The 58,376-nt window shown below is 40.5% G+C and overlaps 2 protein-coding genes and 1 non-coding gene across 3 annotated transcripts; 1 reads left to right on the forward strand and 2 right to left on the reverse strand.

Moving 5' to 3' along the window:
* Positions 1-8,034: 8,034 nt before the first annotated feature.
* LOC118845218 lies at positions 8,035-8,137 on the reverse strand. The gene has a single exon (XR_005010079.1). It is a non-coding gene; the product is annotated as a small nucleolar RNA U13 (small nucleolar RNA).
* Positions 8,138-8,465: 328 nt separating this feature from the next.
* TTI2 (TELO2 interacting protein 2) lies at positions 8,466-20,460 on the forward strand. Its single transcript, XM_036751891.1, has 7 exons — positions 8,466-9,347; positions 13,125-13,311; positions 14,909-15,001; positions 16,263-16,450; positions 16,552-16,695; positions 18,938-19,100; positions 20,307-20,460. Exons 1-7 carry the CDS (start codon positions 8,752-8,754, stop codon positions 20,409-20,411), a joined length of 1,476 nt encoding a protein of 491 aa, XP_036607786.1. The 5' UTR covers positions 8,466-8,751; the 3' UTR covers positions 20,412-20,460.
* MAK16 (MAK16 homolog) lies at positions 19,981-36,599 on the reverse strand. The gene is made up of 10 exons (XM_036751892.1): positions 36,486-36,599; positions 33,138-33,187; positions 32,939-33,048; positions 32,763-32,827; positions 32,367-32,518; positions 25,823-25,877; positions 23,600-23,674; positions 22,502-22,624; positions 21,667-21,732; positions 19,981-21,428 (listed from the first exon to the last, which is right to left on the reverse strand). Exons 1-10 carry the CDS (start codon positions 36,498-36,500, stop codon positions 21,237-21,239), a joined length of 903 nt encoding a protein of 300 aa, XP_036607787.1. The 5' UTR covers positions 36,501-36,599; the 3' UTR covers positions 19,981-21,236.
* Positions 36,600-58,376: the final 21,777 nt, after the last annotated feature.

The following is a 58,376-nucleotide window of genomic DNA, read 5'->3' on the forward strand; positions in this document are numbered from 1 at the left end:
TACAAACAAGATACATATAACATATACACATATATACATATAAACACATACATACATACACACTCACATACATATATGTGTGTATATATGTGTGTGTGTGCATATGTGTATGATAATCAACAGAGGGAGGGCATTAGCATTAAGGTAAATCATTAAAGATTTCTTACAGAAAGTCAGGTTTTCTCTGAGACCTGGAGGAAGCCAGGGAACCTAAGAGGCAGAGATGAGGAGGGAGAGAATTCCAGCCATGGGGGATAGCCAGTGAAAATGCCTGAAGTCTGCAGATGGAGTGTCTTGTACTAGGAGCCGCTGAGAAGCCAGTCTCATTGAATCGCAGAGCGCTTTGTGGGGAGTAAGGTACAAGAAGACTGGAAAGGTGGGTGGGGGCCAGGTTACGAAGGGCTTTAAAAGAAAAACAGAGAACTTTTCTCTCTCATTTCCCCAGCAGCAGCTATCAAAGCCACATGCATATGGCAGCAAGGACATTTACTTTTCTAGATTAGCCTGGGACAGGTTCTCGAATCCCTAGCAACTGCTTCTGCTTTGTGTGTCTTCCCTTAAACGCAGGTAACTGAACAGTCCTGAGGCTGATGTTTCTAGTCTTTGCACTTCCTCATGAAGGCCACAATCTTTGAATCAGATCCTGATTATCCAGCAGGAGGTGATTTCTGTAACTACACTCTTCCCAGAGATGACCACCAGAGAAATGCACTGTGCCCAGGGCCCTAGCAAGCCTACATTCTTGGACTGGCTCTATCATTCATTACTCATTATCTGTGGGATCCTAGACATTTCCCTATCCCCTCTCCCCGCCCCCCAACTCTATTTCCTCACTAATACAGCAAAGGTATTTGGACTCCATGACCCCTAAAATTCCCCTTGACTCCAAGTTTCTGTGACCCTATGAAGTCATTCAGACATTAGTTTTCTAGGTAAAGAGGTAGGGTAAAGAGACCCTTTAACTGGTTGAACAGCCTGGAGGTGGGGAGGAGTAATATTTGTGTAAAGGTCATGGGAAAAGGTAGAAAAGAGAGGTGGGGCAGTATCCAGGAAGTTATTAAATTCAAGAAAGGCAGTATTTACTGAATGCCTCCTACAAGCTCAGCCCTGTACTGAGCCACAAGAGTTATATATAGCACAGGACTTCTCTACCTTTAAAGAGCATCTGCTCTCTTTGGAGGGACAAACTAGAATTGTACCCATGCAGATGAAAGTTAAGTGATAGCCTAAGGCAGTTTGTGGTTAAGTAACAAGGAGGCTATAGGAAGAAAAAGAAAGGAAGAACATTTAGGCTATAGGGCTTCGTGGAAGAGCAAAGACTTGAGATTTGTCATGAAAGAGGGATAGATAGGCTTTGATAAAGACCAGTAACTAGAGCCAGGTAAAGAGACCACTGCCCAAGAGCATTGCCATTTAGGGGATGCTGACAGCACACATTCCCCTCACAAAGAAATTACCAATGAGTCCTCCCTCTTGGATAATTTTCACCACTATCCCACTCCCCAGTATCAGGCAAAGTAGACTAGATGTGCCTTCAGACCTGGCCTCCAAAGGTCTCTCCACAGTAGCCTTTATCCCAATCTTCACAACAGAATTTGTCTTGAAAAGTTGTTTATTTGAGGACATTCTTCATGCTACTTGCCCTAGTTGAGCTTTATAAAACTTATTCAAAGTGTGAAAAATTCTAATTATGGCTCTAGGATATAGACATTAAGATAGGAAAGGGTATCCTAAGAAAAGGATATTAGTAAAAATATAAAGTTAAAAAAGACAGTATGGATTGCTTCCAAGCCAAAGGAGGCAGTCATAAAATGGTGGAGTTGGGATATGGACATCCATAATATGGATTTAGAGTTAGGAGCCCTGGCTTCTAAACCCAGCACTGTCACTTACCTTTGTGACTTTGGTCAAGTTACTTAACTCCTATGGGTATCAGTTTCCTTATCTCTAAAATGAGAGGGATGGATTAAAGAAAGGATCTCTGAGGCTCACTCTAAAATCCTACCATCTTATTCTAGGTCTAAGAGTTATAAAAAGGATTTTACTCTCATTTATTCAAAGCCTTTTTAAGATGATGGAATAGTTAGTGTGACCAACCCACATAAACCAAAGTAGGACAAAAAGGATAAATCTTTTCTCCACAAGTAGGAATATATGAATATATGTATCAATAGTTTTGTTTAGTCGTTTTTTTAGTTGTGTCTGACTCTTCATGACCCCACTTGGGGTTTTCTTGGCAAAGATACTGGAGCAGTGCCATTTCCTTCTCCAGTTCATTTTACCGATGAGGAAACTGAGGCAAACAGTATGAAGTGACTTGCCCAGGGTTACATAGCTAATAAGTGTCTGAAGCCACATTTGAACTCACAAAGATGAGTCATTCTGACTTCAGGCCTGATGTTCTATCCATTACTCCATCTAGGTGCTATATGTGTCTACATGAATGTATGTAAATGTGTATAGGAGTGCGTGGGAAGTGCAATATGGGTCTCTTGGTTATTCACCAGTGGCATTTGTATTGTTTGGGTTGGGAGAGCACATCTAGAAAAAGGAGAGTCTGGAAAAAGGGCTAGTTGTGTATCAGAGAAAGCAATTAGGGCTGTTCAGCCTGGAGAAAAGATGGCCTGGTAAGGAAGGACCAGAAAGCTAGCTGTCTTCAAGTGTTTGAGCCACTATCAAGTGAAAGAGGGATTAGATTTAGGATCATAGAATTTAAAGCAAGATGGAGCATAGAGGCCATCTAATTCATTTTCCAGATAAGGAAATTGAGACCCCCAAAGAGGTTAAGCAATTTGCCCACAGTCTGAAAGCAGCAGAGGGAGGATTCAAGCCCAGACCCCCTTGACCAAGTTCAGCCCTCTTTCCATTGCATGACATCTGTTTTCCTTGGTCCCTGATGTGAGAACAAGGAACAGTGGATCAAACAGGCAGAAAAGCAGATTTAGGGCTGATAAAAAGAAAATATTTAGGATTGGAGAATTTAAAAGTAGAAGGGGTCTTGGCAATAGATTGCCTCATGCCAAAGAACTGCCCCAAAGAAGAATGGGCTAGCTTTGAGAGGTAATAAGTTCCCCATCACCAAGTATGTGTAAGCAAAGGCTAGACGAGCAGTTGTTGGGAATGTTGTAGAAGGGATTCCTGAGCAGCTAATGGTTGAACCTCTGAGATTGTTTATGTGATTCTGAAGTTTGAAAATGAATCCAATGAGGTCAAGAAAACTGACTGCAATATTCCCCATCAAAACAAATATAAAAGCTGCAGTTTAGCAAGCAAATATATGGACCTCTGAACAAGGAAATAAAACTATCGAGGGAGAGTAAAAAACAAAAGAAACAGAGAAGAACAAGGAGAGAAGGAAGGGACCAAGGCTTGGCCCAGACAGGTCAAGGTACATTTGTCTATGCCCTTCTTCTTCTTCCTGGGAAGACTGACTGATAAATAGAATTAGACAACAGAACCCAAGAGCGCCATCAGAGAACCACTGTTCCCTTGGACAGGTTAAGTGACTTGTCTGTGGCTTGTCAATACAAGCTCACAAACACTTATTGAGGGCTTACTATGTGCATGGCATTGTGCTAGATGCTAGGGACACAAAGTCTAGTCCTTGGTCTGCTGTCAACCTGCCTGCTGTTAATATCGCCTTCCACCTAGCCTTCCCCCCCATCATCTAGATGTTACACACTAGATTGTAAATTCCAACAGGCCAAGAGGCAAGTCTGAACAGATCCTGGTTTTTCTTGAACATACCCAAAAGGGGGATCCAAGACAAAGATTCCATTTCTTCTCCTCCCCAGGATAGAATGTTTGTTTGAAAAGTGCATCTCTCTATTTCTTCTAAGCTTATTTACATTACTGTTCATCTAGTCTTTAAAGCTGGTATTAAGATAAAGCCACTGTTAACTCTGGCATTACAGACCCATGTATGATTCGTTGCTCAAGGCAGCTGAGGCAGGGACAATAGGTGATAAACGTACCCCCAGTGAAAGAAAGATGAATTGTATTACTGCTGAGACCTTTACTGGGAAAAATATGGATTAGGAGCTGAACAAAATAGATTTTATTGATTCATATTTTTATAGCTTCCCCAAAGCCTGGAACAACCCTGATCCAGGCCAGTTCTAGACAACTTAGATTCTAGTCCCTTTGGTATTGCAGATTGCAGAGGTAGTAACCCTAGGAACCTCCTCTTTCCATTGTCTTCCCTTGGGAGGTTGCAAAGGAAAACTATTCCCCTCCCCTCCCCTCCTCTCTCTTCTACAAGGGGTGGAGCCCAAGGAGCATACTAAAAAGTCTTAGGAAAGGGAGAAGCTGGTAAAGAGTGTCAGTGTCTACAAGGGTAGGGGCCAGCCAGAGGGAAGAAGTAGCTCTCCTCACCAGGTCCAAACCCCCAATAGACACAACTATGAGAAATTTAGAAGTCAATTTTTGGATGATTATCTGAATGGATGATTCTATACTAGAGATAAAAGGCTGCTACTGCTTTTCACTGATCTCAAAACAGCAGACCCTATACTTAGGCTACTGCCCAGCAACATATTGCCATATTGTCAGTGACAAGGGACAATACAAGTTACTTATCTAGCCTTGAAAGGAATTGCTCTCAAGAAGATGAACCCACAAAAGCTGGAAATTCTTCCAGGTCATAAGGTGATCCAAACTGAAGCCTGGACACAATTTCCAGGTGTTCCTTTCACACACAGCACATAGGAATTTCTCAAGGTTCCCTGTACACAAAGGTGATCTGACTTTGGATCCAGCCAAAATCTCTTCTGCGTCTCTGCACCACAGAGCACCTAAAATTTCTCTAATGGATTGTTGCCAAAGCATAGAGCAAGCCTAATGGAATTTCAGACACGTACAACACAATAGGACAAGCAAGCTCAATTCAAAAAGATCGAAAACAAATGTGTACGTGCCCCTCCCCAAACACATGCAAGGATCCCAAAAAAGGTACTTGGAGTTGATTGGAATCAGCCCTCAAAAACAGAAGAGATCCCCCTCTCTCTCACATCTAGAACCCACTGGAGTGGGTTCAAAGGAGCTGGGCATTCATCCCTGTATCCAGGAATGCAATCTAGACCAGATTCAGTCCTGTGGAGCCTGACTCTAGTGAGAAGGGGGAATCCTTTTTCTTATCCTCATTGCCTTGTTAAGTTCTCTACTACAATTACCCCAAGAACAATTTTAATTATAGTAAATTACATTATGGCTCACAAGTACCGGGAGAGGGGAGTGTCAGCAAAAGAGGGGAAGCAAAAGGGGTACTTAACCTACAATATGCATCAGGATATAGGAAAGGTAATTTATTCCTCCACCCAAAGAAATACCAAGCATAAAAGAGTTCCATTAACATGAAGTATGAGAACAGAATTCAGTAACTTACAACTACTGCAACTTTACAATAATTACAATTGTTAGGATGTAAATGTAAACAGAACATGAAGCGGTTCTCACAACTATTAATTAGACATTTTATATTTTGCATCAGCTGGACATCGATTCCCAAGTGATTCTCAGGACATATCTCTTGTTAAAACACGTCAAGCTTGGGCCACTCCACATATTAGCAGCCATCTTCTCTAATACAGTGCCTCTGACACCTGCCCCCTCTGCTTCTAGCCATTTCCAGCCCAGGATCTCCCAGACCTCTCACACTCACAAGGTTGCCTATCATCCTGAACATGGCCACCTTAAAGCAAATGCCCCATCATCTAAGATCAATAAAGAAATAACACCAAAGAGGGCAACAGCAGGCAGAAACTATGGTGCCTAGCTGAGTTCATTGACTAGGTGCCACATGTAATGTGGTTGTTGTTTGTCCTTCATTCTTGAAGAGGACCATAACATCAGGGAGGGTGATGCCATGACATGCAAGTGAATTGGATTTAAGGGAGGGAGGGCTGTGCAAAATCACCAGCCTCCTCTGGAGCCATTTGGGTCCTTTGGCAAGACATAGATCAGGAAGACTCGAGATGGCCCAGATGTAGGGGAGACCTCGGCCTTTTTAAGCTAAGGTCTTTAATAGGTCTCAGGAGGGCCACAAAGAAGGTACATGTATGGGGGTAGAGAAGAACCTTTCCTCTTCCTCTTCACTCCTCCACTGGAGTTACATGATACCAAGAGAACAGCCAGGAAGGAAAAAAGAGGCAGAAGGGCAATTACAGCTTTTGTACATTCACTAGATTATCAGCTCTTCCCACTCCGCGATGAGCAAGACCTCATCTTGAGCCCTTTAGCTCTGAATCATATAGGATTCAGGGTCTCTCCTCACAGCCCAGCTAGGTGGTACAGTAGATAAAGCAATGGGCCTGGAGTGAGGAAGCCGAGTTCAAATCTAACCTCAGACATTGACTAGCTGGGTCACTCTGGACAAATCATTTAACCTCTCTCTCCCTCAGTTTCCAAATCAACTGTAAAATGGGGACACAAGAGATCCTCACAAGATTGTTGTGAGGATCAAGTATTTGTAAAGCGTTTAGCACAGTGCCTAGCACATAGTAAGCACTAAATGTTAATCGATTGGTTATTGATCATTTCTAACCCCTTCTCCAGCCCACCCTCTCTCCTGCATTTTACAGAGGAGAAAACAGACTCAGAGAGGGAAACTAATTTCCTCAGGGTCACAAAGCAAGTTCATAGAAGAACTCAAATTTGAACTTGAGTTACTTCATGCTTAAGTCTCATGCTGGCAGGCCTCAAACCAAATGTCTTGCTACTGGTAGGTGTCAATAACTAAATACATATTAACAAGATTTTTAGCAAAAGAAGACAAAAGACAAGAGTAGTGATAACAGACCGTTCAGGGAAGGGAACTGGCTGAAGTGGGGCTCAATACTGTATTGTTTGGATTTTTCATTGATTAGCTCCAAGGTTTTCAGGGGATGAATTGTAGATAGAACACTATCACAAGGCTGCAAGATGCCTGTTGTTGCCCCATTTCCACATATCTCTGGCTCTGCTTTGCTGGGAAGGAGCCTTAGCCTTTTTTGGGGAGTCTGCTGCCATCTGTCGGTCATAGTAAAGTTCCTCCCATATCCAGTGAGTGGGAGGCGAATGAAAACAATGTGGCAGAGAGACAGTAAGGATCAAAGAGCCATATGGACTATGTGACTTCAGACATGATATAGTCCAATCCTCTCCTTTTACCAATGGGGAAATTCTTAAACAAATCCCCCCACTTAACAAATGGAGGCACAGCCCCAAAAGCCAATTAAACACAGCTGCAAGAGAAGAGTGCGTGAGATGAGAAGGGTTCTCCCTTTCTTCAAGTCCCTCTTTCCGCAGGAGGTCTTTCTCAATTCCTCAACTGCTAATTCATTCCTCTCTCATATTGCTTTCCCTCCATTCTGTATAAATCTTCTCTGTAAAAGTTAATTACACGTTGTTCTCCAGTTCTCCCAAGCCCTTCATTGTCAACTCTTTAGTTCTGCAAACTTGATCAAACCTCTTTCCCTCTCTGGATCTGGGTCTTGATCTGTAATTATAATTGAAGATGGACTACACTGGCAGTTCCCAAACTGTGAACAAGAGATCCTTAGGGTCCCTGAGGTCTTTTCAGGAGATCTGAGAGGTCAAAACTATTTTCATAATATTATTAAGGCATTATTTGCCTATTACACTATTTCTCTATCTTCCAACTTACATATCTGTGTGAAACTGGTTTTTCTTCATATACTTCAATCAAAACATAGCAAAGTAAGTTAAATTCAAAAGTATATTTGAGAATCCAATCTATTAAACCAGAGATCTGCAAAAATGTGTAAATATTACCACTCTTCTCACTAAATTTTGTTTTAAAAAAGCCATTTTTCAAAAAAAAATGATATTTAGGCTAACGTGTATGTAACAGACCCATTTAATACTTAATTCAGCTTAAGTTTTTAAGTAAAAAAGTACTGATAGACATAAACCGTACAAACAAAAACTACTCTTTCAGGAACCCACCAAAAGCATTTACATTTGTAACACGTAAACGTCCAGCACAAAAAAAGAAAAAAAAAACTTACAAAGACAGATAAAGTAACCTCGGGTTCAAATCAGATGGGTAATGTACCTGTGCGTAACAAGAATAAGCAGGGCGGCACATCTCACGCACGCGCGAGAAATCCCAATCATCATATGTATGAACCAGAAGGATCTGAGAACCTCGCGGCTCACCGACAGACCTCAGAGTCCGCCATTAACTTTACGCTGAGCGCGACCTCATTGCCGCAATGCCTATTCAGAATCTGGGCATTCTAAAGTTTGTAGAAGACGAAATCTCTGCCTAAGAATCTTTGTTCATCTTTCATTTTCATCTGATGTAGATTAAAAAAAGGAAGACGCCTCAAAAATAGAGATTAATTACATATGCAAATATATTCGCCTAGAGACTCCGCCCCTCACCTTCCTCCTAGCTTCTCTCGCTTTCCCGGGGAGGAGGCGGGGCCGAACCTTGCGACTGTACTGGAAGAAGCCGGCCTGGTGCTTTACGGCATGTTATTCCATGCCCAGGTGCCCGAGAAGAACGTCCACGGGGCCCTGACGAAAGGTGTATACATCTGTCCCGGAGCTGGAGCAGGGAAGATGGAGTTTTCTCCTCCTTGGCTGAGCTAGGGGGAACCTGATCTTCTTTGACCCCGGACAAGTAGGCAGGAGCTCCTGCCCTTACCCTAGATCTGGGATTTCTTTATCCTTAGTTTCTGGCCGGCTGGGTGCGGGGCTGCTTCCCGCGCCTCGGTCCTCAGTGGCTTCTGGCCACAGCCCCGCAGCATGGAGCTGGAGAGACCCCGCGGGCACTCCCCTGGGCAGACCTTCTCTGGCCTCCTGCAAGAACTCACACGCCAGGGAGCACCTGGCACGGAGGGGGCGGCGCGGGACCCGGCGGTCCAGGAGCTGGACGCCCTGATAGGAGCCGCTGATTGGCCCGCGCTCTTGCAGGGGGACCCGGGGATTCCCCAAGCGCTGGGACAGGTGGCCCGAGCTCTGCGCGACCAAGCAGCCCCATCCAAAGAAGAGGATGGCGGCGGCGGCCAGGCAACTGGCGGGGCAGAGCGAGCAGCCCGCGTCGGGGCTGTGCTCCTTCGGCTCCTGCAGAGAATGGAGGCTGCCAAAGGCTCGCTGGGTCCGTCGGGCGTGATGCCCGCGCTGCGCCCCGCCGCCCCGCACATCTACATCTTCTCCGTCACGCACTGCCGGGAGCACCCGTGGACCAGCCCAGCATCCCGGAAAGTGGCCCAAGAGGTACTGGCCTTGCTGCTGAGAATCACCGACTGTGTGTCGGTGGCAGAGTTCCTCCGAGGAGAAACTGAGGACCAGGCAGGCAGGTTCACAGCGGTGATGGGTCTTCTCAAACCAGAGCTGAACAAGTGAGTACGGTAGGCTCTCTGGTTGGCTTCATTTTAGTATCCTAGAAGCTTAGGCGGCAGCTAACCTGGAGTTAGGAAGATCTGGGTTCAAATGCTGGGCAAGTTACATTAAATTCTGTGTAAGTTACATTAAATTCTGTGTGTCTCAGTTTCCGAACCTGTAAAGTGGGGATAATCATAGCACCTACCTCCCAGGGTTGTTGTGAGAATCAAAGGCAACAATTGTCGAGGACTTGGCACAGTGCCTAGTGAGGGGCAGATGGGTGGCGGAGTGGATAGAGCTCCAGGAGAGAGCTGGGCCTGGAGTCAGGAAGACCTTAATTAAAATTCAGCCTCAGACACTTAGCTTTGTGACCCTGGACAAGTCACCTAACCCTGTTTGCTTCCGTTTTCTCATCTGTAAAATTAGCTGGAGAAGGAAATGTCAAATCACTCTAGCATCTTTGCCGAGAAAACGCTACAGGGGTCGTGAAGAGTGTAAAAGCTGGCTTGAAGCTTCATGTTAAAAAAAGCTAAGATCCTGGCAACTGCTCCTGTCACTTCCTGACAAATTGAGGGAGAAGAAATGGAAACAATGTCAGATTTTCTATTCTTGGACTCAAAGATCCCTGCTGATGGGGATCAAAGCCATGAAACTAAAAGACACTTGCCCCTTGGAAGGAGAGCTATGGCAAATCTGGACAGCATGTAAAAAGCAGAGACATCATCTTCCCAGCAACCAATGGCTGTGAGAGTGGAACTATCAGGGAAGCTGAGCGCCCCAAAATCGATGCTTTCACATTATGGTTCTGGAGAAGACTTTTGAAAGGCCCTTGGACAATAAAGGAGATCAAATCAGTCAATAATTAAAGAAATTAATTCAGGCCATTCACTGGAAGGTCAAATACTGAAGCTGAAGCTTAAATACTTTGGCCGTGTAATGAGAAGACAAAACTCATTGGAAAGCCCCTGATGTTGGGAAAGATTGAAGGCAAAAGGAAAAGGGGAAAGCAGGAGATGGATAGATAGTGTCATGGAAGCAATGGAAAGACAGGGAGGAACAGAAGGGCCTGGAATGCTGTGGTCCACAGGGTCACGTGACTGAACAACTACAAAAACCATGCCTGGTGCATATTAAGTGCTACGTAAACATTAGCTATTCTTTAAATATGTGTAAAGGGGGAGAAAATGAGATTCTGTTTGTAAAGTGTTTGGAAACCTTACAGAGATTCATACACGCAAGTATTTTTGTTAAGAGTTCATGAAGTGTTTTCCCCACAACAACCCCGTAAAGGTAGTCAAGCAAATAGCATTACCGTTTTATGGTGTTTAAGTGCCCGGCATCACAAAGCTAATGTGAGACAGAGCCAAGATTCAAACCTCGGTGTCTCCTGGACTCCAAATCTCTGCTCCTTTTGTGATAACTCAGTGTTTCCCCAGAGGGCATTGAGTTAGAAGTGAGGGAAGGGAAGGGAAAGGAGTTAAGTATGTGGTGCCTACTGCATGCCAGCGCTGTGCTAAGGTCTTTACAAAGATCTCATTGGATCCTTACAGCGACCCTGGAAAGTAGATTCTCTCATTCCTACCATTTTACAGGTGAGGAAACGAAGGCAAATAGAGGTTAAGCGACTCGCCCAGAGCCACACATCTAGTAAGTGTCCACACCAGATCTAGAAATGTATGTTGTTAATATTTTGCAGATGTGGAAACTGAGGCTCAGTGAAGTTAATTTTTTTAATTTATAATATTGTAATATTGTTTTTATATAATAGCAACTTCTGAAAGAATTGTCCATCTCCTCCCCTTTGCCCAGCTAAAATCTCCCTTGTTACAAAGAAAAAAAAAGTTTTAAAAAACCCAGGGATACAGTGACCATCAGATATACAACATTATGTACCCATAGTCCCCCATTTCTTCTCCAAAAGTAGGGAAGTATGTTATATTATCTGTTGTTTTTAATTGATTTTCTTAGCTAGTTTCAGGACAGGAATAGGACAAGAGGCCAGGTCTCCTGAATCCTTTCCTAGGCTAACACATGAAAGAGGGGTTAGCTTTATTCTTCCCGGGGCTACAGAAAGTAGGAGTGTTGGGTAGAAGCTTCAAAGAGATTGCGTTGATATCAGTTCCTCTAGGATGAGGAATTTCCCTCTCCCTACGCAGGTTAACGCTTTCTTTGCCACGTTTCAGAGTTTCCTTGAGAGTTGAAGTGACTTCCTCAGAGTCACAGCCAGTATGTGTCCAAGACTAGACTTGGTCTCGCTGCCTCCAGGTACTGCCCTCTGTGCACTATGCTATGACAACCTCATGGGGCAAAGAAAGTTTCCTAACAATTTGAGTTATCTTTTTCAAATTGGAATGAATTGTTTTAGGAGGTAGTAAATACCCCCCTCCCTAGAGGCACAAAGTGCCGCCTGGAAGACTGGTCAGGTATATTTAAATCACATCCCCTTACAGCGTGGCTCCTATTTTCATTTTTGCATCATTATTTACTGTGCTGCTGTTTATTCATCTTCACATAGCAGACATTTGACTAAAAAGTATTTTGAATTTTGTTCCCCCTGGCATAATGTACACATTGTCACTGTAATCATTTACTCACACTATCAAGAGCCGTACTACTCTGAAATATTGTAGTTTATACTAAATAATAACACTTTAGGCCACTGAATTTTCAGTACAAAAAATGTGAATCTGACTATTACAGGAACGTTAGGCCTGCCGTGTGTATGTTTCTATTTTAGGCTAAAAGGTAAAATAAGTAATTGAGGGGGGAAATGATTTTATGTACTGTCTCCTGCCCCAGAGGTCTTTTGATATAAGGATGAGGCAGAATTTCTAACAAGGTCTGAGCAACCCTGATGCCCCTAGTTTATGACCATTTAATGTTTTATATGCACTAGAATAAGCTGCCTTTATGGTGCAGATCTGCTATGTAGCCCTTTAAAAAATAAGGCATAGTCTATCATAAAGATGTATATTTTTCAAAACTATTTTTTCCAGGGTTTGAAAGATTTAGATTTTAGAACTATTGATTAAATGACTTGTCCAAAAAAAAAAAGACTTTAGGCTACAATATGTCCAGACAAACATATATTTAAGGGGAAAATAGAACTAGGGTGAAAGCAAAGTAAATTCAAATACTCAAGGTGAAGTCATAAAAAAAATCTTACTTTTCTTTATTTTCCTTTATTTCCATCACCTTGAGGCAGGGTGATGAAGTCTGAAGAACTGAAGACAGCTGAAAACAGTGGTATAGGACTTCAGTTCAAATCCTGGTTCTGCTGTCTACTTACTAGCACTTGGACTAGACAAGTCACTTTGGTCTCAATTTCTTCATCTCTAAAATGGGTTGGACTAAATGACCACTAAGCCCTCTTCTAGCTCTTAATCTTTGATCCTAAGTGTATATAATAAAATACTTAGTAATGTGGGAATGAAAAAAATGTAAAAATAAGAGTTAATTACTCTGCTCCCTTCACTACTAGGGGAAAATGAAGAGATTTCCTTAGCATCCCATATACTGTGTCTACAAACACGTGCAATATCCAGGGGCAGACAGCTGTAATGGACCAGTTAGTCTCCACACCCACCTAGTGCCATGGATAATTGGCCTTAGGAAGTGGAAAGATGCTGCTTCATTCACGACCAGCACAGAGCACCTGAGTCACTCAGGGAAAACGTGTTAGAGGTAGGAGGAAGGTGCTACTTGGATCCCCTTTTGTTCAGAAATAGGAATAGTGTGTTTTACGTGGAACCCTTGGTTGTTCTTAACCACAAAATCAATTTTTGCCTCTCCAGGGAATCCTGGAAGAACAACCCTGCCACCAAGCACGTATTTTCATGGACACTGCATCAGGTCACTAGGCCCTGGCTGAGTCATCATCTGGAAAGGATCCTCCCTCCCTCCCTGCTCATCTCAGATGACTACCAGACTGAGAACAAAATCTTGGGTGTGCACTGCCTCCATCACATTGTGCTCAATGTGGTAAGCAATTGCCGGGGATCACACACTGACCCCTGGACAGTTTTCTATCCAGGTCAAAAGGATACTTTAATGAATTTGTGCTACCATTACTGTAGGCCTACCTTCATTAGTGCAGATTGCAAATACCATCTTGGGCGATGCTATTATAGGTTGTTCTGAAACTCTTCCATAACAAGTCCTCAATACACTGAAGGTATTTTTAACATATATCTTTGGGAGTATCACTGTGTATCCCTTGTTTCATTCTCACTACATGGGCTAACCCATCTTCTTTTCTGGTCATGATGATACCTTTTTTTAAAATATCGTTTCATTTATTCTGTTAAATATTTCCCAATTACATTTTTTAAAAAATGTTATCATTCTTTTTTTTTTGAGTTCCAAATTCTCTCCCTCCATGCTGCCCCTCCCTCACTCCTTGAGAAATCGAGTAATTGCAAATCAATTATGCATGTGAAGTCATGCAAAATATATTTCCATATTAGCCATGTTGCGAAAGAAAACACACACAAAAACAAGAAACAAAGAAAGTGGAAAAAGCATGCTTCAGTCTGCCCTCAGAGTTCCTCAGTTCTCTCTCTGGAGGCAGATAGCATTTTTTCTCACAGATCCTTTGGAACTGTTATGGATGGGAGTAGCTAAGTCTTCCACAGTTGATCATCATACAGTATGTTACTGTGCACAGTGACCTCGTGGTTCTGCTCACTTCAATTTGCATCAGTTCACATAAGACTTCCCAGGTTTTTCTGAAACCATCCAGCTCATCATTTCTTATAGTGCAATAGTATTTCCAGTAGTCGTGATGATATCTTTTATGCTGTTTCTTCTGAATAATTAAAGGTCATACATTTAGAACCAAAAGGAGATCATCTGGCTAGTTCGTCTTATTTTGTATTGAAGAAAATAAGATGCACAGAAGTTACCCAACCAAAGACTTCTTACTTGTTGAAGCAGCAGGGCCCAGCAGATGGGGCACTGGGTGGGATTCAGGAAGACCTGGGTTTTAATCCTGCCACAGGCACTGGCTCTGTGACCTGGGGCAAGTTAATTAACCTCTTTGTGCCTTGGTTTCCTCATCTGTAAAATGAGGAGTTGTGGACTGGATGACCAGTTAGGCCCCTTCTAGCTCTCAGTGTTTTTGCTGTGAGATGGAATATAAACAAGTAAATTTATTTCACTGCCCATCTGATGGGTGGCAGTAACCACAAGCAGCACAATGACCTAAAAACATGGCAGCAGCGTGGTGTTGCCAGACGGACTGGAAGTCAGCAGGCCTGGGTTCAAACTCTGGCTGTGTACAAACTAGCTTTGTGACTGTAGGCAAGCCATTTCTTTGGACATCGGGTTCCTCACGTCTATGTAACTAGGGTACGGAGCAGATAACCTTTAAGGTCCCTTCACCTTATGGTTCAGATCCACTATGGTTCTACGAGACAGAATCAAAAGTAGCCTCCGTGATTTTAGATTGAATAATCGGGCCTTGAGTAATTAACAATTGACAGTGTCACTGTGGTATGGGAAAGGTGCTTGAAAGGCTGGATATAACCCCGTCAGGCCCTCTTTCCTTTAATTGGGCTCTCTCTCTATCTCATTGCAGCCAGCTGCTGATTTGCGCCAATTTAACAGATCCCAAGTCCTCTACCACGCCCTATTCAATCATCTGTATACACCAGAGCCAGATCTTATCCAGGTAACTTAAGTTGCTTATAAGTCTAAATCTGGGTTTTTCAGGTGTGGACAAAAGATAGCATGAATGAGAGAAGTAGAAATAGCTGGCAGATGATTTACATTTTGGATTCTATTTTTAGCTATTCCAGCTTACGAATAACTGAAAGTTGTTACCATTTTGATTCTGAAAATCCAGTGAAAGTGCCACCTAACTACTGAAAATATATAAATGCAGGGAGATAGCCACATTCCAAGTTCTCCACAAGATTTATGGTCAGACATTTGTCAGGCACTGCTTTGTCTCTTTCTTGGGGGCAGTTGGTGGGGTACGATCATGTAATTGAAACAAAATTAGGGTTTTTTTAATCACAAAACAGATAATGATCAAGAAATATTCCCTTTGTTCACCCCACCTCACTTCTATTTTTTTTGCGACTACTTAGACCAGACATGGTGACCCACCCATCTAATCCCTGCTGCCAGAGTAACTGAGGCTGGTAGATCTCTTGAGTTTAGGAGGGCCAGGAGATAGTGGTTAAGGTCCCAGAGCTGGGGTCACAAGGTTGCCTAAGGGGATAGAGGTGGGGCAGGGGGGAACAGCTGGCTCATGGCTGAAACAGGTCAGAGCTCCCATGCCAATCAGAGTGGGAAAGGAGGGAAGGGAAGATAAGGTTTATGTCCTGGATTTGCTAGAATCCTCTCAATCTTTTCTATCCTTCCAAGCCCAGCTCAAAACTTACCTCCCCTGGAACCTTCCTTGACTAATCTGACTCCACAACTCATGTTTTCTCATGTTGAATCCCTTCAGCACTTAATAAGGAAGTGCGGTAAAGACCATAATCTCATGTTATTCTAGGTCTGTTCTCTCACTTGTTCATGTCTTCATTGTTTTTTCCCCTGAAGGCAAGAATACTCATATAAACAGGCTTCCAGGTCTGGCTCTAATGGAGGTTAGCTGTGAGGGTCTAGTTTAGGGTCCTCTGTTCTACTGGCCCCAGGTTAGTAATGTTAGGAATATGATAAGAGTGGGTAGAGAAGTGAAGAGTTCTCTGCTGTAGAGTTTGTTAACAAATCAGAACCATCTTGGATCCCTTCAAGAGGTTATATTCAACTAGAACTACCAGAAAGGTCTCATTGTAAAACTCTTCTCTTAGTCCTATAGCATGAGCCCTCAAGGACAACATTCCTAGAGCCCTCCTATATTCTACGGAATATCCTGAGTGCCAAGAATCGGGAATGGATAAAGAAGGCTTTTCTTCTCACCTTTCCTTCTTACGTTTCAGGCAGTGATAGAGTGTCTGCTGGACCTGTTTCCTGTCCTAGAGAAGCCACTGCAGTGGAAGACCCCTGAGCCCAGACCCACTGGTCCCTGTGATGAAGTGCTACAGTTGATCCTGACCCACATGGAACCAGAATATCGCCTCCTCCTTCGAAGAACCTATGCAAGGAACCTGCCTGCTTTTGTACAGAGGTGAGACCCTGGGCTCCCTATCTGCCTGCTTTTGATGGCCTTAGTTGAGATAAAGGTTGGTTATTACTATCATTATCCACAGCATTGGTTCTCATTTTTAGGCTGGGGATCCTGACAGTGCGACACTTGAGAAGACTGGAGCAAGTGATTGTAGGATACCTGGAAGTCTATGATGGACCTGAGGAGGAGGCCAGGCTAAGGATATTGGAAACCCTTAAACTTACTATCCAGCATTGTTGGCCAAGGTCTGAGCCAGGAAGAGGGGCTTTTTTTCTTATTCTCTTCTCTTTTCTAGGAAAAGCCTAATTTTCATCTCCTTAGAACTGTACCCAGGAGTGTCTACAACTAAAATAATTCAGTAGATGCCACTGAAGGGTTCAGAATTCTTTTAAGCATTTGAAAGTGAGAGATACTCAAGGTAAAGGTGGTTAGAGACTGAGAAGATTTCTGAATTATGAGTGCGTGAACTTGTTTCCATGTTGACACTACCTTTATTTCTTTCCACTTGACACCAAGGGCTAACCCTTTGTCTTTGAAGTCCCAGTAGGGGTCAAAGATCTAGAGCCAGAGACCTGAGAAGTCACTGAGTCCAACTTCCTCAGGGTCAAATGACTTGCATGGAGTCACATGGCTAGTCTCCTCTGTGGTGGGACTGGAACCAAGGTCTTCCCAACTTCAAGTTCACTTCTCTACCCACTCTATAATATTCTTAACATTCCTAACCTGAGCCCAGCTTAACCACCTCCATTAGAGCCAGACCTGGAAGCTTGTTTATATGGGTATTCTTGCCTTCAGGTTCCCTCTTAGGGAAAAAAAAAATGAAGATGTGAATAAGTGAGAGAACAGACCTAGAATAACATGAGATCATGGTCTTTACTGCATTTCTTTATTAGTTCTGAAGGGGTTCAACATGAGAAAACAGTTGTGGAGTCAGATTAGTCAAGGAAGGTTCCAGGGGAGGTAAGTCTTGAACTGGGTTTGGAAGGATGGAAAAGATTTAAATAGGCAGAGGAAAGGGAAGGATTCCAGGCTTGAGTAGTGGATTAACAAAAGCACAAAGACATGAATGCATGGATGGTGGATATGGGAGACAGGATGGAGTGCACGTAGGTGGGGAGGCCAATATGGCAGGAGCAAAGGCTACCCTTTGGGGATAGAAGAAATGTTGGTGGAGAGCCATTCATTCCATACATGAGTTTGGATATGAATCAGTAACCAGAATCCGTGTGTACTATTAAAGTTTTCAGAGTTTTATATGCATTATCTCATTGGGTCCTCGAAACAACCTTGTGAGGAGGAAACAGGTTCTTTAAGGTCAAGTACTTTGCCAAAAAGTAGCTGAGGAAGGCTTTAAACCTAGGACTTAGTCCTAGTCTAGCACTCTTGGCCTGTTAAGTCACCATAGATTTTTGAGGAAAAAGCTTAGGAAAAGAAGTAATGCTAATTGTGCAGGATATGGGTGTTACTAGCTAGAGTATGGATTCTTACTGATGTCACTATGAAATATCAATTTAAAAAAAATTCTCAAGCATTACTTCCTTCACCCCAGTGTCAGGTATCTAACACTGTAATATGGTGTAATAGAAATAGCAGCGTACCAGAGAACCTGAATTTGAACCCAGACTCTGCTATTTTGTGACCACTCTCTGAGTGTGGTTTCTTTTTGTTGTTTTATAAAAGGAGGTTGGATTAGCCCAGGGTCTACAGGTCTGTATTTCAGGGGGTCTGTGAACTTCAGTGGGAAAAATAGTACATTTATTTTCATTAACTGAAATTTATCATTTTAATTATGAAGTTTAAAAAATTGAGTCAATAGGCTTCATCAGCCTGCCAGAAGGGTCCGACACACATCAAACAAAACGATGTTCGGAACCCCTGGAAGAGATGATCTACCAGCTCTGGATCTGGTAGACAGACTGTCCTAGTACTGAGATTTGGCAGTTACCCATCCTTCCCAAGCCAGGGGGCTGTCAGGTCCAACGGAAGAGGCTGGTTTGTTTTTGCTTGGCAATTGTCTTTGGCCAGGTTTTGGGAAATAAAAGTCAGACGGCAGTGTAAGGTGAAGGAAAGAACACTGAACAGTCAAGAAACCTGGGTTCTAGACATGACAATGTCTCAATCACTTACGCTCAGTTAAGCCCCAACATTTCCTCTTTAAAAACGAAGCATAGAAAATACTTAATGGGAGCTAGGTGTCTCAGTGGATAGAGTGCTGGGCCTGGAGTCAGGAAGACCCAAGTCCCAATCTAACATCAGATACTGATGGGCAAATCACATAACTTCTGTCAGCGCTGTTTCCTCATCTATAAAATGGGGATAATAAAAGCATCCACCTTGCAACAGTGAAGTTCAAATGAGATCATAATTGTAAAGCACTTAGCGCAGTGCCTGGCACACAGTAAGCACTAAACAAATTACTACTCCAACCTTCGTAATCTATGACTGACAAATTTGGTCACAACTGCTTCATTATGTGCCTGGACTCAGGATTCCTTGCAGACTGGAAGTCTTCCTGAAGGCCCTCCTAAAAATGGTATGTGACGTGGCAAGGGACCAGAGCCTAACCCCTGAGCCTGTGAAGGCAGCCCTGCTACGGGAGGCTACTGACTGTCTAACTCTCCTGGACCACTGCTCTTCTGGGCAGGTGACGGTAAGTAAAAAATGGCCCCCAAATGTCATCTTTGGTGATGATGCACACGACTGATTGTAACCTGCAAGATGCTATTCAGGGATGTGTACGTTACACACCTGTGAGTAACAAGTTCTGTTGTCTCTACTACTCCAGTGAGTGCTTGAGAAAGTAACACTGCTGTTAATACCCTAATCACAGCTGCTCTTCTTCCTGCTTCTCCCCTCAAGTGGAGTGTTTTGAGTAATGGTAGAAGAGATTAGCAGAAGGTGCAGCTTGAAGGAATATACATGAGAACCATATATAGAACCTAAACCCATGTGGTTATTACTACATGAAAAGGGTAGATACGGAAATGGAAACACTTTTGTTTGCTTTTTACAGTAGCCAAACTTAGAATCAGAAATAAAGCTGCGGATATCTATAAACTGGCAAACTGTTTTGAAACCAAAGCTGTGTGTGCCTTCAAGATCTGTCCCCCTTGCAAATTTTTGTAAATATGGCCAGCGCTAGAAAGCCAAAGTTACTATACAGTAGGATTTAGGGACTCCTTTCTTTACAAACATTGAGAGTATCTTAGGCCAGAAATTAAAGAAGAGTCAGGGTCAGACCACCTTCCCAAAAGCAAATTTTTTCTGGGCCAGAAGAGACAACTTAAAAATAATAATTTATAAAATTTAAATACAATTTTCCTTCATTTTCAATAATTTTCTTTAAGGAATAAATATATGCTACCAAGGCCAAATATAAGCAGTATAAGCTCACTAGGCCATGAGGGCTGACCAGGTTGAAATTAGTGTAGTGCTATGTATTCTATTGATCTACTCCCACTGGAATACAGGTCCATTGGTTGGTTACAGGGTAACCTCTCAACAAAGTATCACTCAATATCTACATACACTTTTTTGTTTTAAACTTTATTAACATTTAAATCTCAGAAAGCTGGTGGTAGTGTTTGTCATCATTTGTGTATTCAAATTCTTGCATGTTAGTTGCCAAACCTCAGAGTGATTTACATGATTACTGCTTCTTTCCATAAAGCAGCAGAAAATTCCCAAGGTATGCTTCCACATTAAATCAGAACCTGTTCTGAACACTGTGAGAACTACCAGAGTAGAATGTCACTGAGTTGTTTCTACCTACTATGGGGGAGATGTTGTAGAAGAGGGGAATCAATAAACCAGGGTAGATGAAAACATCAAAGCATGATTTTTTTTTTTGTTTCAGAGTCTGCTAGCCAAAGCTGTCCAAAGTTGTGAAGATGACAAGGTACGAGATTGTATCCGAAAAGTACAGCAGCTTTCAGGAAGAACAACCGAAGATGAAATGTAGACAGACACACTGCCTTTTAAAAAAAATAAATATATATTTTCTTACTTTGAAGATAAAATGTTACCTTTCCTTCATCATCCATTAACCTGAAGAAAAGGATTCCTGTGTCTTCCCTACAGTTTGAATGACAAAGGTAGTTTTGGGAGTAGAAAGATTTCCCACTCAGTATAAAAAGCGCTGGAAATAGAGTGGCCTATTTCTTTTTTCCCCTTAACTCCATAGGAGCAGGGACCAAGAAGAGTAAAAAAGGTTTTAAGCAAAAAGGAGTGAAAGCGAGGGCATCTTGGTGGCCAGTGGATAGAATGCCAGGCCTGTAGCTAGGAAGACCCGAGTGTAAATCACTCAGACTAGCTGTGTGACCCTGGGCAAGTCACTTAATCCTGTTTGCTTCAGTTTCCTCATTAGTAAAATGAGATGGAGAACAAAATGGCAAACTACTCCAGTATCTTTGCCAAGAAAACCCCAAATGAATCACAAAGCACGTCAAACGTGACTAAACAACAAGAGTGAAATCAAGTGGAAAATGATGATACGCCATCATAAGGCTGCTGAAATATTTCTATCCACAAGCTTAACCCCAACCTGTGAACCTTCTCCAGCCCGACTGCTATTTTAATATCTCTGCCTCTCCCACAAAAATCCTCATCAGAATTTAAGGTTTTCTCCACCCCTTCACAAAGAAAAAAGTATGAGTATTTGGATGACAAATAGTGTGTTTAAAAACAAAGCCTTTAAACACAAAATGGCAGAGCGAGGATCTTGGAAAATAGAAAAATGAGAATACCCATTCCTATTTCTGTCTATTTACAAAATGTCTGAAGACAATCAGGCAGTCTGGGGTCTCGTTACTGTTTCTGTCTCCTGCTCATATTCTATTTCCACATAGGCTCGCTTTCTCTTCATGGGGCCTTTCAATGGGGCTTTGCCTTTGTGTTTGGCAGTAGCAGCTTTTTCTTCTTCTTCACTGGATTTCTCCTCATCATCTTCTTCACTGGTAGCTTCTAATTTATCCATATCCTAGTAAGCAGTGTAAATGACAAATAAAAGTTCAGAGTGCAATCACTGCACACACGGACCAACTATTATAAAATCCTTTCCATCCCCTCCCACTATCTCCAGTGAGAGCCGCACAATCATGGCTTATGCTCTAAAAGTTTAGAAACTGGATATTTGAGTCTTCTTGTTGCTTGGAATATTCTCACATTCCATCTCTCCAACCTGCCACGAAAGACCTTTTTGTGCCTATACAACTTACCTCAAAATCACTGATGTCACTCTCTTCCACCTCATCATCTTCCACAAATTCCCTTTTGTTTAAGTCCTGAAAGAAATCATCCCTTTTAGATCCAAAACACAACCAGAAGGATCAAGGCTGGCTACAGATGGCCAACATCTTTTATAACATCTCTAAACGATTCATTAAAAAATCCTATCAGAATAAAGCAGGACCTGGCTACCTTCTAGTGGTGGTGGTGTTTTAAAGGGTCAAAAGGATTTACCAATTAAAGGAAGAAGCCAACAAGGTAAAAATAATTTGCACCTTAGGTATATGTATGCAAACCTAGCTGTTATAACTTGTTAAAATGCTTTTCCATTCACCTAACACAAATACTCTTAGAATTAAACAAAGTAGGAAAGCACTCTGGTTAATATGTAGTCAACTTAAATAAAATACTGCTCATAAACATTTTCTAAGAAACTTGCCATGTGGTCAAAAACATCTACTCGCTCAACTGGCTCTTCAATTAAACTAATTTGACTAGTTGGAATAAAGACTCAAAGAATCTTGAAGACTGTACTATGCAACTGTACCTTCCGCAAACTTAGGTACAGCTTAAGAAATTCATTTGACTCCTGGTAACGGTTTCAATGATGAACTGAGAAAAATCATGCAACCACTCATCAGCAATTGCTCAGTTACAGGCAAAGCAGGTGAATGATAATTAGCTCTCAGTGGTGGCAGAAAAGCAATCAGAACCAAATAGTTATTTCTGGCAAACAGACTGAATATGTAAGTTACTCTGGTTCTTTATTAGGAATTAGTCCTAGAGGAGTCATGTAAATGTATGAAAAATGTCAACAAAGTTTACCTCCTCATCATCTTCTTCCTCCTCATCATCTTTCTCTTCAGTATCTGAGATGTCGCTTTCAACCTCCTGATGTTCCAAAGCTTTGTCAAAGGCATGAATGGGGAAGTTGTAGATGTCACCATACTGAGAAACAAAACATAGAGATTTGGCTTTAATCACAACAGAAAAAAGTACCTGGAATCCCACTTTCTAAAAAGCACGTTACCTAATCATTTGCCGCTCTTCCCAGCGCTCTGTAGGTATAAGATTGTAGATGCTATATGTTAATTAACCTCCCAGTGGTCAAACACCAGACTCTGAAAGTCTCTCTACCTCATTTTCAATACATTAAAGCAGGGCTGTCCAAAAGGCATGTGGCTCGCAATGCGATTTATGTGGCCCGCCTACAAGCATAGAAACTTACATAAATGCTTTAGTAAATGAAGCTGAGCTACCGCAGAGCTCTCACTAAAATGGCAAATCAAAATGTATTGTGTACTGTTTCAATAAAAACCTAAGGCTGGACAGCTGTGCTTTCAAAGGAGCTAAGAGCGGATGATTATTTCTATGAAGTTGAGTGTGATGTACAGGGGAATGTACAAAACTGGCTTAAATTTTTTTTTCTTGGGAGGAGCAAGAGGATTGAGTGGAAGCTATAACAAATATGGATGACAGTAGAGTTTTCAAAAATAAAATTGTAATAATTAATGTCAAATAAAATTAAGAAAAACCTCCATTTATAACATTTTATAGCTTGAAAAGCATTTTCATTTTTCTCACAATAACCCTGTGAGGGAGGTAATGTAGCTGTTATCCAGGTTTTACAAATGAGGGAACTAAGGCTCAAAGAGCTCAAGGTACTTGTCAACAGTCATAAGACTAGTATTAAGAGCCAAGATTTCGATTCAATTCTGACTCCAAATATTTTTACTACACCCATAAAATTCCCTCTAGAGAAGATACTGGAAAAAACCAGAATTCTCTTCTACCTTCTCATACTCAGGTCTCTTTCCCCCCTGCAAATGCCCTCACCAAAAATTTAAAGATTCCCAATTTTCACTACAAGGAAAACAGTCTAAAATATCTCAATTATATACCCCTTATTATCCATTGTCTTACCGTATCTTGTTTTAGCCTCTCCAATAATTCCTTTTCTATTGCATTATCTAGCTGAGCAGCTATTAATGCTTTTTCCTAAAAAAAAAAAAATGTATTGCATCAATATAAAGAAAAAATTAGCACCCTTGAGTCTGAAAAGCTAAAAGGTTTCAGCAAGGAAGTATACATGTTCTAGTATCAGTAGCAGCACTAACCAACAAAGAACTTCTTTCCCTAAATTATTCTATAAAATCGCCTCAATCATTTCTACAAAATTAACACCTAACAAATAGCTTTATTACAACAATGTAAAATGAATGTGGACAAAACCATTTTACATGCAAAAAGGTCTGCATATGTATAATAATCTCTAGGATTGAGTCCAGAGAGTCCTCAACTTTGTAAAGGCTAGGAAAAGTCACCATTAACATTAATGTTTTAAAAAATGTAATGGTGCTAAGGAATACTAGGAATTAGAAGCTTTTATATAATGATCTCTGCTTTCACAGAATCCATCATCCAAAGGAAAGCAAGGCCCTTCTAGTTTCATTTTCTAAATGACTATTTATAAAACATATTTTTAACACATTACTAGTGGGAGCGAGGTTTATAACTTAACAGAACCAAACTTTACTTGGAAAAAAAAGACATCACTGGAGAGGTGATTTAAAGCATAGCAGAAAGGACATAAAGAAAATCTTCATAGGCCTTATACCAGTGCTGAATTCCTTCTCAGCAATTTCTACACTGCACCCCACCTCTTGCTGCCCATCTTTACAATCACTAGCCACCTAGAAGGAAGATATCAAGTTTATGTTCAGCTCTAAGCTGAACTAAGCACTAAGGATATAATAGCAATAAAGATAGGATCCTTGCCCTTAAGTAAGTCTAATACAGAAGAGACAAATATGAACAAAAGAAACCCTACAAGGGAGACTGTGTTAAGTGACAGATGAGACACACAACATGCTAACTAGTACTTTAGAATTCAAAGAAAGGAGTTAGATCAGGATTTGGACAGGTAAGAGATGGGGAGCTGGGGCAAGAAAGTCAATGGCAGAAGTAGCATGAGAAGAGGCAAAGAAGATTGTTTAAGAAATGATGAGTAATTCAGTTTGGCTGGAACAAATTATACTAGGAGGAGAATAATAAGAAGAAAAAGCACAGGGCTATTTGAGGAATATTGAGTTGTCCACTTTAGTACATAGAAGAATAATAGGAGACAAGGCCAGAAAATTAAAGCTACCACACTTTAAAGTAACCATATTAATAATAATGAGACATTCATGACACTTTAAAAATCTATAGAACAAGTGACTTACTCATGAGCCTCACAGTACACAGGATGAACTGAAGTTAGCTGGAATTCAATTAATAGTCTACTATAATAGTCTTGGCTAAAAGTACAGAAAGACCTGAACTAGAATGGTGGTAGAAGGAATAGGAAGGCCAAAAAATGTGAGAGAGAAAGTGATTTTACTACTGATGAGATACTGTGGGAGAAGCATGATAACTTGAAAGAGACGAAACACCGATGCCACTGATAATGGCTAGCATCTAAATGCTTTAAAGTTTGCAAAGCCATTTACAGTTATCTTATTTGATCCCTACAAGAACCCTGGAAGTAGGTGCTGTGATTTGCCCCCATTTTTCAAATAAAAAAACTGGGGCAGACAGAGGTAATGTGACTTGCCCAGGATCACAAAGCTAGCAAGTGTCAAAGGTGAAATTTCGACTTAGGTCTCCCTGACTCCAGATCTAGTGGCTCTATCTCTGGTTAACAGAAATAAGCATAAGAAGAAATAGTTTGAGGGATGAAACAAGACAAGTGAGGTCAGTTTCAGACATGATGAGCTTGATACGCTGACAGGATTTTAAACTGGAAATATGAAACTGGAGCCTGGGAGAGAGCAAGCAGTCAGGAACGTAGCATAATGATAACCTTTAACTGTTTACTATAAAAAATGCCAAATAATCTCCAAAGGAACAAACGATCCCAGAACAAACTATCAATGTGGTTTTCCTTCTGGTTTATTCCATATACCCTAAAAATACCAACACTTAATGTGGGATGAAAGCCTTGGACAATAATCTTGGTATTAAGGAAAACATGCTTTATCAACACTGTGGGATGAAGCAATAGTTCTCTTTTTCTAGCCAAAATCTGAACTATGGACAGCTCAGATGCAAAGCTAATCAAACCATTCTCAGCAGTCCCTTCCTTGTGCCCCAAAATAATTTTACCTCTCGTCTTTTTTCACGCCTTTCCACCTTTTTGCTCAAGGGAACTAGTTTCCTCCTACAAGAAAGAAATGCAAATTCATTAGGGAAACATTTTCTGCAAATCAAAAAAACAACAAATTCTTCTACTCTCTTAACAAAATGAAGGAGACAAGGGCTGAATTTCTGGGGCTTGGCCCAACAGACAAATCCACAACTTCCACAGAGTCTCACTTAGGTGCCTCAATGTGGCCTGGAGGTGGTCCTGGAATTTTAAGACTAAGGCATCAAGCACAAATTCTGGCAGGTCTGTGTCATAAAGGCTTGGGGTTTCGAGCAAGGGTTATACAAATGTCAGCAGTGGTGCTGGGAGGAATGACAGTGGTAGTAAAGCTGAGAAATCTGTTCAGTGATCAAGAGGTGGACATTACTGGAGAACCTGAATCATCTCAATCAATCTTAACTTTCTTTCTATATGTGAAATCTAAAGACAAAAGAGAGTTGTAGGCAAATGAAAGGATGGATCAAAAGTTCTCTTTGGAGAGGAAAATAAAAGAGTTGGAGTTGGTTTCATGGTACTGTATACCCAAAAGACAACATGAAATATCTTTTTATTAGACACACTAATCACCTCACTGTGCACTGATTATGACAAACATTTGCAAAAATATAACTATGAAAATAATTGCAGCTTATTCTCCGACATGCTACAGAACATGTTCTTAACCTGGGGTCCATGAACTTGTTTTCTAAATATTCTTATAATGGTTTTCAATATAGTTGGTTTCCTTTGTAGTTCTTTGTATTCTATGTATCCCAATTTATGCATATAAGAATATTATTCTGAGGAGTCCATGATACACAAAAGGTTATGAAGCCATGCCATAGAGAATAAAACCTTTAAGGTCTTAAAAACACCCTCCAAATTAAATAGACATATATTTTAATACATAAAGTACAGGTAACATAGAGTGCTGGGCTTGAGGTCTCAGAAAAATCTGGGTACAAATCCCAACTCTAATATATTCTAGACATGTGAACCTGACCAAGCCATTTATAGTCTATGTGTCTCAGGCAACTCCCTAGATCTGTCCACTCAGTCATAGATAGATTGCAATAAGATTTCCATCACTGACAAAATCACAAGGTTGAGTGTCAACATACATTTTAATGTTTAGTGACTTCAATGCAAAGTTGAGCATAAGATAGAGCAGTGAAAAATACACTAGAAAACACAGTTCAGGAGTAGGAAACTAGAGGCCAAAGACATGAAGGCTCTACTTAGTCTTGTTGTGCCCAGATAACATGAATACTCTAAGAAGAGAGTTGGAAAGTCAGGATCACACAAGACCTGGAAGCTTCAACTATAAACAAGAGAGCCTAGAAACAATTTTCCAAAAGGAAAATGATATAGATTTATAACCAAGAATAATTTATCCTGAAAAAAAAAGCATATAATAATCCTACAGGGGGAAAAATGGATGTTTAATAAAATAAAGGACTTTCAAGTATTTCAGATCAAAAGGCCAAAGCTATAGAGGAACTTTGAAATGCAAATCCAAGAGTCAAGTCACAAAAAACCTAAAATTACTTGAGCAACTGGAGGGGGACAAGTAATAAAACAAGAATCTTTTCAGAACTGAGTGTCTTCACGGAGCACTGAAGTAGTTAGATTAGAAAAATAGAAGACCTGAGGGGTTGATTGGTCCTATTCTGAGGGTTTTAAGAGGGGAAAGAGAAGGAAGGAGAAAAGGGAACCAAGATGGCAGAGTAGCAGGAAATAGTATAGTATAATATAGTACAGCACAGCACAGCACCCCATCCCCACCGCCAAAAAAAAAAAAACCTCCCTGAAACATCTAAAAAAAAAAAAAAAAACACCTCCTCAAAAACAGATCTAAAAAATGCACCAGACTGAATCTTGATGGTGAAATCCAAGAAAAACGTCACAGCGAGTCATTTTTCTAGCCCAGGTTGGCACAAGAAGGCAGAGAAGTCTATGGACACTAGAAATGGAGTGTGGCCAGGGGCACCCTGATTGGGAACAATCTAGAGCTCCAGAAAAAAAGGAGGTCCCAGATCCCTACCAAGGCCCTAAAAAAAGAATAGATGCCAACTGACAGCTCTGACACCCATTACCCAAATCCAGGTCACTGATCCAGGGCAAAATGAGAAAAGCACCTATGCCCATGGTGGCATTCTGGGGCAGAAAGAAGCCAAAGGCCTTAGGTTGTACCAAGAGAATAGCAGGTTCAGAAGAAAATGGCAGGGCTTTGAATCTGACCCTAGGAAAACAGCAGGAACTCAGTTCAAGCTTCATCAGGAGTTGAAAAAAACACAGAAAGGTAAATATAACCAAACAATGACAAAGAACTAAAGAAGAATAAACTGTTCACATTCTAACATGGGGAGATGACACATGTGTCCCCTCTGAACCCAATTATCAGGGGTCAGAGAGAGTCTAATTAAACAAGCCCTGGAAGTAGCTCTGTTATGTCTTGAGGACCTTAAGGAAAAAAAGTGGGAGGAGACAGGAAGAGGAATACAGCTGGGAGGCAGGGAGGAAGAGGGGAAAGGAAGGTTAGAAAAAAATTATCTCACACAATCAGAGTATACAAGCAGACATCTATACCATCAAGGAAGAGAGGGGGTGGAGAGAGTAGCTGACATTTCAACTTCACTCATATCTGAACTGGATAAAGGAAGTAAGAATATACACACACACACACACACACACACACACACACACACACACGCAGAGTTGGGTACACTTTCACTCAACAAATAGGAGAGAAAGAGAAGGCGAAAACCAGATTAGAGGGAGGACAGATAAGGAAGGGATTAATCCTAAGCAAAGCAAACTCTCAGGATGAATAAAACACTTCTAGCTCTTTTTGAGCTGGTAAAGAATGAGAATCTGAGGGGGTGCTCATTAATTGAGGAATGGATGAGTGAGTTATGCTATAAAAATGTGATGAAATACCATTGTGATATAAGTAATCATGAAAGAGATGGTTTCAGAGAAACCTGTAAGACCTATATTAACTGATGCTGGTTGTTGTCCTTCATTCTTGAAGAGGACCAAAATGATATCACTGTGTTAGAGTCAAGTTACAATACGTCTGACTGTGGCTGGCCAAACCAACAGGAGCTCAGAATGCTCTACCACAGGTTGGGCACAAACAGTCCATGTAAACATTTGGGATGGATTCTCTAAATTTCTGTATCTCGTGTTTCTTTTGAGCTACTTCAGTTCTGCTTTGCTCATAGAGCACAACACCTTTGATGTAGAGTGAACAGAAAAGGCAAACTACTTTGAAGGATGTAGGAACTTTTTATCACTATAATTCCACCTATGATTCCAAAAGAACTAATGCTGAAACCTGCTACTCACTTTCTGACAGAAAGGTGAGACTCAGAGTGTAGAATTAGACACTTGTGTGTCTTTGTATGTGGGGGTGGGGGTGGTATGACAACCAGTGTGGAAATTTGCTTTGATGGACAATACATGTTTGCAATACGATTTTTCTTTAGTTCTCAATTAGAGTGGGAGGCTCAGAAAGCAGATTTTTGTTGACTGAAAGAAATAAGTAATTCTTTAAAAAAATCCATTAAAAAAAGACAGCTCAAGCACCACCTTCTGAGTGAAGCCTTTAATAATCATCTTAGCTACTAGTGCCCTCCTTCCCAAACTACCTTATATTTAACTACTTTTGTACATAATTGTATTTATTAATTTTATGTTTATTTTGAATATATTTATATAAATAATTGTTTTCTCCATCATAAGAATGTAAGCTCCTTGCAAACATAGACTTGGCAGGGGAGAACAAGAAAAGGCAAATTTTTGCTGGTTGAAAAGAAAGAGAAGAGATGAATATGCTCTAATAGTATAAAAGGAATATGCCAGGGCAGAAAAAAGAAAAAAGGAGGCAGATGGCTGGCTATTTTTCATAATTGGGGTACACAAGATGGGTCTAGAAACATGAAGGGGAAGGGGAATGGTCATCAGAGGAGTCTCACTCTTAACAAATGAAACAAAGGAGGGTTGAACTCATACATACACAATTTATTATAGAAATATATCAAACTCAACAGGAAGAGAGAACAGTGTTAAGAGGAAGGATATAACAGGAGAGAAAATAGTGATAAGCAAAACAAACTTCAGAATCCTAAAACGTGATTAAAAGGAAAAATATTTTAAAAAACAAATTAATGAAATCTAAGGGGGGGGGAGTTACCCATCAACTAGAGAATGGCTAACTACACTATGGTGTATGAATATGTCATATTATTACACCATAAAAATGATGGAAAGGAGCCTGAGAAGTATAAATTAATGCAAAGTAAACAGAACCAGAAGAACATTCTTTACATGACAAACTCATATGCTGAAAAGAAAAAAAAACTCTGAAATACTTAAAAACTTAAGCAATGACCAACCAAGTCTTGAAAGAGAATCTATGATAAAGAATGCTACCCAGTTCTTGACAAATGACAAAAAAGTGATGGACTCAAGTAAAAAAAAAAAAAGACCTAAGTTTTAGTTTTGGACACTGTGTGGATTTGTTTTGCTTGACTATGGTCATGTGTTACAAGCATTTTTCTTCCTCTCTGTTTTAATTTGGGTGTGGGAGAGTTGAGGGGAGAGGCAAGAGTAGTAGTAGTGACAGACAAAAAGAGGGTCAAAGAAAATTTTTAAAATGAAAAAAAAAAAGAAAAGAAAGAAGCACAAAAAGAGCAGTTGTTAAAGTAGCATTTGAAATTACACACACATTTAACAGCAAACTATGAAATTTCATATGCAATCCTATTTTTTATGTTCTGCTATATATGTGCAATGTCAAGAGAGCTGGAGAGAGGGTGAGACAGAGGGAGAGGGTTTGGAAGAAGGGAGGGAGAAAAGGTGGGGTGGTGGGGAGATCCTGAGACCATGCAAGCATTAAATAACATCACAAAAATGTAATTAATTTTATCCTCACAGAAAACAACTAGTTTCCAACATGGGAATCATTTTCCAATCAGCTGGGTATAGCCAGATTACTGTATCAAATTAGAAGAAACATTAGAAGAAGATGGTAAGTTTTACAAATGACACAACTCCAACCTCAGATTTTATGTTTTGTTGGGTTTTTTTTAAGAGGATAATGGATAAAAAAACAAAGATTTCACTATCACCATTTTCCTAAGTTAGTTTAATCAATATAAATCAACCTGCAAGAATAAGTAAAAAGACCAAGAAAGGAATTCAAAATAGCAAATCTTCATGTCAATCAGAAAAATCTAAAGGCAACAATTATTTACAATATAAACTCATTTCTAAAATCCTACAAAGGAGAATGTTTCAAGGTTATGAACTCTCTTATTAAGACAGCAAAAACCAATGGTGGGAAAAAAACCCAAATTTTCAGAAAACTTGGCAAGACATTCAATTACACCATTTATCTTGAGTATTTAAAAATAAAACCTGAAAGACAAAAAAGAAAAATGGAAAAAACCTATCAAGATTTCCACAACAAATTATACATCCTCTCTATTAAATAACAGTAGAGCCAGCACAACTGGAAACTAAAATTGTAGTCCTTGATGAATTAAAGGAGTAGAAATGGCACTAAATTAAACAAAGATGGAAGAAAGAGCAGTAGGACTAGATCAAGTATACATAGAGTAGGCTCATGCTAGAAATAACAGAATTTTGAGGGTCATGAAGCAGCAATTTTCCAGATACCCAAAGCAACGGTTACCAAATACTTGAAAAAAAATGAGCTTATTTCTAAGTCCATAATTTAAAAAGAAAAGTGATTCAAAGAATATTAGTAATTACCTATATGCCTTTCTCAAATCTGTTGTTACTCAGTCACACCTGACTCTTCATGACCCCATTTGAGGTTTTCTTGGCAAAAATACTGGAGTGATTTACCCTTTCCTTCTCTAGTTCCGTTTACAGATGAGGAAACTGAGACAAACAGGGTCAAGTGATCTGCCCAGCGCCTGAGGCCAGATTTGAACTCAGGAAGATGAGTCTTCCTTCCTGACTTCAGGCCTGGCATTCTAACCACTTTGCCACCTAGCTGCCCTTCTCAACTCTACAAAATCTTTATTAATATTCCCGAGATGAATGCTTTGGTGAAAAAATAGGGAATGTTCTGTGAAATACTGACATGTCTGCCATGTTGAAGAATGCTGGTTAGTCACTAAAGTGACATTCTTAGAATAATACAAAGGATGCTAGTAGGACTAAACAGCAGCTTAAAGTTTTCAGTAGCTGGTGCCTTGAAAAAAATACTGTCTCTTCACTAACATTTTAAAAAGTATAATATTCATAATTATTTTTCTATAGTTTCTGCAATGCAATGCTTCACTGCAAAAGAAACAATCTTGAAAATCTAAAGACAAATAAATAATAAAGCTGTTCAGCTTCAAGTCATTTCCTTTCCTCTTTTTTCAATAACTTGTCAGAAAAGACAACTTAATGCCAATCCCAAAGGCTTCAGAGGGCTGAAGATGCTCACTGGAACTAGAGTGAATCAAGAATCAAAAAGAATAAGAGGGAGATCACGGCACTTACTGTCGCTTTAAAGTAAGTTTACGGATTCGAATCAGGTACTGGGTGATCTTGGTAAACCGCTGCTTACATTTGTGCCGAAGGAAGCGAGGCCAATAGATAAGATTTTCATCTATTTGTTCCAGAGCTTTCTCATAATTCTTACTGAGTCGGACCTGTAGAACCAAAGAAGAAGCTTAAGGTGGGAATGGAAAATGGAAAGGTCTTATTTTTTTTTAATGGTCAATTACAGTTTCTATCAGGAAGGTTCTCAAAAGATCTTTCAAATAGTATCAATTAAGAAGGCTCTTGCAGTTTCATTCAGAGCACCTTGTTAAACCCTGAAAAAGGACAAAAATGACTGGAGTAGGCCGTAGGCAGAAGAGGCACACAGCTTCTCTTTTCACCTCTAATTCTTACCCGCTCCCACATGCGCCTAGGGAAAGCCGCTCGTTCTATCACCTTCATATACAAGTAGCACTGACCTGAGAAAGAGAAGCGTTATGGGCCATTATTATTGTGAACACTGACACCCAGAAGAGGGTCACAAAAGCTTATCGGGCAATCCTATAAAGAAGAAAAAACTGGGCCCTTACCTTTCTCTTCTTTGATGGTAGCATACTGGCTGTTTGCTAACGGGCAGGAAGAACGGTTGCATAATCCAGTCAGGTTATATTCATTTCGACAAAAGTTCTGGGTCTTGGTTCTAGGGAGCAGGAGCAAAGAGACAGTAATATGAATTGCTAGTATTCTACTAGGAAACCTCCCCACCAAAATAAGAAATCATATTCTCACTTCATTTTGTAAGAACAGAACTGCTTGTTTCCAAGCACGTCCCAGATAACCTGCAAAGACAAAAGGAAAAATACCCTTTATTAGTTCTGAATAACAGACATATACACATAAACCCTGTCTTACAGATGAAAGCCGGCCTGGAGAAACATACTTAAGAGAAGATGAGATATAGTACGATGTAGTGGGTAGAACTGACCTAAGATTCTGAAGAGCTGAACATAGACACACAATTAAACCAGCTACGGGACTTTGGGCAAGTCACTTTCCCTATCTAGAGATCAAGGTGCAAAATGAGAGGGTCAAGTTCTATAGACCCTTACAGCTCTAAATGCTATTCCAAGATGAAAGGAAGAAGTATTTGACAGAATAGCACCACTCTGATTTCCTCATCCCAGAATCATTATCATAAGCCAAACTATGACCTGAGGGATATATTTTTCATAATTTGTATGTACAGGAGTTTCCTAAATTCAGTCACTTAAACATTGACAAGTATTTACCATGCATCTACTGGGTACCGAGCACTGTGATGGGGCTGTACAAAACACAAGATTAAATAAGACAAAGTCCATACCCTTGTGTGTTTACACACCCAAATAATTATAATGTAAAATAACATATAAGTATATGTGTAAATATGGGAAAAATTTCTGTGACTTCTGCATAAATAGCTAAGATAAGAGAATTCCCTATAAAAGCCCAGTGCACATCAGCACCAGGTGTAAATGCTGGGACATTGCTCCCAAAGCATAGAAAGGGTAACTGCCCAGGATTGCACAGCTAGCTTTACAAATATGGACCTCGATCATCCCAACTCCAATACTTCATCCACTGTATCACAATACTTCAAATACGCAGAGTACAAATCAAGTGCTACTCAAGGTCCTAAGAGTGGGAGCTGGAAAGGGGAAGGATACTTACTGATGATGGGAGCAGAGAAGAGAGAATTAAGGAAGCCTTTGTGGAAGACGTGGCAATAAGCCTTAAAGGATAGGTAGGATATGGAATCAGATATGAGAAAAGGAACCCCAGGGATTATCTAGTACAATTATACCTGGCAATTAAAGTGCTTTATAATCCCTTTCCTACCTTTCCAGTGTTCTTACACCTTACTCCCCACCCTCACCCCCATAGTCCATAATCCATAACGCAGCTACAATGACCTAATGGCAGTTCCTTGAACTTCATCTGTGTACTCTATGACTCGGCACTGGATGTCCCTTATGCCTGGAATGTTCTGCCCACATTTCTGCCTTGTAGTTTTCCTAGTTTCCTTCAAGACTCAGATCAAAGCCCACCTTCTGCAGGAGGCCTCTCCCAGGAAACTCACTCCCTCCACCTGCTAATAGCTTCCCCATTCAGATTACCTACCATCTTCTCTGTACATAAGAATACAGGCTTCATAAGGGCAGGGATTGTGCAGCATGAGAGGATACAAGGAATGCTAGATTTGGAGTCAGATTAAAATCTCTGCTCTGCCACTTGCTAACTGTGTAATTTTAAGCAACTCACCCTTAATATCCTTCTCTGAATAATGAGGGGGCTGGTCTAGATGACCTCTAAAGTCCCTTCCAATTCTAAATCTAGGACCTCTATTTTGTTGTTCTTCCAACTACCCCCACAAAGTACAGGAGAGGTCATTTCCCAACACCCTGTAGACAGCAAGCAGGAGGAAAAAATAGTGCATTTTGGAGATAGCAAATAGAAGCTAAGGTAGCAAAGGTAAGGACATTCTAAAAGAACAGCAACAAGTTAGCACTTATATAGCACTCAAATACAATTATCTCATGTGATCCTCACAACTCTGGGAGGTAGGTGCTATAATTATACCCATTTTACAGATGAGAAAATTGAGAGAGAAAGCAGGTTCACACTGCTAGTAAGTGTCTAAAGCTGGATGTTAAGTCCTATGCTCTATCCATTGAGCCACCTAGCTATCAGGTGAACAAAAGGAGTTCAAATTTCACCCGTTAGGCAAAAGGATAGAAATTTTTTAGCAAAAAAGTGGCATGGCTAGATCCATGCATAAAATAGATTACTCTGGCTGCAGTAGTAAGTATGAACTGGCAATGCTGAAGGAGTTTACATGGGATCTAGCTGTCACAGTGGGTAGAACTGGGTTTGGAGTCAGGAAGACCTGAGTTCAAATTCAGCCTCAGACACTTATCGCCTGTATGGTCCTGGTCAAGTCATTTAACCTGTCTGCCTCAATTTCTTCATCTGTAAAAAGGGGATAATAATAGCACCTACCTCGAAGGGTTGCTGTGAGGATCAAATAACATTTGTAAAGTGCTTTGCAAACCTCAAAGCACTAAATAAATGCCAGCTATTATTAAAGGAATAGAGGCATAGCATAATATTAAGAATAGCAAGCATGTATTAAGCATCTTTTATGTACCAAGCACTGAGTTTAGAGCCTGGGATACAAAAACAAAAAGGAGGCTTGTCCGTCTCAAGGTATTTATTGGGTCGATAATCCAACGGCCTGAGTTGGAATCGCAGCTATCCCATGTACCTATGCAATCTTAACGGGGTCAGTTAGCCTCTCTAGGCCTCCATTTCCTCAGGTGTGACAGAGGCAGAGTTGCCTTCTGGTGCTAGGTATATAAAATACGTCCAGCTGGGAGGATCCAAGCCTAGGAGGATGGTAACGAAAGCCAAAGATACCTACCCCTCATTTCCTCAGTACTGGTACCAAAATAAAGCATAAAAGGAATATCTACACCAGTGAAGTTGACTTAAAGGCTCACCCCAACAAAAATAAATTCCAAGTGCACAGTTGTATATATTCATTAAGCCGACAATTTCGGGGGGGGGTCCCCCTTGTCTCATGAGTTAGAAAAAGGGGAGGGGGAGATAACCACCATGTAGTTAAACACTTGGTAGAATGGACAGGGCGGGCATCGAGGCCGGCTTGTGGTCTGCATTGTTGGAGAGAATAACCAGAATGCCGCGATCACGGATCCATTTGAGGTCTTTGATTTTCCTATTTTCTCGACCCTTTTCTCTCCGTCTCTCTTACAAAGCCAACAGCTTACTACTACACGCTAATGAGGCTGCTTCTACCCGGACCAACGGGAAGAAGGGCGAAGGTGGGAGGTCAGGGGTAGGGCCCGGGGAGGGGACACGGGGCAGGGTAGGGGATGTGAGCTGGGCTCCCCTGCCCAGGGTCGGAGAGCGTGGACACTGAGCCCCGTTCCAAGGGAAGCGTGAGCCTCCGCGTGGCTTCACTCAGTCACTTGGTTTGCAGACAACTACCGGGGCCAGTCCCTGCCTGGCGCGGGATAGGGACGGGGTCGCGTCTCCTCCGACGCCCACTGAGGCCCGGTGAAAGCCGGGGAGACTTACGTCATCTGACTGCATGGTGCCGGTCGGTACCGTTCCTCAACGTGCTGCTCCAGACGGATCAGACGGTGGCCATGCACCGAAGGAGCTTCTTCCGGTGCCTTCGCAGGAAGTCTCGGGCCTCGCGAGAGCTACGCGACGTCGCCCCGCTCCTGGGAGCGCCCTCTGCCGAGGAATGCCACAGTGCGCAGACTCAGCCTCCCGGCTCCTCTGACCTGGGCTCCGCCAATCTCCCGGGCTGATCAGCTTAAAAGCGGGCGTGGGCGGAGGTGTTTCCCCGCAGCAGCCTGGGCCACCACGCGCTAGCCTTGTCCTGGAGTCTCCTAGCCCCACAATCACTACGTTGCCGTTTTTGATGGTTGAATGCATTTTCCACCGCCCCTGCTGTAGGCTCCTTAACTTTTCTCCGGGACCTCCGAAATATAGCGCAGAAAGGCGTGCGCTATGATTGATGGATAATGTGCCCTCCCCTCTGGGGGGATGCAGAGAGCCCTGTGACTACAAAGTCTGGGTGTTGAGTCCGGCTCTACCCCGGCTGTGTGACTCTAGGCAAGCGCCTGAATCTCTCTCACCTTCAGGTTCTTAGCAGCTGTTGCCCATGTTCATACACCATTAGACGTCCACCAATCTCCCACCAGACGTCCAAAGCAATGATCCTGTCAACTATCCCTCAGAGCTAATGAGTATGACACAGAATGGAATGTGACAAGGGTAAAGGAGAGCTCCAGACAATATTTCTTTTATTTTAAAGCGGACCCGTGATTTTATGCGTGTAGGTAGCACTCAATAACTAAACTCTTCACCAATGCAAAATCAACACCAGCCTTAGCAATTCACAGTCTCCCAAAGAGCGGCCTGGGGAAATGAGAGATCAACTAACTAGCCTGAGGTCGTACTGCTCACATATGTCAGAGGCAGAATGTGTCAGAATCCAAGTCTTCTAGCTCAAGACCGGCCCCCTCTCCATCATTCCTCGCTGGCTCTCTCCAGACAAGGTACTCTCAGAAAAAGACCTGAGCAGGAGGAAAGCACTGGGGATACCTCCCACCATAGATGCTATATACCTAAGTTTTTTAGGCGGACACACCATTCAGTGGATACGTTTTCTACAGGACTAATATCTATTGTATTTTTACTTTTTCAAATTAGTTTTTCAATTAACAAGCATTTATTTTCTTTCCCTCTTAGCATTCCTCCATTGAGAAAAAGTAAAAGACTAAAACCTATAAAATGGAAATACTTGTATTTCCACTACTACTCTCTGCAGGTTATTGGTGAGGAAAGTACTTTTAAAATCTTACAACAGACAGTGGCTGGAAAGTAGGGACTTGCTTAAGATCTCCCCCAGGTCCCTCCGAACACCTATAAAAATGGCTCTGAACAAATTCTAGAGCTGCAGAACCCACAAAATAGCAGAGGGAAGCAGGGCTCCAGCCCAGGACAGCCTGGATGGTCTCTGGGAAGGGTCTATCTGCTGGGAGCAGAACAGAGTAGAGCCCAGCGTGAGCAGTACCAGGACCAACCAGACTGGGAGCCAGGCGGAACAGGCCCTAGTGCCCTGAATCAGTGACCTGCGGCAATTACCAGACTTCTCAACCCACAAACACCAAAGACACCAGAGTGGGTTAGTGGGAAAAAGCTGCTGGGACAGAGTGAAAGGAGTTTGGGGTTGGCCACTGCCTAGGGGGTGGTAAAAGTGGTGCAGCTCTGAGACTGTTTCCAGAGCTACAGCTGCAGTTGCTTCCGGGCCCCAGGCCCACCTGGTGGGAGGAATTAAACTTCGGATTAGAGCAGGAGTACAGAGCCTGCTTGGATCTGAGTCACAGTCAGAGTTGGCGGTTCTTGGGGGAAAAGGAGCGCTGCTGCGACAGAGCTGGCTGTGTAGAAGTAGCTCTGAAAACAGCAGCGCAGCTCCTCAAACTTGGGACAAAGTACTCTATACTCTACAAGCAGTCATACCCCAACAAAAAGCTCAAGGGTCAAGTAGTTGGCTGGGAACATGAACAGGCATCAAAAACAATTTCAGATTCAGTAAGTCTGAAGACTTTGGGATCTTTTTTTTGGTGACAAAGACCAAAACATATAGCCAGAAGAAGTCAACAAAGTCAAAGAGCCTACATCAAAAGCCTCCAAGAAAAACATGAATTGGTCTCAGGCCATGGAAGAGCTCAAAAAGTATTTGGAAAAGTAAATAAGAGAAGTAGAGGAAAAAATTGGGAAGAGAAATGAGAGTGATGTGAGAAAACCATGAAAAACAAGTCAATGACTTGCTAAAGGAGACCCAAAAAATACTGAAGAAAATTACACCTTAAAAAATAAACTCACTCAAATGGCAAAAGAGCTCCAAAAAGCCAATGAGAAGAATGCCTTGAAAAGCAGAATTACCCAAATGGAAAAGGAGGTCCAAAAGACCACTGAAGAAAATACTACCTTAAAAATTAGATTGGAGCAAGTGGAAGCTAGTGATTTATGAGAAATCAAGATAGTATAAAACAGAATCAAAGGAATGAAAAAATGGGAGACAAGGTGAAATATCTCATTGGAAAAAACCACTGACCTGGAGAATAGATCCAGGAGAGATAATTTCAAAATTATTGGACTACCTGAAAGCCATGATCAAAAAAAGAGCCTAGACATCATCTTTCAAGAAATTATCAAGGAGAACTGCCCTGATATTCTAGAGCCAGAGGGTAAAATGGAAATTGAAAGAATCCACAGATCGCCTCCTCAAAAAGATCCCAAAAAGAAAACTCCTAGGAATATTGTCACCAAATTCCAGAGCTCCCAGATCAAGGAGAAAATACTCCAAGCAGCCAGAAAGAAACAGTTTGAGTACTGTGGAAACACAATCAGGATAACACAAGATCTAGCAGCTTCTACATTAAGGGATCAAAGGGCTTGGAATATGATATTCCGGAGGTCAATAGAACCAGGATTAAAATCAAGAATCACCTACCCAGCAAAACTGAGTATCATGCTCTAAGGCAAAATATGGATTTTCAACAAAATAGAGGACTTTCAAGCTTTCTCAGTGAAAAGACTAGAGCTAAATAGAAAATTTCACTTTCCAACACAAGAATCAAGACAGGTAAAGAAGAAAGAGAAATCATAAGGGACTTACTAAAGTTGAACTTTTTGTTTACATTCCTACATGGAAAGATGATGTGTGTAATTCATGAGTCCTCAGTATTAGGGTAGCTGAAGGGAATATACATACATACATACACATATATATAGTTGTAGACAGAGGGCACAGGGTGAGTTGAATATGAAGGGATATATCTAAAAAAATCTAATTAAGGGATGAGAGAGGAATATATTGAGAGAGGGAGAAAGGGAAAGGTAGAATGGGATAAATTATCTCACATAAAAGTGGCAAGAAAAAGCAGTTCTGTAGGAAGGGAAGAGGGGCAGGTAAGGGGGAATGAGTAAATCTTGCTCTCTAATCAGATTTGACTTGAGGAGGGAATAACATACACACTCAATTGGGATAAAAAAAGGGGGCATGATAGAAGGGAGGGCAGATGGGGGAGGAGGTAATTAAAAGCAAACACTTCCAAAAAGGGACAGGGTCAAGGGAGAAAACTGAATAAAGGGGGACAGGATAGGAGGGAGCAAAATATAGTTAGTCTTTCACAACATGGGTATTGTGGAAGGGTTTTGCATAATGATATGCATGTGGCCTATGTTGAATTGCTTGCCTTCTTAGGGAGAGTGGGTGAGGAGGGAAGAGGGGAGAGAATTTGGAACTCAAAGTTTTAAAAGCAGATGTTCAAAAAAAAGAGTTGTTTTTGCATGCAACTGGGAAATAAGATATACAGGCAATGGAGCATTGAAATGTATCTTGCCCTACAAGAAAGGAAGGGAAAAGGGGATGAGAGGGGAGGGGGGTGATAGAGGGGAGGGCTAACTGGGGAACAGGGCAACCAGAATATCAGCCATCTTGGAGTGGGGGGGAGGGTAGAAATGGGGAGAAAATTTGTAATTCAAACTGTTGTGAAAATCAATGCTGAAAACCAAATATGTTAGATAAATAAATTTAAATTAAAAAAAAAACTTACAAAGTCACAGGAGGGCAGTTGTGGATTATCCCGTGCTGCCAATGAAAAGTTCATGAACTATCTCTCTCTCTCTCTCTCTGTGTGTGTGTGTCTTTGTCTCTCCCACTTCTGTCTCTCCTTCCCTCTCTCTCCTTTTCACTCTGTCTCTCTCTGTCTCTCTTTTTCTTTCTCCCCCATCTTTCTCTGCCTCTTGCTATCCTTCTCTCTCATGTTCTCTCCTTGTCTTTCTCTTTCTGTCTCTATCTCTCACTGTCTTTGTATCTCTGTCTCTGTGTGTGTGTCTCTGTGGCATTGTCTTTTTCTGCTTCCACCAGTCTCTCTATAATAGTTAATAATAGCTACCATTTATAGCAGTTACTGTGTGCCAGACACTCTGCTAAGCACTTAACAATTAATCTTTTTTGAACCTCTCAATGACCCTAGGAGGTAGGTGCTATTATCGCCCCCATTTTACAGATGAGGAAACTGAGGCATATAGTGACTTACCTAGGGTCACACAGCTAGAAAGTGTCTGACACCAGATTTATGCTTAGGCCTAGCATTCTATCCAAGTTTGTTTCTGTCTATCTCTTGTTTCTGTCTGTCTCTCTTCTTCTCTGTCTTTTTGTCTCTATGTCTCTCTGTCTCTTGTCTCTCATTCTCTATCTCAGTGGTCAGCAGAGGGCAGCATCTGGTTAAGTTTTCTTCAAAAGATCTGTCATTTCAACAGTGAGGTTTATTGATTCTAAACTGTTTCAGAGAAATGAGAGGGGAGGATGCTTGATTACAAGGGGTCTAAGAGAGAGTGAGGTATCAAGGCATTAGGTAGAGACATTGAGTGTGGATCTTAAGTCTCCACCCTCAGTGACATTCCAAAGCTTTGCATTTATCAACAAAGCACTTGGTAAGTTTGGCAAAGAGCAGTAAGATTAGAGAGTAGCTGGAGGCATCAGAAGAGTCAAGAAAATGCTTCTTTAGGATTGAGGAAATCTGAAAAGGTTTTTAGGGAGAGGGAAAGGAATCTGTGCTGAGAAAGAGACAGAAAGAGACAAAAAAAAGAGACACACAGAGAGATATGAGAGAGAGACAGAGACTGAGCCTGAAGGAGTATATAAGAAAGAAGATTTGAGGAACAAGGTCCTAGAGAAGGTGAGGGGCAGTGAACTCCAGGGTACAGGCAGGATTCACCTTAATGAGTCTTCTGTGAATGGAATAAAGGAAGAGAGAGTGATGATGTTCAGTAGTCTTAAAGAGCAGAGAAGAGGGACTGAGGAAGCTCATTTCTGACCTCGATCTTTTGTTTAAAAACAGATTTTTAATGATAATTTGTTTTTATCTCACATAGATTTTCCCATTCTATCCCACCTCCTCCCATCCCAAAGGGCCAGACATTCGTTATAACAAAGAATTCAAAAAAAAAAAAAGAAAGAAGACAAAATTAGACAAAACCAATCAACTTCCCCACTGAAAAGTTTATGTCAGAGGTAGGACATATAAACTAAGGTCTTCCTAGCTTTAAGCCTGGTTCTCTTTCATTTTACATTGTAGTTACTTGGGTATGTGTCTAACCCTACTCCACCAGCCCTCCTCTCCTAACTTCAGTTGAATATAAGCCCTATGAAGGCAGGGACTTTATCTTATCTGTTTAATGGTTACCTATGGCCATACCTGCCTCCTTAGCAAATGAGCTTCATCTCTACACTGACCCTTCAAAAGCAGACAAAGTCTTTCGTTGGTCCTCCTCTGTCCAAAGCTTTCCTAGTTTGGCTTCTCTAGTTGCATTTGATTCAGGATTTGTGATTTTTTTCTTTATACCACCTTCTCTAATTGCCATTACCATCAAACAAATACCTACTCAACTGATAATTCTTTTGCCTTGTAGCTAACAAATTTTCCCCTCCAGCTCTTCTGATCTCTGTGATTCTCTAACCATCAAAGTGAAAAATCCCTTTTCCCTACACTCTGATCCTTACCTTTCCCCAGTCCTTATCTGCTGCTCTCCTTGTCTACTGTGCCTCTGGAATCGCTGTTCTATCACTAACTCTGCTTCATCCTAGATTTCTTCCCTCTTAATTTTCTTCTATCTTCCTTTGCTCACAGAACTTCAGCTTTCTTCTGATAACACCTCCTACCTACCCACCCTCTCCTGTCCCTCAAGCTCCTTCCTTTGCCCTGTTTCAGCAAAGGAGTTTGGCATACCCCTTGCTTCCCACTACTGATCTCAAACGTTTTCTCTCCTGCTTTTATTCATCAATTTGTCCTCTAAGCGTCATTCTTTCTTTCTATCTCACCTGTCTCGATGCTTATTGTTCATGTTTATCAACCCCAACATCCCCACTTCTCAATACCTGGATCATGCATGTTCTTCTCCAACTAATCCTTGCTCTCATACCCAGGGAATTCACATTAGTATCTCTTTAAACACCCTGGCCTCCTAGTTTATCAACTTCCTCAACTCTCATGAGCTACAACCCCACTCTACCTCAACCACCCACTGAGGTGAGTACAACTATCCTGTGTAAAAATAGCATCTTGTTCTGGTCCCCCTGTCCACCTTCCCCTCTCCTAGTCAGTATATCAAATAGGTTTGTAAGTAGCCAGTATAAAATGGAAACAGCAGAAAGTTAAGATTGCAAAGGGAAAGCTGGAAGTCACATACAAATCACTGCAAAGATTAAGGGAGCATAATTTTCAAATTGCATCATATGTTAACCAAAAATTCACATCCCAGTAATACGTGCTGATTCAAGGGAAACCACTAGGCTCTGTTGTCCAGGCCTTTTAGTCCTATGATATGTAAATCCCAGACAAATTCTAGACATCTACATTAAAGACCAGCAGGTCACCAGATGGGCTGATAATTTTGAGATGACATGGATGTGTTAACTCTAAAGTTTTCCTGACAAGGCTGAAATGATTTAGCTATGTTAATGAAGTAACCCAAGGTGGCACATTTAAGAGTTAGTCTGTTTCTCCCCTCAAAAAAATCTTATAAAGATGAGACCTCAAGTTCTTGACCCCCAATCAACACTCTCCCATCTCCCAAGGGTCCATGCTGCCTAGTGCTCCCAGCTGTAATCCATGGTTACATGAGTGATACTCTACCTCTCCCCCTCCCCATCCTCTTCCTCATGCTGCTTGCCTTCCTTCATCACCCCATTCCCCTTCCAGCCTATTACTCCAATTATGGCCTCACTTTCCTCCCCTTACAATCTTTACTGAATGCTCAAGTTAACTAGCTTATCTGTTTGTTGTCCTCCATCTTCAAATCAATCCTTTGTTACTTTCTTTCCAATATTCATGTTCTGACAGTCCTCAGCCCTGTGATATCTGACTATCCGCTCCAACTCCTCAGCTACTGAATGACACAGAGCAAGTAATACAATTATGCAGACTAGGTCCCTGATAAATGCATGTTATTTACTCTAAGCTGGATGCTTACTGCTGTATAGAGGAATCCTCCTCATTTTCTTGATTGACAATATGTCCCTGCAGCAGCTATACCAAATCTTCTCTTCTGAAGCACCACCACTCAATTTCTCAGATGATCTCACTTCTTATTTTACAAAGTACTTCAAGGCTATTCATCTGTCATCAGATCCCCCATCTCTTCTACTCCTCACCTCAAAATCTACCTGCATTGAGGCAGCTAGATGGCACAGTGAATAGAGCACCAGCACTGGAGTCAGGAGGATCTGAGTTCAAATCCAGCCTCAGACACTTGACATACTTACTAGCTGTGTGGCCTTGGGCAACTTAACCCCAATTGCCCTGCCTTCCCCCCTCAAAAAATGTAAAAAAAAATCTACCTGTATCTTTACCCATCGTTTACATCTTTGAAAGGAGGCTGCCAAGTAGCAGAGTGGATAGAGGCCTGGGCTTAGAGTTAAGAAGATATGAATACAAATCCAGCCTCAGAAATTTACCAAAGTGTAATCTTAGACAAGTCACTTACCCTCCCTCTCTGTTTCCTCCGTTGTAAAGTGAGGATCAGAATAGCACCTAATTCAAAGAGGTGTTGTAATGACGTTTGTAAAATACTCAGCACAGTGTTTGGCACAGAGTAGACATTTAATAAATATGTATACTCCTCCATCTCCCTTTGCTTGCTCCAGCCTCTGAGGAAGAGACTTTGCCAAGCTTAACTCTGTCCTTCTCGTCTCTTAAGTCATTGCTTCTCTTCTCTCCATGTCCATTTACTCTTACTCTTCTGCCTACAAATTTGCTCAGGTCTCTCCTATGCTTAAAAACAAAAACTTTCACCTGATTGTGTATTATTCAATCCCTTCCATCTAGATTCTAATCCCACTACTCTACTGAAATTCTTGTCTCAAAAAAGACCAGTTATCACTTAAATGAATCCAATTACCTTTTTTGTTTATCTTTGACTTTGTGGTAGGACAGATATCTATCAGGTTTTCCTACAACATGGGTTAGACCTACCCCACCTTCTGGGCAGAGTGATACCAGGGCCTGTTTGACTTCTATTTCCCTAATGCAACTTCTTTCCCTTCACCTATAACATGGGATTGGCCCAGGTACCTCTTCCTGTTCCCTATCAACAGAGATTGTTTCCCTAAAGGGAGAAGCTGTCCCTAGGACCTGATTGGTCTCAATTCCCAGAGCATAAAATAACCCAGTCTTGTGAAGTCTGAACTCCTTCAACTTCGGATTTTTGAAGACAATTGCATGCCATCATGTCCTTTAGTGCATCCTGCCTTGATGACTAGATGAGTTTCCATGTGGTGATGGGGGTGGGCTACATCCAGAGAAGAACAAAGGAAACCTCCTTTTGTTAACTGTTCAGTGACTTGTGAAGTGACTTATTTTACCCCAACACTGAACCTGTCCTAAGAAAGTGATGGTGATACTGGCTCCATTAAGATTTTTGTGTGCATGGTTCCTTTTTTAAATTATGAATTTAAACAAATTCAAATAAAATGAGCGTTTTCATATACATAGAAAAATAGAATTGTATATGAAAGTAAGAACCTCTTTATGTAGAACTTGCTTTTCTTTTTTAAATACATAATAAATTCAACATGTAATTTTCAAAGCTGTCCTGCCTATGTGAGAGTCTTTCTGGCCTCCCTTCTGTTCTCTCAGGTTTATTTTTTTTTAATGTTTTAATGACCCTTCTCTCTTGTTTTTGGTTACCTATCCTTACTCTCATTGTATCATATATGCATAGTCAAGTAAAATTCATTCCTACATTGGTGGTATCCAAAAATGTATGTCTTACTCTACTTCAGTTTATCACCTCTCTGTAAAACAGGTTGGTATTATGCTGCATCAGTCGTTATCCTCAACCTCTTGGTGACTTTTGACACTTGTGACCATCTCCTCCCCCAGGTATTCTTTTTTCCCTTGGCTTTTATGACACTGTTCTCTTTTATTTCTCCTACATTTTCGACTCCTCTTTCAGAGTCTCTTTTGCTGAATCTTCATCTGTTTTCCCTCCTCTAAGCATGGTATTCCACTAAAGTTTAGTTGTGGGCACTCCATTCCCATGAGTTCAACTATTATCTCTACAAAGATGACTTCAAAATCTACATAGTCATACCCAATCTCTCACTAGCACATCAGTTTTGTGTTGCCAGTAGCCTATTGGACATCCCCACCTAGATGTGTAGTAAATAACCTAAACCCAAAATGTCCAAAACAGAACTTAACAACCCCTCCAAAAAAACCTGCCCCTCCTCAAACTTCCCTAATTCTGTTAAGTGCAGTCCCAATTATACAGATTCATAACCTTGGAACATTCTAGACTCTTCTTTCTTTGTCTCCCTTAGCCAATCAATTGCCAAGTATAGTTGACTTTTCAGTTATTTTGGGGTTTTCTTTGCAAAGGTACTGGAGTAGTTTGCTATTTCCTTCTCCAGCTCATTTTACAAATGAGGAAACTGAGGCAGACAGGATTAAATGACTTGCCCAAAGTCACACAGCTAGTGTGTCTGAGGCAGGATTTGAACTCACGGAAATGAGTCTTCCTGACCCCAAGCCCAGTGTTCTATCCTAAGTCACCTAGCTTCCTATACCTCCCAGTGCTCAATCCACCTTGCCATCTAATTGACTATATCTCTATAACAGCTCTTACAACTATCTACTTCTCCTTTCTCACAGAGACACGACACTTATGACCTCTAGCTTTGACTATTGTTATAGCCTCCTGTTGGTCTGTTTGCTGCAAGTCTCTCCTCACACCATCAATCAGTTCTCCAACCAGATGCCAAAATGATCTTTCTTTTTTTCCTGTATATATTTTTATTTAATATTTTAGTTTTCATCATTGATTTCCACAAGATTTTGAGTTACAAAATTTCTCCCGATTTCTACCCTCCCCCCATTCCAAAATGGCATATATTCTGATTGCCTCATTCCCCAGTCAGCCCTCCCCTCTTTCACCCCATTTCCCCCACCCCCATCCCCTTTCCCCTTACTTTCTAATAGGGCAGGATAGATTTCTATGCCCCATTCCCTACATATCTTGTTTCCAAACTGCATGGAAAAAAACATTTTTAAAAATTTTTTTAAGCATCTGCTTTTAAAACTTTGAGTTCCAAATTCTCTCCCCTCTTCCCTTCCCACCCACCCTCCCTAGGAAGGCAAGCAATTCAACGTAAATCACACATGTATCATTATGCAAAATACTTCCACAATGCTCATGTTGTGAAATGCTAACTATATTTCCTTCCATCCTATCCTGTGCCCCTTTATTCAATTTTCTCCCTTGACCCTGTCCCTTTTCAAATGTGTTTGCTTTTGATTACCTCTTCCCCCTCTCTGCCCTCCCTTCTATCATCCCTCCTTTTTTTTATCCCCTTCCCCTTACTTTCCTGTGGAGTAAGATACCCAGTTGAGTGTCTATGTTATTCCCTCCTCAAGTCAAATCCGATGAAAGTAAGATTCATTCATTCCCCCTCACCTGCCCCCTCTTCCCTTCCAACAAACTGCTTTTTCTTGCCACTTTTATGTGAGATAATTTACCCCATTCTATCTCTCCCTTTCTCCCTTTCTCAATCCTTAAGTTTATTTCTCTTTTTTTTAGATATCATCCCTTCATATTCAACTCATCCTGTGATCTCTGTCTATATTCCCTTCAACTCCTGTAATACTGAGAAAGGTCTTATGAATTACACACATCATCTTTCCATGTAGGAATGTAAACAAAACAGTTCAACTTTAGTAAGTTCCTTATGAATTCTCTTTTTTGATTACCTTTTCATGCTTCTCTTGATTCTTGTATTTGAAAGTCAAATTTTCTATTCAACTCTGGTCTTTTCACTGAGAAAGCTTGAAAGTCCTCTATTTTATTGAAAATCCATAGTTTGCCTTGGAGCATGATACCCAGTTTTGCTGGGTAGGTGATTCTTGGTTTTAATCCTAGCTGCATTTACCTCTGGAGCATCATATTCCAAGCCCTTTGATATCTTAATGTAGAAGCTGCTAGATCTTGTGTTATCCTGATTGTGTTTCCACAGTACTCAAACTGTTTCCTTCTGGCTGTTTGCAGTACTTTCTCCTTGATTTGGGAGCTCTGGAATTTGGCGACAATATTCCTAGGAGTTTTCTTTTTGGGATCTTTTCCAGGAGGCAATCAGTGGATTCTTTCAATTTCCATTTTACCCTCTGGCTCTAGAATATCAGGGCAGTTTTCTTTGATAATTTCTTGAAAGATGATGTCTAGGCTCTTTATTTGATCATGGCTTTCAGGTAGTCCAACAATTTTGAAATTATCTCTCCTGGATCTATTTTCCAGGTTAGTGGCTTTTCCAATGAGATAGTTTACCTTGTCTTCCATTTTTTCATTCCTTTGGTTCCGTTTGATAATATCTTGATTTCTCGTAAAGTCACTAGCTTCCACTTGCTCCAATCTAATTTTTAAGGTGGTATTTTCTTCAGTGGTCTTTTGGACCTCCTTTCCCATATGGCTAATTCTGCCTTTCAAAGCATTCTTCTCCTCATTGGCTTTTTGGAGCTCTTTTGCCATTTGGGTTAGTCTATTCTTTAAGGTGTTATTTTCTTCAGTATTTTTTGGGTCTCCTTTAGCAAATTGTTGACTTGTTTTTCATGGTTTTCTTGCATCACCCTCATTTCTCTTCCCAATTTTTGTTCTACTTCTCTTACTTGCTTTTCCAAATCCTTTTTTGCACTCTTCCATGGCCTGAGCCCAATTCATATCTTTCTTGGAGGCTTTTGATGTAGGCTTTTTGACTTTGTTGACTTCTTCTGGCTGTATTATTTGATCTTCTTTGTCACCAAAAAAGGAATCTAGAGTTTGAGTTTCAGTCTCAGTTTGAGTCTGAATTCCTTTTTGCGCTGCCTGTTCATATTCCCAGCCAACTACTTGACCCTTGAGCTTTTTGTCAGGATATGACTGCTTATAGAGTAGAGAGTACTTTGTCCCAAGCTTTAGGGTTCAAGCACTGCTGTTTTTAGAGCTACTTCTACTCCACCATCACCCCAAGCTCTGTCACAGCAGCACTCCTCCTCCCCCAAGAACCACCAACCAGGACCGCAATTCAGATCCAAGCAGGGCACAGCAAGAGAATCTGCCTTTGTGCCCACAGAGTGCTTCTTGCATTCCTGCTACGATCTGCTGCTAGATTCCTCCCACCATGTGAGCCAGGGACTCGGGAAGCCACTGACGCTGGCTGTCTGGAGGCAGCCTCAGGAGCTTCCTGCTGCTACTACCGCCATCACTGCATGACCTCCTCCGCCCCCAGAGCTGGCAGCTGGACCACTCCGAACTCGATCCCACAGCTTCCCCCTAACTTGCTCTTTGGCATTTGTGGGTTGAGAAGTCTGGTAACTGCCACAGCTCACTGTTTTATGGCCCCAAGGCCTGTCCCGGCTGGCTGACTCCGGGTCTGGTCTGTCCTAGGGTGGCCCAAGTTGGGCTGCCCTCTGCTCTCAGCACCATGCGACAGACCCTTCCCAGCAACCATCCAGGCTCTCCTGGGCTGGAGATCTGTTTCCCTCTGCTATTTTGTGGGGACTACAGCTTTACAATTTGTTCAGAGTCACTTTTTACAGGTTTTTGGAGGGATTTGGTGGGGAGCTTAAGCAGGTCCCTGCTTTCCTGCCGCCATCTTGGCTCCACCCCACAAAATGATCTTTGTAAGGTATGGATCATGTCAGTCACCTACTCAAAGACAGAGGCTCTTTGGTGCTTCTAAGGGGCCAAAAAAAAACCAAACAAAACAACTGAACCCAAGTCTAATGCCTTTTCTATATGATCAACTTTCAAATACTTCGACAACTATTTTTCCTTCTGTCTTCTATTCTCCAGGCTCTCCTCCTACCTAACACCCCAGTTCATTTAACTGATATTCACACATCATGAACTTAAGGATCATCTTGGTTGCCTGTGTTTAGACATTTTCCAATTTATCTATGTCCTTACTAAACTATGGTGCCTCAAAATAAATAAAATACTCCACATGTAGTCTGAACACAGTATGTTAAGACTATAATCTCCCTGTTCCTGGAAGCTATGCCTATCTCAGGGTAGTCCAAGATCACATTAGCTTTTTTCAGCTTCTATATCACACTGTTCATTCATTATTAAGCTTGCGATCCACTAAAACCCCTAGATCTTTTTCAGATAAAGTGCTATCTGACCACATCTCCCTTATCCTGTACTCATGAAGTTATTTTTGGAGCTCAAAATGTAAGACTTTACATTTATCCCTACTAGATTTCTTCTCAGATTAAGCCTGAAGTTCTGTACCAGTCAAGATCTTTCTGGATTCTGGTTCTGTCATACAATAAGTTAACTATCCCTCCCAGCTTTGAAGAGCATGACAGCTATTCCTTTCTCCAAGTCACTGATATCAATGTTAAATAGCAATAAGCCAAGTACTGATTCCTGGGCTATCCACTGGAGATCTCCTGCCAAGTAGACATTGAATCATTAGTGACTATTTTTTTTTAGTCCATCCATTCAACCACTTCTAGTTTACATTTCTTCATCTTCTCTTAAGAAGAGCATGAAATGTTTTATCAAGAGTTTGCTAAACTCTCAGTAAACCATGAAGGGAAGGCACTAGAATTAAGAGGGGTTTGGATAGGCTTCTGGTAGAAGGTGGGATTTTAGCTGGGACTTGAAGGAAACCAGGGAAGCTAGGAGGCAGAGATGAGGAGAGAGGGAGCATTTTAGGCATGGGGGACAGCCAGAGAAAATATCCTTTTGTTACTGGATTCCCTAAGTTTTAAGTTCTACTAGAAAAAAATTGTAATTTTTAAAAATGTTGTAATTATATAGTTTTTCCAGTGTATTTCCTTTACTGTTAGACCCATTCCTTTTAAGATGAGTTTTATATAGTTAAATGTTTAATCCTTTATACATATTGATATTGTAGCTGACATGAGAAGTATGGATTTTGCATCCTTAAAATGCTGGTGCCTCACTGACAGATGTTCATTTGCTTTTTAGACTGACTGCTTTATTGTGAGATCCTTAAGAACTGCAGATCCATAAGATAAAGTGTTCCTGGTGTCCTAGAAATTTCAAGTAAAACTTCAAATAATCAATTGTAAGTACCCAATCCATTTTTTTTAATCTCATTCATATTTTGGACTTAACTGATCCCTTTCCCTTTAGTTTTTAACTAGGCATGCTTGTCCTCTTAATGAATGAGTTTTGAATTCTGAGAAAGGACTAGAGGACGAAACTCATCAGTGTAAATGGAAGGACCTCCAGAGGGGGGTATACTTCCTCTTCAATTTGCCTCTCAATCTTTCTTGCTTCAAAGCTCAGTTTCCATCACACCTCTCTCAAGTAGTCTTCCTTGATGTCTCCCAGTGTGTGTGTGTGTGTGTGTGTGTGTGTGTGTTCTCTCCATCCTCAAATTATGTAGTAATTTACTTACATACAATGTTATATAGCCAACATTAAAATGTAAGTATCTCAACAGCAGGTCTGTTTCATTTTTGTTCGGTTAGTTTTTTGCAATCCACTTCCTCACACCTACCATTTGTTGAACTGGCAGAACCTACCAGGGCGCTTCACTGCCATGACCTTTAAGAACCTTCAATCACTTCCATTCTGTCAAGTTTAATCAAAGGAGGGCCTTTGTGTCCCATTTGGCATTTTATTTTTCTTACCTCCTAGAACAGTGCTCTGTTCACGGTAGATGATTAATAATGTATGTTAAGTTGCAACTGGATCTCTTTAATTCCAATTTTAGTTAGAAGCCAAGAAAAAAATCCAGATTATATGTTCTACCTTATTTTGACTGAAAATATATATAAGTTCTCCTTTCATTCTGACCTTTGTAAAAGTTAATATTTTTTTCCTTTTTTCACTTTTATTCAGTATTTTATTTTTCCCAGTTACATGTAAAAACAATTTTTAACATGTTTTTTCCAAATTCTCTCCTTTCTTCCCTCCCCATTGAGAAGGCAAACAATTCAATATAGGTTATACATGTAGTCATGCAAAACATATCCGTAATAGTCATGCTGTGAAAGAAAACAGACAAAAAAAACCTCAAGAAAAATAAAGTAAAAGAAAAAGTGCTATGTGCTTCGATCTGGGGATGGATAGCACTTTTCCTCATAGGTCCTGGATTGTTGTATTGCTGATAATAGATAAGTCATTCATAGCTGATCATCTTAGAATACTGCTGTTATTTTGTACACAGTACATTTTGCTTTGCATCAGCCCATTTTCCAAGTTTTTCTGAGAGCATTCTGTTCCTCATTTCTTATAGTACAATAGCATTCCATCAGAATTACACACCACAACTTGTTCATTCCTCAATTGGTGGGCATCCTCTCAATTTCTAATTCTTTACTACCAGAAAAGAGCTGCTATAAATATTTTTGTACATGTAAGTCCAAAGTATTTTTTAAAACATCATCAATAGAAATCATTTTACTTTCAAATCTTCATAACATTTCAATTTAATATTTTTATTATAATAAGAAAAAAACATTATACAATAGCACCAACGATCATAAGGGACACAAATCAAAAATATCACTTAAAAGATGTTGGAGATGGAAGCAGACTGTGTAATAAGATGGATACAAATGAATCATTTTTAGGGATAAGACACAACATGGCAGAGTAGAACAAACCTTGCGTTTAGAATTAGGAGACTTGAGTTCAAATCCTGTTTCTGACATCAGCTGTATGACAAATGGCAAGTCATTTAGTTTTTAAGAACTTCATTTTCTTCATCTGTAAAATGGAGATAACAATACTGTATATCAAATAGCCGTTAGGGAAATATTATGTAAACCTTTAAGGGCTGTTAAATGTTAACTATTTTCATCATTACTACATCATACAGTTTTTGCAGTAGTCCATCATTTCAAAGCCCCTGGGCTTTGGATTTGGGGTAAGGAAAACAGCTGTTACAAAAAAGCAGAGTTCATTTGTCATAAAAACTAACGGGACAAAGTCAATTTCCAGCCTTGTTAATTTTATTCCTTGTATATCAGACATTCAGAACCTATCCAGCTCTCCATCTGACAGTCCAGTCTCCTACTTTATCTTGAACGTTCCTCTTGGCACCATGATTCGATGTGGCTGTTCCCCCTCAAGTCCTCATTTCACTGTTTTTAATACTTGCCTAACACCCACAATGCAGAACACTCAGGACCCCTATTGATTTCCTGGACTACATCTCCCAAATGCCTCCTTGGGGTGAACTGCTACCTTGATTACCCTTGCCCAAGTACCTCCTTGAAAGTAACTTCAATTAGGCCTCATCAATTGAGAGAGTGTAGAGAGAAGAGGACCAAGGACAAAACCTCACACTTATAAGGTATGTACCCTACAATTGGCGGGAGAACATTTTGTTATTAGCACTTTAGGGTATACCATATCTTGGAGAAGGAAATCCTACACTGATGCCCCTGCTGTCCCGATTGGTGAGGGCTTCACTTAGCTCTCTACATCTAAGAGGACTTACCTTGCCACCTGGAGCAGAGACCATGGCTTCAAGGACTTAACCTTTTCACCAACAGACCTCTCATTCTTGTATCCTGCTATCTCAGAGAGCCTTGAAAGAAGAAATTGTTTCATTCTTTGTATTTGTATCCCTAGCACTTCCTGGCACACAGAAGGCACTTAATAAATGCTTCTTGATTGAATGATAGCTGAGAGGTTGTAATGTTAAGCAGAGTGGGACTTTTTTTTTTTTTTACTGTTTTCTCTTTTGGAATGCTAAGGAAATCAAGTGCTTTTAATGAGTCTTGCCTTTGTTTGAATCAGGCAGGTAAAGTGGGACCTTTGTCTTTTGTCTTTTATTTTAAAGTGTTTCTCAGCACTGAAGCAATCAGGTATCTTTGAGTCTTGCCTTTGTTTGAATGAAGAGTCATTGATCGAAAACAATGTGTATGATGTGGTGCTAGTGATTAAAGATCTTTCCCACACCCTTTTGCTAAATAGATGCTGAGCCCTCAGGGCACTGAACAGGGTACATGTGCTCTGAGGTTGGTGTTTTTGCTTTTGGGTGCACCCTCATTGAAAGAGTGTTGGTGATGAGGCTCTGGGTAGCTGTCGAAGCCCACGCCCCACTTTGAAAGCCTCAATGTTGGTGCTTCTCTCTCTGGTAACTATGTATGTGATGTCTTGATCAGATAAAAGCCTGTCTGTTGATCTGTTTATATTTTCTCTGTTTGTATTTGCTCTGGAATTCAGGATGCTGACTTTTTCCCCTGAACTAAGTGAATGATATATGTATGTTTAATTAAAGTGAGATTGTTAACCCCTTAAAATTGCCTTCCTTGGAAAAGCAGATTAAAGAACCTGTGCTAGCAGCCCTCCCATGTGCTCTTGTTGTTGGTCTTTCACCTCCACAACAACTGCTAGCAACATTGTTGCTACAGAGGGCTCCAGCCATACTTCACTGTACTTCTTGACCATCTTCTCCTCAGCCACTTTGCAACATGTACCATCCACTACCACACCACCCACCTTCCTTCCCCCTTTCCAGTTCTAAAACTCTAATCAAATCATTACTACCATTGCTATTATCAGAGATGTGTCAATCTACTCTCCAATGGTTTTACTCATGATCCCAGTAACTTTAAAGCCAAATCACCCCTCCATGACCACTACTTCCACTTATGTGTTCTCTTACTGGAAATATAAGCTGCTCAAGTGCAAAGACTATCTTCATTTTTGTACTGTAAGTTCACTGCTTAACATATACTAAATGGTTTTTCATTCATACATTAAAATATGTTGAGTATAGTATTAACAAATTTGAAATGCTTTGGAAATTAAATGCCACATAGAAATCATTTTTCATATTTACATTTTATTTTTTGCTGTACAAGGTGAAATGTTTGTGAATATTTCATATTTTATGTTATTTAAACATATACAAATACATACAGAAGTACTTGCTATCACTCTTACTGTACATACCCTTATTTAAATAGCTGTATACAAGCAAATCAGTTGTGTAAGGTATGATTTCAACTAGGGTGTTTTATATATTCTTCACAGTAAAGAAGTTCACAAAAACCAATTTCTTGAACTTCAGATATAGGCTTATGCTTTAGAGGTAATTACAAACCTGTTTTCTGAAAGATATTGCTTTTATTAATTTATTTTGGTAGGAAAGATGTTGCTAAATTGCTAAACTACTTCACTGCTAACTTGAATTTTTACAAATATTCATAAACTGAACTATTTTCCACAAGAAAAAAATCAATAGGCTGATGACAGTGCATACAAGTGACCCACTTAACATATAACTTGAACTTAACATTGATATCAGTTAGGCATAGGAATTGACCATGGGCGAATTACTGCTCTGAATTTGAAACTGGAAATGTAAATTTAACTGTCTCTTGTGTTCAAACAAACTTGCCAAGTGAATCCATTCAAATGTTCTTGGAGTTGACCTGTTTGAGATTGTTCAAGTGCTTTCCTATTTGACTTAAACTGCTATGGAAGATTTCTTCCTGGAAAACAATGAACACAACAATCATTGAATTGCAAAATGGTTTATTTTTCTAAATGAAGAAGCAGAAGATGATGAGAAGGAAGGACAAGAGGGTAACAGTTTTATTTCTGAAAAATGCAAACTATTTGGAGGTCCTTTATTAAAAAGCTAAATTATGGGGGTCAGATAGCAAACAACCTTTAGCACAGCCATTTAAGTTTTACAATTGGATACAATCAATGATGAACTATAAAACATTGTTCAGTCGCGTTTGACTTAGTGACCACATCTGGAGTCTTCTTGGAAAAGATGCTGGAGTAGTTTGCATTTCCTTCTCCAGATCATTTTATAGATGAGGAAACTGGGGCAAACAGGGTTAAGTAACTTACCTAGGGTCACACAGTTAGTATGTATCTGAGGCCAGCTGTGAACTCAGGTCTTCCTGACTCTAGGCCTAACACTCTATCCACCGTGCAACCTAGCTGTTCCCTTAAAAACATTAGTAACGGCTTTATAAATTAGTTTTGGCAGAACATTTTGAGATCTTTAGCTAAAAAATAACCAAAAGCAAATTCCCAATTCAGTTTATAACCCAAATATAAAAAGAAAATCTCTGAAATTAAGATCTAGAAATCTTCCACAAAATATTTCTTGCTTATACTGATGCATACAATGAATGTGGTACAAATTCCACTTTCAAGTTTTTACTGATGAGTTAAAGCAGTGTTTCTTAAGTGTCAGATTGTGGTAAATTTTACCACTTTGCAAAAATGGTAATACCAAAAAGTTCTTAAAACCTATGAGGTTAAAAATAATTTTTTAACAAATAAAAAATCATAAAGGACAAAATAAATGTATTTGCTCATCTAAAAATTGATAACTATAAGGGAAACAACACACACAAGCAAATATAAAGTATATACAACATAAATAAAACATAATTTCAGGGATGGCACTAACAGCTGGAGGATCAGGAAAAACCACATAGAGGAGATGGCAAATTATTATGCTTCCAGAGCAAAAAGGAAAGAGATTAGGAAAAAAAAATTTGACAATAACTATTTCTGATAAAATTCTTATATTCAAAAGCTACATGGATATGACAAAAACTTGCATGAGTAAGACTGACTCCCCAATGAATAAAAGATATGAATGCAGCAATTCTCAAATGGAAAAATGCAAATGACCAATAACCAACTGAAAAATTGTGTAAACTCTAATTGAAGAAATAAAAATTAAATAACTTTGAGAAATCATTTTTGCACTCATTACAATGGAATGGAGAGTTAAAAATTTCAAAATTCAATGCTAGCAGTTCAGTGGAGAAATAAACAACACACCATTAAACTGATGTGGAACTATGAATTGGTAGTTATAAGTGTTCATAGGTTCATATGTCCCAGCTATCCTAACGCTTAAACTATATACTGAAGATATTATTGAAATGAAAAAACAACCCCACCTGCACAAAGTGTTTCCTAATAATAATAGATGCCATTTTTTTTTGCTCTATGGTTTACAAAGTGCTTAAGTTGCATTACCTGATTTAATCCTGACAACCCTGTGAGAGATGTACCAGGTATCATTTACCCATTTTTATAGATAAATAAACTAAGACCCAGAAAGGTTAAGTGATTTGCCCTGGGTCACTCAGCTAGTAAATGCAAGAGGAAAGTATTAGACCCCAGTCTTGTGATTCCTAAGTTGAGTGATCTTTCTTCTGTGTCAAGCCTTTCTCAGAAGCCTTGTTGGTAATAACAACAAACTGGAAACAATCCATATGTATAATGATCGAGGAATGGCCAAAGTAGTATATTAAAGTAATGGAACATTACTATGCCTAAGAAACTACATATGTTAATGCAAAGAAATTTTGATGAATGAAGAAACTTATTAAGTGTTTACTATGTGCCAGGCTAAATTCTGTGGCTGTAAATACAAATTGAAGATAGTTCCTGTCCTCATGGAAATTATATTCTAAAAGGAGGAAAAAAACATATAGGGAAGTGGCAGCCAGAGAGTGGTATTTTGGTTTGGAAAGTTACAGAAAGTGAAGCTACTGGGCAAGTAAACTGACACAGTTTTTCCAGCAGCAACGGTAATATCGATTTGATTATGATTCCAGAACTAGAAAGTGTGTTTAAGGGGAGGAGGTCTGCACCCGTGATTTCAGTAAGGAAGCTTCCCATACCTATGCAACTTAAAGTCTCAGTAGGGGCTCATTAACTGAGTTTCATGAACTTGTTTGACTGTTTAAACATTTAAATAAATATTAAAATAAAATAAATATTTTGAAAGCTGTATTTCAACACAATTGGTTTTCTTTGTAATGCTAAGTTGTTGTTTTTTTTTTTAAATTTTATGCCTTTAAAAATATTATAAGAGTTCTACAGGCCTTACTAGTTTGCCAAAGGGGTCTATGACACACCAAAGCTTAAGAACTTCTGTCTCAGAGGGTTCTTGAACAACATTGAAAGGTTAAGCAACTGGCTCATGATCACAGCCAGCATGTTGTCAGACACAAGCCTGGAAATGAGGTTTTCCTGACTCCAAGGCTGTCACTCTAAGCCACTATGTTAGAATGCCATTCTCAACTGTGATTCTGAATGTTTGTCTGCTGGTGGTTATTACATTTATATAGAAAGAGAGCTCCCATTTGTAAAGAATTCCCAGTTATGATGGAGCTCGTGTGTAATAACAGTCCTGAGGATATTAATAATCCACAGCACTTCATTTGGGGGATGTTAAACAAGCAATCCCCTTCTCGTGGACCTATACTTCCTGAGTAACTTAGTGATTTTATTCTCCAAATAGGAGACTACGTAGGAATTATACAAATGATACTCTTCTTTCTCCAAAAAGCATGATGCATCAGAAGCAAAGTAAACAAAAAAATGGACACCCCCTTTCTTAAAGAGATGCAATCTCTAAACTCCTGATCT

Source organism: Trichosurus vulpecula, chromosome 3 (genome assembly GCF_011100635.1).
Source record: "Trichosurus vulpecula isolate mTriVul1 chromosome 3, mTriVul1.pri, whole genome shotgun sequence".
NCBI classification, from domain to species: domain Eukaryota; kingdom Metazoa; phylum Chordata; class Mammalia; order Diprotodontia; family Phalangeridae; genus Trichosurus; species Trichosurus vulpecula.

What these genes read in the sequence shown, in the direction of transcription:
- MAK16 (XM_036751892.1), bottom strand. An exon ending in AGAGGCTAAAACAAGATACG is followed by an intron (nt 22,625 to 23,599) that starts GTAAGACAATGG and finishes TTTGTTTCTCAG; the next exon opens with TATGGTGACATCTACAACTT. An exon ending in AGGAAGAAGATGATGAGGAG is followed by an intron (nt 21,733 to 22,501) that starts GTAAACTTTGTT and finishes GATTTCTTTCAG; the next exon opens with GACTTAAACAAAAGGGAATT.
- TTI2 (XM_036751891.1), top strand. Translation starts at nt 8,752, where the DNA reads ATGGAGCTGGAGAGACCCCGCGGGCACTCCCCTGGGCAGACCTTCTCT. An exon ending in CTCAAACCAGAGCTGAACAA is followed by an intron (nt 9,348 to 13,124) that starts GTGAGTACGGTA and finishes TTGCCTCTCCAG; the next exon opens with GGAATCCTGGAAGAACAACC. An exon ending in ATCACATTGTGCTCAATGTG is followed by an intron (nt 13,312 to 14,908) that starts GTAAGCAATTGC and finishes ATCTCATTGCAG; the next exon opens with CCAGCTGCTGATTTGCGCCA.